Source organism: Lepisosteus oculatus, unplaced genomic scaffold (genome assembly GCF_040954835.1).
Source record: "Lepisosteus oculatus isolate fLepOcu1 unplaced genomic scaffold, fLepOcu1.hap2 HAP2_SCAFFOLD_239, whole genome shotgun sequence".
Classification (NCBI taxonomy): Eukaryota; Metazoa; Chordata; class Actinopteri; order Semionotiformes; family Lepisosteidae; genus Lepisosteus; species Lepisosteus oculatus.
The window spans coordinates 1-52,956 of NW_027167776.1; the positions used below are offsets into that span (position 1 = coordinate 1).

The window sequence follows — 52,956 nt, forward strand, 5'->3', positions numbered from 1 at the left end:
CTGAGATCATGTCCTTCTTTTGGCTCCCTCCAGTTCTGATAAAAAATCTCACTCTTGCTAATTGAGGCATTGTGAGAGAGGAGCAGGGTGACGTCATCCATGTATAGAGATGTCTTTACCTCTCCTCCCCCACTTCCAGGCACTGGTATCCCATTAATGGCCTGATCCTGGCGCAAGGCACAGGCTAAGGGCTCCATAGCCAAAACGAATAACAAGGGGGATAATGGGCAGGCCTGCCTCACCTCTGAACAGACTTCAAAGGGGTGTGATCTATTGCCATTAACCATTACTCTGCTGTTGCTACCTGTGTACAGCAGGTTAATCCACTTTCTCATGATGGGGCCAAAATTCATGTGCTCAAGTACCAATGTTAAGTACTGCCGGTTTAGGCGGTCAAAGGCCTTTTCTAGGTCTACACCTAAAATGCACAGAGGGAGGGAGCGATCCTCTGAGTACAGACAGACATCCCTCAACAAGGCCAGGTTGTCGCTCATCAGGCGTCCTGCTATCCCACAAGTCTGTTCTTTCCCTACCAGTGAGGCCACTACATTTTGTAGGCGCAGGAAAAGGGCTTTGGACAGGATCTTAGTGTCCACGCCTAACAGGCTGAGGGGTCTCCAGTTCTTTATGTCATTCTTTGCTCCTTTCTTAAACAAGAGAGAGATAGTGCCTTCTCTTAAGGAGTCAGGCAGCAATTCTGTCTTATAGCTTCCCTCGAATAGGAGCAGTAGCGGATCCTGAAGCAGATCCCAAAAGGTGCAATAAAATTCTTTAGGGAGCCCGTCAGCACCCGGAGTTTTCCTCTTCTGTAAGCTCTCCATAGCCTGTCTCAGCTCTTCTATTGTCAAATCCCTCTCAAGTACTTCCCTATCTTCTTCACTCAAAACGTTTTCTAGCTTTGAGGTAAAAAAATGAATTTCTTCATCCTTTACCTCTGTAGAGCTGTACAGTCTTGAGTAGAAGGCCTTGGTGCAGGAGAGGATAGCACTCGGCTCTGTTCTCTCTCGTCCCTCCTCATCAACTACACTTTCCATGACAGACTTGGAGCCTACCACTTTCCTGAAAAAGAAGCGAGTACACTTCTCATTTTCTTCCAAGAACTGCACTCTGCTTCTTAACAGCAATCCTCGACTACTTTCTTCGGCTATGCTCCGGATGTCCTTTTTTAAAAGGGTGATATCCTCGAGCACAGCGAAGCCACTGTGCAGCATCGTGTAGAGACGCTGCAGCTGCCTCTGTTTCCTGGCTAGCACTCCTCTCCGTCTGGCAGCAGCCTTCCTTCCCTCAGCCATGAAAAAGGCCTTTGTCCTCATCTTCACCTCCTCCCACCACTCTCCTACTGACCCGTACAGACACTGCAAGGACAGCCACTGTGATAGTTTCTCCTTGTAGCGGGATACTACCCCCTCGTTCTCTAGCAGCTTAGTGTTGAGTTTCCAGAGGCCTGGGCCAAAGACAGTCCCGCCCTGGAGTTCCACTCTACACCCTAAAGCCTGATGATCTGAGAAGAAGACAGGCTGAAGAGTGACCCCAACAACTTTCACTCTCTCTGAGACAAAGCAATAGTCAATTCTGGAGCTGCTATTCCTCCTTGACCATGTATATCCTGCTGTTGTGGGATATATACATCTATATGTGTCTGAGAGTTTAAAGTCTTGAACTAAGTTTTGCAGGGCCAGTGAGCTGGAATCCAATTTTATCGGAGAGCTAGACTGCCTGTCTGTGTGCTCTAAGATACAATTAAAATCCCCTCCCACTATCACGTCTGTGCTACTTAACAATAGGGGAGAGAGTGCCTTGAGTAGCTCCACCCTTCCTCCCACGTCAGTAGGACAATACACATTGATTAGCCGCAGGTTAACGGTCCCCCATTCCACATCCACACACAGCAACCTGCCATCTATGACCCTCTGAATACTTTTCAATTTGAAAGCCCATCCTTTGAAAAGAATGGCCACACCAGAGGCTCTGTTGTTATTGTCCCCTGACCAAACAGAAGGCCCTTTATCCCACCTATCTTCAAAGGTTTTATACCTCTCTTGATAGGCTAAAGCACACTCCTGCAACATCAACACATCTCCCTCTCTCTGCTGGAGGTAATCAAAGACAGACTGGCATTTAACTCTGTCATTGATACCTCTGGTGTTAAGAGAAATTATGTTTAGATCCATATTACATAAGAAAGTGGAACCAGTCTTTACAAAACACATTTCTCTTCGGTCTCACCTGTTACCTTCTTCTTTTTCTTTTTCTTCTTACCAATTTCCTGCCAGCCATCCTCTGAATGAGCCTTCATCAGGGTGGCAGCAGTAAAAGCATTCACGGAGTCCATTTCAAGGAAGGGGGTAGAGGGAGGGGTGGAGGGGTTCCAGCTGTCCCCATCGCCATGCTCTCCTTCCTCCTCGCTCGGGGAGAAAACAGAGTCATTTTTCCTTTTCCTCAAGTCCAGCTCCTGGGAGCACTGAGGGGAAAGGGGTGCAGCCGATGCACCAGTCTCCTCTTCCCCCTCACCCACCAGCTGTTGCAGATCCTCCGTGATGGACTGGATGGAGGAGAGGAGGGCATCTGTAGCACTTGCAGAGTCTAAGAAAAGCAGCTCCGCTGAATCCTGGGTATCGTCGCTGGACCCGCTCCACCGGGGGGCCCCACACTGGCCCTTGTTCTGAGGAGCAGGAGTGGGGGAGGGGTCCTCGCTGTTCTCGGGGGTTTTCAAACCCTCGTGCTTGTCTGGTGCAGTCTGCGGTTGTGGGAGCGTAGTGGATTTCTCTTCCACCGGCCCCGGAGCCACAGCAGGACTGATCCTGGCTGGAGGCTGAGAGTCTTTGTCCAACAAGGGTTCTTTGTTTGACTTGTTGTTTGCTTTGGCTTTTCGGGCCGGTTTGGCTGAAACAAGCACTGCCTCATCCTTTCTCATTTTGAGTTTATTGGCGTAGGCGTGAGGGCAGTTCTTAAAAACGTGTCCTTCCGAACCACATAAATTGCACTTTGGCAGCATTGAACAGTCAGAGGCTAAATGTCCCTGTTTTCCACAGGTCTTGCAGCATTTCACAGTGCAGGACGATGCCAGGTGTCCCACAGCACCACAGCGCCGACACACCTTTGGTTGTCCCACATAAAAAACATAGCCATTGCAGGCGCCCAGCCGGATCGTAGAGGGCAGGTGCCTTAAGCCTCCATTTACATTGTCCGGTAGCAAGCGAACCTCGAATTTCCTTGCTCCTGTTTTTATACCGTCAACATCTCTAACCTCAGTTCCATGGTGGACGGTGCAGTACTGCTTAAGCCAGGTGTGAATGTCCTCCGTCTTTGCCAGTTCCGAGAACATAACAACATGCACCGTTTTCCTCTCTCTCTGTGTCAGAGGCTGCAAGTTGATCTTCTCAAGGGCAGGAACTTTCCCTTTTTTTGCCTCAAACACATCCACACATTGTTCAAACAGAGAATAGGTAGCAAAAACAACCTCAAATGCTTTCTGACCTGGGAGAGCGAAGATGAAATCCAAGTGCCGAGGTTCAAAGCCAAGTTCCTTCTGTAACACTTTTCTGCTGAACTGCATACGATCCATGAAGAGGTCATCCAAAAGCTCAAAACGTACAGCATTGTTGCGGGATCCAAAGGTTGCCATCTCAAACTGCAAAACAAACACTGCTTCCACAAAACAAGAAAACAATCCAACTACTCCAACTACAGGCTGATCAAGGTATCTCCCCTGCCAGGTAAGCCGAGAGCCGCAGGCGATGAGCCCGGAGCTGAACGGGCCCCACTGGCTCATTTGTAAGGCCAGGTGCATTGCCAACCACGACCGGCAGGGCAGAGGCTTTGAAGGCGGCCTGGGCTCCTGCAGCTGTGCTGCCACGCACTCTGGTTTCTCTTCATCTCGTACAAATCTTTTGCCTTTTACTAAAGATTTCCATGGAGAGGAGCATGAATGAGTTCCATACAATTTTTGTGCTTCCCTGCCTTCGGGTGGGGCGCAGCTGGGCTGGTCAAAGAGAGAAAACAAAATCGCTCACAATCGCTCTTATTATGGCGACTGTGGCCGTCTGCTCTGTGAGTCCTCGGTCTCCGCCTGTCTGATTGGCGCTCTTTTCTTTGGGGGGCGGGAAGTGTCCGGCCGCAAATATGAAGCGTTACAGCAACGACATGCCATGAGACGATTGATAACGATTTCCATAGGATCCCCGCGGTTGCCTGGCAACCGTCAGCTTTGCGCAGTGGCAGTATCGTAGCCTGTGAGGTATAGCCGAGGCGCGATTATTGCTAGTTGAAAACTTTTCCCAATACCCCGCTTCCGCCGGTTTGCAATACAATCGTCGAAAGCAATTTTTGACAGTCTCGTCAGTGCGTGACATAGTCTTGCAGGCATCGTGCTGTCTAACTGCAATACTATACCGCTGGAGGAAAAAGCCCGGGTTCAATGAGCCTTGGAATGTGACTAGGAAAGTGAAGCCTTTTGAAAGAGGTAATGTCAACGCTTTTTTAACAGAGTACCAAAAAAGCGTCTTTTTTGAAGGCCTGGGCACTGAGCATTGTTGGTTCAGTGGTAGAATTCTCGCTTCTCACGCGGGAGGCTCTGGTTCGATTCCCAGCCAAAGCAGTGGCTTTTGCAGCGAGCGGCTCCATCACTTGCATCCCTTTGCAACTCGCAACTGAAAACCCACTGAAGCTAAGCAGGTGTGAGCCAGGTCAGTACCCGGATGGGGGTGAGCTACAGGGAAAAACAAAGTTTCCAGCTGGAAGCGGTGTTAATGGTGCCGGCGGGGGGGCGCTCACCCTGAGGTCTGTGCGGGTCCCAATGCCCCAGCATAGTGACGGAGACGCTGTGTTGTAAAAGGGTGCTGTCTCTTGGATGAGATGTAAAACCGAGGTCACAGCGCTCTGTGGTCATTAAAAATGACCACCAAAACCTTTGACAAAAGCTCTTGGTAATTGATGGTCTTCAATAATGCTTCTCCTTTAGGTACATTTTAAATCAGCTGAAAAATGCTGTGAAATGGGGGGTCACTTCACGCCAGTGTAGGATTTGGGTTACAAGAACTATAAAACTGCACGAGAAAGCCCGTACACTGAATTACACGGCTTTCAATTCAAAGGAGGGCAAAAGAAATTCCCTGAGTTTGATTTTTTGCAGCACAGAGAGGATTGCTGTCGTGAGGCTGGTTAGCTCAGTTGGTTAGAGCTAATAACACCAAGGTTGTGGGTTCGAGTCCCGTACGGGCCAGGTCCTTTTCTCCTCTCTTACAAAAGCTGTTAGGTTCCTTTCCGTGGTGAGATGGGTTGTCATGCAACGCTGCTACATAGTGCCGACAGACAATTAAATGACAAAAATGAAGAGAGTTAAAGCAGCTGGAAAGATTTTCTTACAACTTTTGAGCTGACACAGTTTTGGAAAATGTTTTCTTCACGCTGCACTGTACCACATAGGCAGCCAAGAGTCTCCAAAACAAAACAGAATTGACAGTCATATAATGTCCATTAACCCCGGTTTTAAACACAGCATCATGTCTGCCATCATAAGAATATGAGTCCAATATTTTAGAATATAGTCAGAATGTCTTCTAACCTTACCTGTGGTGTCTTTAATCCCTATTGCTAAATGCATGATGTACGTACTGCATACATGTGTCTTGAGAATGAGGAATGGGCCCCTGAGACATTTACCTGTTTCACAAATGATCGTATTTTACTAGAGATTCTGTTTGGGATTCAGATGTGCATTCGGACAGCAATCCCTTTCAAGAAATGATACGTTCTGGATGAGGTCAAAGGTGCTGGAACACTGTATTTAGGATGTATGTAAGCAGTGAAGTAGTGCAACACACTGGATCATTATATTATTAGAATCTATTCTACTTAAATTATTACATTCTACACAACTTGAGCTCTCAGCACCGTACTGAGCCCAGGTGTTTTTCTAAAGCTGTCAGGTGCAGTTCATTTACATGAAGGAAATCTCTTACTGGGTACGATTACAATGCAGTAAGTAGCACAGACTACTTAGGGAGTAGGCTGATGTGTTTAAAAACAACCAGCGCCAGACAGGAGTCGAACCTCCAAACTCCTAATCCATAGTCAGACACATTATCCATTGCACCACTGGCCCTCGTGTGACACTGCAGGGCTGTAACCCAGTGAGCTTAGCACTGCAACTAGTAAAATATTACCCCCGGTCCATTCTTTTCCAAAAGTGAGAAACACCTGTTTTCTACATTTTGTCTGTTTTAAAACCATATCTCTTTAAACCAAACCAAGAGTTTGTCTTTTGCACTGATATTCTGATTCATTTCGATTTCAAAGAAAAAAAAAACATTACCTTCCAAAGCATCATAAAATTGTCCCTTCCTCCAGACTCTACTTCTCTCTTGTAGTAGTACAGCAGACCTTTCCAGGTGAGAAGATCACAGAGTCCGAAATGAGCTTCCTCCATCAAGCAAAGTACCTGAACTTGACTCTGTCATCATAAAAGCGCCCCTGTAATAAAGAAATTAAATCCGAAATCAAGAGGGCAGTTGCCTACTGAAGTTCAAGAAGTCATAAATTTTAACCTAGCAACATATTAAAGGCTGCATCTATACAATTACGATTCTAGAAATGCTCACCAGATTACGTTTTAAGAAAGAACTGCGCCTCAGGTTCCGCCGAGATCTTAACTCGGATGGCAGGATTCAGAGGCTGGAGTGTGGAATGATGGCGCACGGAGGGTCCACATACTGTGGATCCCTCAGTGATCTTCCGCGTGTTCAAACCGCCAGCGTGTGACTCCCCTATCCCCCTGACCTCATTGCTCTGCTCTCGCCTCTGTGCAGCTGAGCCCGACTCATGGTAAAGTGAAAAAAATATGCCCTCAACGTGAGATTTACTCTGGAGTGAGGATAGTTGTTACCTTCTTATCGTTGAAACGGATGTATGTGATGTGGCGACTAGGTTCTTCTCCATTAGCAGGCTTAAGGTTAAAGAAGTCATTGCTGACTTATTTTTTTTTTGCCAGCCGCGAGCGCTGATTAGCGAGGTTTGTATTTCATGTTTTGCAAGTTGCATCCATTTTAAGACAAACAAGTCGTTCAAGACAGGAAATGAATACTTGCATTTAATTAAGTCTAGACGTATGCGGTTGTCCATAATGACCAGTTCTGTTCGAGAACACAGAACAAAAAAAGGCACCGCTGGGATTCGGACCCAGGATTTTCTGTTTACTAGACAGGCGCTTTAACCAACTAAGCCACGGCGCCCCGGGAGTGCTGTCCTTTTGCAGCCACTTGGACACACCACTCAGACACATCTGCATTCGGTGTGTGCTCCGCCTGCTCGCTGAGCAAGTTGCCACCTTTACATACAATAGCAACATCGACACCAAGAGAAAGGATGACAAATGGCTTTTATCTGGAACTTTTCATGTCCAAGGAGCTCAATGTGCTTTCTGTGTACAACAGGGCCACTGAACTCCACACTGGCCACTGAACCACAGCAGTGGCTTGCTGGCTTGACATCTCCCAAGGAAAATGTTGAAATCGCATGTGGAACAGGAAAATGACCCTCGAGTATGAGGGAAAAAAAAGAAAAAGATCAACTGGAGTGCGCCAACCCATGTCAGGACAGCCCAGTTTCCTAGACGAGGTGGCCGAGTGGTTACTGTATGCTGAGTCTAAAGACAGTTTCACCCGTTTTCTGATTGCTCGGTTCTGTACCAGTGCAGACATGTCAAACAGTGAATGGCTGTACCTCTATTGTATCCGTGCTCAATGAATGAAATCGGTAACAAATGAATATATGTCTAGTTATACGAAAAACGAGTGGTTTATCGACTCATCTTCATTTGCAGATTTAGAGGCAGCTTCGATATTCGTTTTACAGATGTTTTTTTTTTTTTGAATATGGGTCACACACATGCCACAGCAACAAAACATCTCTAGAGATGAGGCTATAGATCACCTTTCCATCCTGCAGGTTTTCCTCTCAAAGCCTACGGCACCAACGGCGACCCCTGCTGGCCGGGAGAGCAAAAGCTTACAGCACCTGGTATTCCCAGGCAGTCTCCCATCCAAGTACTAACCAGGCCCGACGCTGCTTAGCTTCCAAGATCAGACGAGATCGGGCATGTTCAGGGTGGTGTGGCCGTAAGCGAAAGCCCTGGCGCCTGACTCGCTACTTGAAGCTGTGTGTGGCGGGGGTTCCGTGCCCCCCGAGCGGCACTGAAGGATCGTTCGTGTGCAACTCTTTGGAAAGGAGCTGCTTTCCAAATCGCATTGCGTGCCTGGATGTTGGCGAATGCGCTCCCTTGTGTTGGCTCGTCCCGCACTGGAGGAGGACAAACAATCTGCACGGAGGAGCACCAGGCAAGTCTTCACCAGACAAAAACCTCCAGTGCACAGCACTCTGGAAACATTTCGGGGCTTTCGCGTGTTTATTTCAGCACGTAAAGCGCACCGGTCCAACACGTCGGCCGGGCGCGCGGCGCCTCCGCCCTCTTGTGGGCTTGCGGCGTCAGAGCAAGAGGCTCCTTCTCGCTGCCCTTCCGCTGTGTTGCAGGGCCCCGAGAGGGAACCCGGAGCGCTCACTTTGTGGGGGGCGGGGGACCGCGTTCGCGCTCTGCCCCCGGTCTCTTGCGCGAGTACTAAATCTCACGGACAGGGGGGCCTCGTCATTGATTGTTACAGGTGAGACGGGGATTAGGAGGAGACCCCGACTGATGGGTAAAGGGGAGCACTAACACCAGAGGGACACCCCCGGCGTCTCTTTTTGAGAGACGCCCTGGGGTTTCCTAATGGCCAAGGAGGGTCGGGACCTCGGTTTGACGCCTCCCCCGAAGGACGGCGCCTGTTTGTGCAGCAGAGTGTCGCCATCAGGAGGCTGGGGCGTAAGAGAGCCACACAGCCCGCAGGGTGAGCGCTCCCTACTGGTCCCAGTCACACCTCTTGCAGGAGCAGCAGCAACCGGAGCTTTTCCGGGGTGGAATCTCCCATCCGGGTGCCGGCCAGGCTCACACCTGCTGGGCTGCCCCGGGGGTGAGCCCAGTCGAGAGTCGCAGGGCCAGATCTAGTCACCGGGGAGAAACGATACAAGTGAAGGATTGCTCGGCTCTCGGCACTTGAAAAGACCGACAAATGTCTCGTTCCCGCCGGAGCTGAATGTAACCGCATGTGTGGTGTCGTCTTCTTCCCCCGCCCCGCTGTGTTTGCTGTATTGTCTCTGAAGCCGGCCCCCCCGAGACGAGACGGGCTGTTCCTGTGCCCCAATTAACACTTTACAGGTGCCATTCCCCGGCATTGTGGCCATTGTCGGTGCTCACACGCGATAAGATAAGGCGGAGGAGAGCGGGGCATGCCCAGCGGCAGACATTCAAGGAGGGGGCAGTGCGAGGTGAGGTGAGGTGCGACACGCCGGAGCCCCGACGCAGCTAATGCGGAGCACTTGTTGGACTGGCATCGAAAGGACGTGTGCGCACGGAGCGAGCCTTCCCTGCGGCGGAGCGCGGGAACTTTCTCCCCCCCTCCCGCTGCAGGAGTTGTGTGCACTGCAGCGGTGCCGAGAGAAAAGCACAGAAGGCAGCAGGCTCTGGAGAGCAGGTTAGAGACGGAGCCTTGTGGGCAGGCGAGCAGGCCCGTTTTTTGGAAATTGCTGAAAAGGTTTGTTCGGTGTGTGGCAGGCGCACGTCGCGAGCTTGCGTGGCGATCTGCCGGTCTGGAGTTATGCAAATGAGGCCAAATTGCATCCCGGGACATGCTGCGAATGCGCAACGGCGACTGCAGATGTGTAGGAAACGGCGCGCTCGTTTTCTCGTTTTGCCCACACTTTTGAGTGTTAGTGTGGCGTGTGAGTGTGTGAAAGAGTGGGCCCAGCAGAAGGCGGTGGCGTGCGGGGCGAGGAGGTGGCCTAGGCTGCGCGACTTGTGCTGTGGGTGCGGGCCGCTTGCAGGGGCCTGTTTAACTCCTACTTACCTGGCAGGGTAGGTACCTTGATCAAGAAGGAGGTTCACCCAGGGCGAGGCTCGGCCATTGCACTCCGGCTGTGCTGACCCCTGCGAATTCCCCAAATGTGGGAATCTCGACTGCATAATTTCTGATAGTGGGGGACTGCGTTCGCGCTCTCCCCTGATGTGCTTGATCCAAAATCAGATACGAGAGGGTTAGGACACCACGAGCTGCGTGGCTGCGGAAGGATCCCGGTTCGACAGGAGGGGACGCCGCTGCTGGTTCTCGCTGGCTTTTAGTTAGGGGTCCGGAGAAGCATCTCAAGCTAGTTCCACTACTCCTTCCGGACGTTCATTCCCTTTTCAAAGTCAGTCGTTTTGCTGTAGTCTGCGTTCTTTAGGCTGATTATCGAGGTTAGCCTTTATTTGGTCATGGGGGGCCTCGGTACTGTATGCTGAGTCTAAAGACAGTTTCACCCGTTTTCTGATTGCTCGGTTCTGTACCAGTGCAGACATGTCAAACAGTGAATGGCTGTACCTCTATTGTATCCGTGCTCAATGAATGAAATCGGTAACAAATGAATATATGTCTAGTTATACGAAAAACGAGTGGTTTATCGACTCATCTTCATTTGCAGATTTAGAGGCAGCTTCGATATTCGTTTTACAGACGGGTTTTTTTTTTTGAATATGGGTCACACACATGCCACAGCAACAAAACATCTCTAGAGATGAGGCTATAGATCACCTTTCCATCCTGAAGGTTTTCCTCCCAAAGCCTACGGCACCAACGGCGACCCCTGCTGGCCGGGAGAGCAAAAGCTTACAGCACCTGGTATTCCCAGGCAGTCTCCCATCCAAGTACTAACCAGGCCCGACGCTGCTTAGCTTCCGATATCAGACGAGATTGGGCGTGTTCAGGGTGGTGTGGCCGTAAGCGAAAGCCCCAGCGCCTGACTCGCTACTTGAAGCTGTGTGTGGCGGGGGTTCCGTGCTCCCCGAGCGGGACTGAAGGATCGTTCGTGTGCAACTCTTTGGAAAGGAGCTGCTTTCCAAATCGCATTGCGTGCCTGGATGTTGGCGAATGCGCTCCCTTGTGTTGGCTTGTCCCGCACTGGAGGAGGACAAACAATCTGCACGGAGGAGCACCAGGCAAGTCTTCAGTGCACAGCACTCTGGAAACATTTCGGGGCTGTCGCGTGTTTATTTCAGCACGTAAAGCGCACCGGTCCAACACGTCGGCCGGGCGCGCGGCGCCTCCGCCCTGTTGCTGCCCCTGCAGCTGCTTCACTTTTCCCTTTAGTTGCCATCGATTTTTTTGTAGTGCTATACATATACGATTGAGGTATCTTAGAGTTCTCCTTCGAAGACCCAGCACTCTCTTTTCTTTTCCCAGTGTTACTCATATCGGACTTTTTAAACCTAAAAAAAATCGTTTTTTTTTCTTTCAATTAAAACTGAAGTTTAAACAACTAGTGTTAAGTCCTTATTTTTCTGTAGTCAAAAAAAGCAAAAATTAACATTCAGGTCATGAAAAACTCAAAAAAAACTCCCCAACCACTAAACTTTACCTCCCACCTGAGCGCCATCTTGAACGCCCCTACCACCAGAGAATGCTCACGATTTCGGAAGCTGTCTCCGGGACGTGCTGATTCCACACATCCTGAATAAATCATGATATTGTTAGTTGCTGTAGCTAGACGTTCAAATGAGTTTCATGGCCAGATGGACTGTTTCCTCCAGCGGTATAATATTGCAGTGAGACAGCACGATGCCTGCAAGACTATGTCATGCTAAACGCCACAGATTGTGTTTGTCCGTTCGTGTCAGTCGTCCCGCAGCCACGGGAAGTGGGACACAAACATGCTGCAATGCTTTCAAGACGTTAGGATTTGTTTGTGCAACATCCAAGAAGAGTACTTGTGGCTTGAATGTGAACTGTACGTGCCCGCCCCCTTTCCTCTGTAGTGCATGAGTTCCTCCCGGCATGCCCTTCGTCATTGTTCTGTCATCTTGTATTTAAAGGGTTGTATTTCTGCTGCTGAAAATAAGCAACGGTTTTCTCACAACGCCCTTTGTTCCCAACGGAGCCCTTGTCTGTCATGAAATTCTTCAAAACCTCAAGCTAGAAGAAGAAGAAGACGACAAATATGAAGCGTTACCGCAACGACATGCCATGAGACGATCGATAACGATTTCCATAGGATCCCCGCGGTTGCCTGGCAACCGTCAGCTTTGCGCAGTGGCAGTATCGTAGCCTGTGAGGTTTAGCCGAGGCGCGATTATTGCTAGTTGAAAACTTTTCCCAATACCCCGCTTCCGCCGGTTTGCAATACAATCGGCGAAAGCAATTTTTGACAGTCTTGTCGGAGACTGAGCAAGGTGTTTAAAGACAGATTTGGTCACGGTGATATCATGGTAGAAAGAAACGAGCTTGTTACGTGTCAACAGGAACGCTCTTTAGCTCTTTCAGCTTTATGCAGAGAACAGCGTCTGTCGAGATTACTTTTGTGTCAGCGCGAAACGCCGTGTGCTGTCAGTATGATTTCATATTGCTCATAGCGGCGCCTGGCTTTTGTCTGTCAAACGTTAGGTTGCGCTTCTTCATGCTGCATCGTCGGCATGAGTGGAGCATTTTAAACGTCTGTACTTACTGCGCCCCATAAGAAATCGTTTGTCCCCATTCAAAAGAGATTGTGCGATGTCCTGCAGCGTTCGCAAAGCAAACCTTTGACAGTTTGAAAAGAGGAATTTATTCTGCTTCCTGTGCGTGCAGTAGTTACAAAGTTGAACGTCTTTACACGATCTGCTGCAGTTTTCAGTGGGTGGGCTTTGTCAAATGGCTTGGAAAAACGCACTGTGTTTCGGCTCGGGAAACATCATGAGCAGTGTCCTGCATGTTTTCTGTGTATAGCTGTCTTTTAACGCATACAGAATTCATTCGAAATCATTGATTTCTCCAATTAACAAGGGTCCCTTTTTGAACCTGCCAGAAGCATCCTTTCAATGTAACAGATTTACTCCGGGGAAGGGCAGCATGACATTGAGAGTAGCTCAAGCTTTCAGCACCTTTATCTGACTGCATGTATGCAGACACTGCTCAGAATCCCCTGTAAGATTCTCCTTCAATTCCGTTTTGCAGTGCTTTAGCTCTTTCAAAAGGCTTCGCTTTGCTAGTCACAATCCAAGGCTCATGACAGCATTTGAAAACATTCGCAACTGCGTTGGCCGGGAATCGAACCTGGGTTAACTGCTTTGAAGGCAGCTATGCGCAACACTGGCTCGCTCCAGAATAAATCTCGCGTCGAGGGCATATTTTTTTCCATTTTACCGTGAGTCGGGCTCAGCTGCACAGAGGAGAGAGCAGAGCAATGAGGTCACGGGGACAGGGGAGTCACACGCTGGCGGTTTGAATATGCGGAAGATCACTGAGGGATCCACAGTATATGGACCCTCCGTGCGCCATCAGTCCGCACTCCGGACTCTGAATCCTGCCATCCGAGTTAAGATCTCGGCGGAACCTGAGGCGCAGTTCCTTCTTAAAACGTAATCTGGTGAGCATTTCTAGAATCGTACTTGTATAGATGCAGCCTTTAATGTGTTGCTAGGTTAAAATTGATGACTTCTTGTATTTCGGTAGGCAACTGCCCTCTTGATTTCGGATTTAATTTCTTTATTACAGGGGCGCTTTTATGAAGACAGAGTCATGTTCAGGTACTTTGCTTGATGGAGGAAGCTCATTTCGGACTCTGTGATCTGCTCACCTGGAAAGGTCTGCTATACTACTACAAGAGAGAAGTAGAGTCTGGAAGAAGGGACAATTTTATGATGCTTTGGAAGATAATGTTTTTTTTTCTTATACTGAAAATGAAAGGTAGTTGTTTCTATATGGACTCAGTCTTTGGAATTTGTATATTTATATATTTCAGTGAACCCTCAGCCATTCCTTCTGTATTGTAATTCAATTTCTCTTTTAAAATTCCTTCCCCACTTCTAGGACCTGCAGTTGCTGAACTCCACAATGGCTTCTATTGGAAAGTCTGTGACTGAGACCATTATTTATTTAGGAGCAATGAGCAATTCTTATATAAATGCAATAAAATCATTATGCTCAAACTATGAGAGAGAATTTTAAGGATAATTTAAGAAATCAGTCTTAGCTTGTTTCTATACACAGATGGTATTATTTATTTTCAAAGGAAACCCGCGCGGATTCCCCTGGTGTGCAAGATGTACCTGAATACTCTTGATCAGCTTCCTGCTCACTTGAAGAGGGCGTGTATGAAGCACGCCACGGCAGAAAAGATCATGATGGCCTCTCAACAGGCGAGGGAGGACATGATGAATCACCTGAAGAACGGGGTCATCGTGGATTACCACAGAATAGAGATCGTGTCTGGTGAGGCAAACAGGATAGTGGTTGTAAGACTGCTAGAGTCCTTGGGCCTTTTTGTACATGGGAAGCCTGAAGACACATTGGCAAGGTGAGATATTTTTAATCTGTAAGGCTTCTGTAGTTTCTTTTTGAAATCATTGTTACAACATATTATGTAAAAGCATGTTGAAAAGAATCTACCTGCATTCCAGCGGCCCTGAGCAAGAGGCCGCTGTCCAGGAGGAAGAGATGCCAGAGGCTGCTCTAGAAACTGAAACAGAAGCGGATAAGGAAGGGGAAGATGTGAGCTCTGAAGAACTCTATCAGCAGTAAGACTTTTTTATTTTTCAGATGTATCTATTTTTTACTAAAATTCTAATTTGTCTTATAGGTATAAAATGTTTAAACCGGTGTTTTATATCCTTACAGGCCCTGAGTAGTTAAAAAGTATCAGCAGGCCGGAAGAGAGTGGCCCAAGCTGGACTCTATAGAAAGCACTCCCTGGATGCTCCTCTCCTGATTGGATTCAAACAGTACCTTACCAAGGATCTGGGAGTGGCAAATTATTCTCAGGAGGTATTTATTTTTTAAAGGCATTTAAAATTAAGCAATGGTATCTTCATTGTAAATGTTTTTATTTCTTAGCTTAAAATTCACCCATGTGAAATGATGTCAGCCATAAACATCATGACTTTTGTCTGTCAAAATATATTATATAATATATTTCCTACCTGAATCTATTCTACTTAAATTATTACATTATACACAATTTGAGTTCATTTTAAAAAGTAAAAGGTAATGAAAGGAATGCATTTTCATAAGAAAGATAATACCGATATGCATGTGATAATCTTCCTTATATCATGTAGTGCGTCATTTGGACACTTTGTGGGCTTGAAATACAAAGAAAATCATGTTCTATGGTACAAGATAAATACAAAACTTAAGCTTCTTTATAAAGCATAAGCAATCATTTATTACATCGCTTCTTGAATTAAATCTTTTGACAAGAGGTAAGACTTCTGTTACATTTAAACCCATGTTTAGCTGTGTTTTTTAGATTTAACTGAACCAATTTCTGTGTGTGATAATGTCCTTGAATTCTGACAACATCACACTAAATTACATGATATAAAACAGCTAATGTTTCTAGAGATAAAGTTTCTGAGATGCTTCTAATTACTTTTTATTACCAGGGACAGTTTAATTCACCTTGTACAGTACTGTAAGACCAAGATACTTTTTTTAAAAGTTATTTAACATTTTATAGAACTTTGTCTACTATGGCAACATGATGTGCTTGGTGAAACTTGGAAAAATACTGCTTGGCCACTTATCTTAAGATAAAGATAGGATAAAGGTTTATCTTTTGCACCTACCTGACCCCCAGGGAAGGCCAATGCTTTCTAAGTTGATGGTTCCCTACAGTAGACTGTACTTTAATTTCAAAGGTAATGTATATTGACCCAAATCAGTTTTGGAATCCAATCTACTGACGAGATGGAGCACATCCTTTTTTCAGGATTTTAGCATCATACGTTTGGTATATTTAGTCCCTAATGCTGAAAGAAATGATCATAGAACATTTGGACACTTTGTGGGCTTGAAATACAAAGCAAATCATGTTCTATGGTACAAGATAAATACAAAACTTAAGCTTTTATTTTAATTAGATTTGTTTATAAAGCATAAGCAATCATTTATTACATTAATATATGTGAAAATAACATTTTAGCATCATACGTTTAGTATATTTAGTCCCTAATGCTGAAAGAAATGATCATAGAACATGACATCTAACCTTACCTGCGGTGTTTTTAATCCCTATTGCTCAATGCACGGTGAAAGCATTCCATACATGTGTCTGACAATGAGGAATGGGCCCCTGAGACAGTCATTTGCCTGTTTCACAAATGATCGTATTTTACTAGAGATTCTGTTTGGGATTCAGATGTGCATTCGGACAGCAATCCCTTTCAAGAAATGATACGTTCTGGATGAGGTCAAAGGTGCTGGAACACTGTATCTAGGATGTGTTTGCAGAGACTGTGTGTCTCCTGCTTCAACGCAGTGATAAACAGATGTGCTCCTTTAATTTATTGGTACATGCCCAGGGCAGTAAGCAGTCTGAGGATTTATTTCCAGATGGCATAGAGCAGTGAAGCAGTGAAGTAGTGCAAAACACTGGATCATTATATTATTAGAATCTATTCTACTTAAATTATTACATTATACTCAATTTGAGTTCATTTTAAAAAGTAAAAGGTAATGAAAGGAATGCATTTTCATAAGAAAGATAATACCGATATGCATGTGATAATCTTCCTTATATCATGTAGTGCGTCATTTGGACACTTTGTGGGCTTGAAATACAAAGAAAATCATGTTCTATGGTACAAGATAAATACAAAACTTAAGCTTTTATTTTAATTAGATTTGTTTATAAAGCATAAGCAATCACTTATTACATTAATATATGTGAAAATAACATTTTAGCATCATATGTTTAGTATATTTAGTCCCTAATGCCGAAAGAAATGATCATTTGTTTAACATGCACGGGTCTGTCTCAAAGGATGCAGTACTCCTGAAGGGTCTCAAACCCTACATTTCGGATGCCTAGCTGTATCCCTCACATGTGGCACCTCAGAATGACTTCTAACCTTACCTGTGGTGTATTCAGTCCCTATTGCTCAATGCACGGTGTACATACTGCATACATGTGTCTTGAGAATGAGGAATGGGCCCCTGAGACAGTCATTTGCCTGTTTCACAAACAGGGACCTGGACCTAGACCTGGCCCGTACAGGGCTCAAACCCGCGACCTTGGCGTTATTAGCACCATGCTCTAACCAACTGAGCTAACCGGCCTCACGACAGTGCTCCTCTCTGTGCTGCAAAAAATCAAACTCAGGGAATTTCTTTTGTCCTCCTTTGAATAGAAAGCCGTGTAATTCAGTGTACGGGCTTTCTCGTGCAGTTTCATGGTTCTTGTAACCCAAATCCTACACTGGCCTGAAGTGCCCCCCCATTTCACAGCATTTTTCAGCTGATTTAAAATGTACCTAAAGGAGAAGCATTATTGAAGACCATCAATTACCAAGAGCTTTTGTCAAAGGTCTTGGTGGTCATTTTGAATGACCACAGAGCGCTGTGACCTCGGTTTTACATCTCATCCAAAAGACAGCGCCCTTTTACAACACAGCATCTCCGTCACTATACTGGGGAATTGGGACCCGCACAGACCTCAGGGTGAGCGCCCCCCCGCCGGCACCATTAACACCGCTTCCAGCTGGAAGCTTTGTTTTTCCCTGTAGCTCATCCTCATCCAGGTACTGACCTGGCTCACACCTGCTTAGCTTCAGTGGGTTTTTAGTTGCGAGTTGCAAGGGGATGCAAGTGATGGAGCCGCTCGCTGCAAAAGCCACTGGATTGGCCGGGAATCGAACCCGAGCCTCCCGCGTGGCAGGCGAGAATTCTACCACTGAACCACCAATGCTCAGTGCCTGGGCCTTCAAAAAAGACGCTTTTTTGGTGCTCTGTGCAAAACGCGTCGACATCTGCTTCCAGCTGCAAAATGCCATTTGCGGACGCTGAAGAACTTATTTCCAAGGCAGCAGGTACAAGCGATTGGGCGTTTTAAAACCACCAGGAACAGCAAAGAGGCGCGCTTCTTTGCTTGTGCCGAAACACACCGACTGAAGGCGGACAACGTAGTCGGCAGGATTGGAACCTGTGCGGGAAGACCCCAATGGATTTCTATTCCATCGCCTTAACCACTGAGCCACGACTACAGCAAACCCCACCGCCGCTGCGTTCTTGCTACAATCTTACCTGGATCGCGAGGCGCCGGCGGAAGCCTATTTCAAAGTCGTTCTCCGTTTCAAAAAAACATTTCCAAAATACAAGCCTTGCAGACAGACACACCTCAGAGGACTAAAGGGTGGCTTCATGTCGGAATGATAAAGTCTCCCCGTCCGGACATGAAAATGCCACTTTGTTACACACAAAAAAAGAATCAACAACAGAGAAATGCCCACAAGCATTTGAAAAGCCGCACCACGTCGCACTTGAAATAGCTCTTACATTAGTGGTAGACGCAGAAATCGCCTTTTTATTTATGCTCTTATCAAACTGTCAAAGGTTTGCTTTGCGAACGCTGCAGGACATCGCACAATCTCTTTTGAACGGGGACAAACGATTTCTTATGGGGCGCAGTAAGTCCAGACGTTTAAAAAGCTCCACTCATGCCGACGATGCAGCATGAAGAAGCGCAACCTAACGTTTGACAGACAAAAACCGGGCGCCGCGACGAGCAAAATGAAATCGAACTGACAGCACACGGCGTTTCGCGCTGATTCAAAAGTATCTCCCGTATCTGATTATGGACCAAGCACATCAGGGGAGAGCACGAACGCAGTCCCCCACTACCAGAAATTATGCAGTCGAGATTCCCACATTTGGGGAATTCGCAGGGGTCAGCACAGCCGGAGTGCAATGGCCGAGCCTCGCCCTGGGTGAACCTCCTTCTTGATCAAGGTATCTCCCCTGCCAGGTAAGTATGAGTTAAACAGGCCCCTGCAAGCGGCCCGCACCCACAGCACAAATCGCGCAGCCTAGGCCACCTCCTCGCCCCGCACGCCACCGCCTCCTGCTGGGCCCACTCTTTCACACACTCACACGCCACACTAACACTCAAAAGTGTGGGCAAAACGAGAAAACGAGCGCGCCGTTTCCTACACATCTGCAGTCGCCGTTGCGCATTCGCAGCATGTCCCGGGATGCAATTCGGCCTCATTTGCATAACTCCAGACCGGCAGATCGCCACGCAAGCTCGCGACGTGCGCCTGCCACACACCGAACAAACCTTTTCAGCAATTTCCAAAAAACGGGCCTGCTCGCCTGCCCACAAGGCTCCGTCTCTAACCTGCTCTCCAGAGCCTGCTGCCTTCTGTGCTTTTCTCTCGGCACCGCTGCAGTGCACACAACTCCTGCAGCGGGAGGGGGGGAGAAAGTTCCCGCGCTCCGCCGCAGGGAAGGCTCGCTCCGTGCGCACACGTCCTTTCGATGCCAGTCCAACAAGTGCTCCGCATTAGCTGCGACGGGGCTCCGGCGTGTCGCACCTCACCTCACCTCGCACTGCCCCCTCCTTGAATGTCTGCCGCTGGGCATGCCCCGCTCTCCTCCGCCTTATCTTATCGCGTGTGAGCACCGACAATGGCCACAATGCCGGGGAATGGCACCTGTAAAGTGTTAATTGGGGCACAGGAACAGCCCGTCTCGTCTCGGGGGGGCCGGCTTCAGAGACAATACAGCAAACACAGCGGGGCGGGGGAAGAAGACGACACCACACATGCGGTTACATTCAGCTCCGGCGGGAACGAGACATTTGTCGGTCTTTTCAAGTGCCGAGAGCCGAGCAATCCTTCACTTGTATCGTTTCTCCCCGGTGACTAGATCTGGCCCTGCGACTCTCGACTGGGCTCACCCCCGGGGCAGCCCAGCAGGTGTGAGCCTGGCCGGCACCCGGATGGGAGATTCCACCCCGGAAAAGCTCCGGTTGCTGCTTCTCCTGCAAGAGGTGTGACTGGGACCAGTAGGGAGCGCTCACCCTGCGGGCTGTGTGGCTCTCTTACACCCCAGCCTCCTGATGGCGACACTCTGCTGCACAAACAGGCGCCGTCCTTCGGGGGAGGCGTCAAACCGAGGTCCCGACCCTCCTTGGCCATTAGGAAACCCCAGGGCGTCTCTCAAAAAGAGACGCCGGGGGTGTCCCTCTGGTGTTAGTGCTCCCCTTTACCCATCAGTCGGGGTCTCCTCCTAATCCCCGTCTCACCTGTAACAATCAATGACGAGGCCCCCCTGTCCGTGAGATTTAGTACTCGCGCAAGAGACCGGGGGCAGAGCGCGAACGCGGTCCCCCGCCCCCCACAAAGTGCGCGCTCCGGGTTCCCTCTCGGGGCCCTGCAACACAGCGGAAGGGCAGCGAGAAGGAGCCTCTTGCTCTGACGCCACAAGGCCACAAGAGGGCGGAGGCGCCGCGCGCCCGGCCGACGTGTTGGACCGGTGCGCTTTACGTGCTGAAATAAACACGCGAAAGCCCCGAAATGTTTCCAGAGTGCTGTGCACTGGAGGTTTTTGTCTGGTGAAGACTTGCCTGGTGCTCCTCCGTGCAGATTGTTTGTCCTCCTCCAGTGCGGGACGAGCTAACACAAGGGAGCGCATTCGCCAACATCCAGGCACGCAATGCGATTTGGAAAGCAGCTTCTTTCCAAAGAGTTGCACACGAACGATCCTTCAGTCCCGCTCGGGGGGCACGGAACCCCCGCCACACACAGCTTCAAGTAGCGAGTCAGGGGCTGGGGCTTTCGCTTACGGCCACACCACCCTGAACACGCCCGATCTCATCTGGTCTCGGAAGCTAAGCAGCGTCGGGCCTGGTTAGTACTTGGATGGGAGACTGCCTGGGGATACCAGGTGCTGTAAGCTTTTGCTCTCCCGGCCAGCAGGGGTCGCCGTTGGTGCCGTAGGCTTTGGGAGGAAAACCTGCAGGATGGAAAGGTGATCTATAGCCTCATCTCTAGGGATGTTTTGTTGCTGTGGCATGTGTGTGACCCATATTCAAAAAAAAAAACCTGTCTGTAAAACGAATATCGAAGCTGCCTCTAAATCTGCAAATGAAGATGAGTCGATAAACCACTCGTTTTTCGTCTAACTAGACATATATTCATTTGTTACCGATTTCATTCATTGAGCACGGATACAATAGAGGTAAAGCCATTCACTGTTTGACATGTCTGCACTGGTACAGAACCGAGCAATCAGAAAACGGGTGAAACTGTCTTTAGACTCAGCATACAGTACCGAGGCCCCCCATGACCAAATAAAGGCTAACTTCGATAATCAACCTAAAGAACGCAGACTACAGCAAAACGACTGACTTTGAAAAGGGAATGAACGTCCGGAAGGAGTAGTGGAACTAGCTTGAGATGCTTCTCCGGACCCCTAACTAAAAGCCAGCGAGAACCAGCAGCGGCGTCCACTCCTGTCGAACCGGGATCCTTCCGCAGCCACGCAGCTCGTGGTGTCCTAACCCTCTCGTATCTGATTTTGGACCAAGCACATCAGGGGAGAGCGCGAACGCAGTCCCCCACTACCAGAAATTATGCAGTCGAGATTTCCACATTTGGGGAATTCGCAGGGGTCAGCACAGCCGGAGTGCAAAAATGACTCTGTTTTCTCCCCGAGCGAGGAGGAAGGAGAGCATGGCGATGGGGACAGCTGGAACCCCTCCACCCCTCCCTCTACCCCCTTCCTTGAAATGGACTCCGTGAATGCTTTTACTGCTGCCACCCTGATGAAGGCTCATTCAGAGGATGGCTGGCAGGAAATTGGTAAGATGAAAAAGAAAAAGAAGAAGGTAACAGGTGAGACCGAAGAGAAATGTGTTTTGTAAAGACTGGTTCCACTTTCTTATCTAATATGGCTCTAAACATAATTTCTCTTAACACCAGAGGTATCAATGACAGAGTGAAATGCCAGTCTGTCTTTGATTACCTCCAGCAGAGAGAGGGAGATGTGTTGATGTTGCAGGAGTGTGCTTTAGCCTATCAAGAGAGGTATAAAAGCTTTGAAGATAGGTGGGATAAAGGGCCTTCTGTTTGGTCAGGGGACAATAACAACAGAGCCTCTGGCGTGGCTATTCTTTTCAAAGGATGGGCTTTCAAATTGAAAAGTATTCAGAGGGTCATAGATGGCAGGTTGCTGTGTGTGGATGTGGAATGGGGGACCGTTAACCTGCGGCTAATCAATGTGTATTGTCCTACTGACGTGGGAGGAAGGGTGGAGCTACTCAAGGCACTCTCTCCCCTATTGTTATGTAGCACAGACGTGATAGTGGGAGGGGATTTTAATTGTATCTTAGAGCACACAGACAGGCAGTCTAGCTCTCCGATAAAATTGGATTCCAGCTCACTGGCCCTGCAAAACTTAGTTCAAGACTTTAAACTCTCAGACACATATAGATGTATATATCCCACAACTGCAGGATATACATGGTCAGGGAGGAATAGCAGCTCCAGAATTGACTATTGCTTTGTCTCAGAGAGAGTGAAAGTTGTTGGGGTCAATCTTCAGCCTGTCTTCTTCTCAGATCATCAGGCTTTAGGGTGTAGAGTGGAACTCCAGGGCGGGACTGTCTTTGGCCCAGGCCTCTGGAAACTCAACACAAAGCTGCTAGAGAACGAGGGGGTAGTATCCCGCTACAAGGAGAAACTATCACAGTGGCTGTCCTTGCAGTGTCTGTACGGGTCAGTAGGAGAGTGGTGGGAGGAGGTGAAGGTGAGGACAAAGGCCTTTTTCATGGCTGAGGGAAGGAAGGCTGCTGCCAGACGGAGAGGAGTGCTAGCCAGGAAACAGAGGCAGCTGCAGCGTCTCTACATGATGCTGCACAGTGGCTTCGATGTGCTCGAGGATATCACCCTTTTAAAAAAGGAGATCCGGAGCATAGCCGAAGAAAGTAGTCGAGGAGTGCTGTTAAGAAGCAGAGTGCAGTTCTTGGAAGAAAATGAGAAGTGTACTCGCTTCTTTTTCAGGAAAGTGGTAGGCTCCAAGTCTGTCATGGAAAGTGTAGTTGATGAGGAGGGACGAGAGAGAACAGAGCCGAGTGCTATCCTCTCCTGCACCGAGGCCCTCAAGACTGTACAGCTCTACAGAGGTAAAGGATGAAGAAATTCATTTTTTTACCTCAAAGCTAGAAAACGTTTTGAGTGAAGAAGATAGGGAAGTACTTGAGAGGGATTTGACAGTAGAAGAGCTGAGACAGGCTATGGAGAGCTTACAGAAGGGGAAAACTCCGGGTGCTGACGGGCTCCCTAAAGAATTTTATTGCACCTTTTGGGATCTGCTTCAGGATCCGCTACTGCTCCTATTCGAGGGAAGCTATAAGACAGAATTGCTGCCTGACTCCGGCCAAGCCCGCGGAAGCTGGTGTAGTGTGCTCTCACGAGGCACCAGTTCTGTAGGGTTTGGGCATTTACGGGGACAATTATTAATTGTAGCCAAAAATTATTTTTGTGTAAGTCACAAAAATAATTCTTTTAATGGCTTTAGAATCCAACTATGCGATATAACTCAAACAACGCACACACACAGGTACTAATACACGAGGATACATTTATTAATACATAGAATATGCATGTAAACCTAACAGATCTTATCGAGAGGGTTATCAGAATACAAAAGGTATATATTCATTCAGTTACAAAGAGTTACATATATCAAGAGGACATACGTTCAGTATATCATTCATCTAGACCGTTTCATAATTGAACTTGATTACAACTTCTACATTAGATACTCAAAACAAGTACATAACTCTTAAGAATTAAACTGATATCAACTGGTTGGGATAACAATGGAATTCTCGAGCTGTAATGCAGTGAAGTTGAATACTCATCCAATCTCTCGGGATTCAGATCTCCTGTGGGCACAAAGGAACAGTTGCAGGCTGTTGATGTCCAATCCGCACTCTCTGGCTAGGTGCCAGGCTGTAATGTGCTGCTTGCGACGGTGCGCTGCTGATGCTCACTGACCGGCTAGTTAGTGTTGGCTTTAACTAGCAAAGTTTGTGCACAGGAGAAAAGATGACTGTGGGTCCCAGCAGGTCAGGAAGAGGACCGATTCGTTCCTGATGAAGCGCTTGTTCTGAATAGTGATTCAGCTGTCCACAGTTCCGACCTGTTCACGAGGTTTGCTGCTGATGCTAACCTCGGGTGGATCCTCTGGTTATTCGTGGCAACCTCCGCTCTCGACTCTTAGAACAGAGGAAAGTACTGGCACTCGGACACACTGGCCGTTCCGTGGTTGTCCGGGCTGAGTCTCAGGATGGTCAGGAGGCGCGCTGTGAGAATGTCCTGCCCTTGGGAGCCTTCTGCTCCTGGGCCGTCCTGCCATGGAATTGTCTTGCACCCCTGGAATTCTCCTTAGAATTCTCCTACTGGAATAGTCCTACTAGTTCTCCTTCTCCAGGCTCTCTGTTGCCTGTTTTTACCTGGAGGAACTTCAGCTTGTCATTGGCTGAAAGTTTAATGGGCATCAGAGTCCCACATGGGTTACATGGCCCTACCAGTCCCTGACTGGTTGATCAAGGTGAGATATGAGTCACTTACTCCTGACACCTAGGAATGCAATCCAGATGTCCATCTGGCACTCCCTAGACAGATAGGCGCCAATGGATGACCATTGATCATGATAGCCAGGCTTAGCTAAGTGCATCCCCATTTGGGAGCTGTCCCTTATCAAAAGAAAACATCTTTAAATCAGCCTGCATGAATAGTTTCTCTGTGGCTGCACCACAGAGATGAAGAGAGAGATGGGGCCTCATTTGGGAAAGCACAGCAGCCCTTAATTCTGTCTTATTAACAAGCATTGCCTCTACATATCCCCCCTTTTTGAAGGTCACGAGGTCCTGAGGCGTTGTTGCCTTCAAAACAAAACAGAGTTAAGTGATGTCCCTTGTAATTAGAACATTAACCTTAAATGTCCACATTACTCCTCGAGAATTCATACCGGAACCAGCATTGGGAACAAACAGGATGAATAACATCTGGAGTATGTATAAACACGGTAGGAGACATCATCTCAGTCTAGGCATTACAAATCAGGAAGTTCACTGTCAGTATCTGATACCTCTGTAGGCAGATATTTGGGGAAGAGGTAACTTCCTTTCTTTTGAAATGGTACCTTTGACTCATTCGTGCTACCCGGAGTACATCTTGATGTAAGAGTACAGCATTCAGAGTACATTGTCAGTCATGATCCAGCTTCCCAGCAGCAGTGTTACAATAACACCGGTTCCTGTTCCCAGCCCCCCTGATGAACCATGACACCTGTGTTGGGCACCTGCCAGGGTGGTTTGGAGGTTTGTTCCATTAAAGCAAACTAACTACCTGTACGTCTTCAGTGCTTACTGTTTCTTGGATTTCTATCCAATTCAATAGTGTGGCACCTGAAGGCATCCACGACCTCAAGTTTGGTCTTATGTTGTCTGGTTCCAGACCGTACAGTGTTAAGTAACCATGCTGTACTATGGCCTCCTTGGGAACTTGCAGGAAACTGTTGGTTAGGTAGCTGCATTGTGGTAGCTGTATCATGCCTGTCACAAGTTATAGTGACAGTTAAATGTCAGTGTGGTGCAGCTTGTAAAATCCTTTTCCACATTTGTGGTTTGTTGATGTTTTTTCTGTCTGCCAAAGTTGTATTTTGACATCCGGACTGGGGGACTTTATCATTTGAACGTGAAGCCAGCCTTAAACCCTCTGAGGCGTGTCTGTCTGCCGGCACGAATCTTGTGAAAGGTATTTTTTTTTTTTTAACGGAGAGCGACTTTAAAAAGGTTTCCGCAGCCACCTCGCACTCCGTGTTAGATTATAGGAGAAATGCGGCGGCAGCGAGCTCGCTTTTGTCATGGCCGAGTGGTTAAGGCGATGTACTCGAAATGCGTTGGGGACTCCCCGCGCAGATTCGGAACTTGCCGACTCCGGCGTCTGCCGCACGTCGCCTTGTGCCTGCGCGGCAAAGGCAAAGTGCCGCTTCTCCTTTCCCGGTACTATAAAAACGCTAAATCGCTTGGCCCCGCTGCCATGGAAAGCAGTTCCTCAGATTACCACACATTCTGCGTTCGCACCTCTGGTGCTCTACTTATGCCTTTGAAAACCCAATGAATAAAGCTGAAAGAACCGACACGATATGTAGGTGCTCGTAAAGCACGCAGTAAAGAACTGTTAACAGCAAGGGTTTCAGTGGGTTAACTGAGGAGAAGGCGTGATCGCTAATTGTTGACTTTTTATTTGGTGTTAGAAACACTCTTACTGTGCATGACGTGCAACAAATGTAGCCACAGAAATTGCATCACGCTTTCATGTATGCTATTGCAGACACCAACATTGCCTAGATAGAAAACCGAAATAGCCGTGGGTTTGCTTGCTGGTCTGAAGGATCTCTCTTCGAATCTCTATCATTTGTCAATGGAAGTAAAAGGCGCCGCAATCTCATACGTTCAGAATCAAACCCGCAGCTGTTGTTCGACTTTATTTCTTGACTAATTACAACTGAGTGTCGCATGAGCAGTTACGTAAACTTGTCTGGTATATTTGAACACAAATGCCGTTCTTCAATTAAAACTAACAGTACATTGTCAGGAACATTCAGTTCTATACAAACAAGAGACAGACAAGAGAATATTTCTACCTTCCATGTGGACTACGTGTTGACTTACTGATCGGAATAATTGAAAAGTTCGGGTTCATAGCCGATGCAGTGCGTACAAATTAGAACAACAGCAACGCTGAGCTCTCAGCACCGTACTGAGCCCAGGTGTTTTTCTAAAGCTGTCAGGTGCAGTTCATTTACATGAAGGAAATCTCTTACTGGGTACGATTACAATACAGTAAGTAGCACAGGCTACTTAGGGAGTAGCCTGATGCGTTTAAAAACGACCCGAGCCAGGCAGAAGTCGAACCTACAATCTCCTGATCCGTAGTCAGACGTGTTATCCATTGCACCACTGACCCTGGTGCAACACTGCAGGACTGCAACCCGGTGAGCTCAGCACTGCAACTAGTAAAATACCCCCGGTCCATTCTTTTCCAAAAGTGAGAAACACCTGTTTTCTACATTTTGTCTGTTTTAAAACCATATCTCTTTAAACCAAACCAAGAGTTTGTCTTTTGCACTGATATTCTGATTCATTTCGATTTCAAAGAAAAAAAAAACATTACCTTCCAAAGCATCATAAAATTGTCCCTTCCTCCAGACTCTACTTCTCTCTTGTAGTAGTACAGCAGACCTTTCCAGGTGAGAAGATCACAGAGTCCGAAATGAGCTTCCTCCATCAAGCAAAGTACCTGAACATGACTCTGTCATCATAAAAGCGCCCCTGTAATAAAGAAATTCAATCTGAAATCAAGAGGGCAGTTGCCTACTGAAATACAAGAAGTCATCAATTTTAACCTAGCAACACATTAAAGGCTGCATCTATACAAGTACGATTCTAGAAATGCTCACCAGATTACGTTTTAAGAAGGAACTGCGCTTCAGGTTCTGCCGAGATCTTAACTCGGATGGCAGGATTCAGAGTCCGGAGTGCGGACTGATTGCGCACGGAGGGTCCATATACTGTGGATCCCTCAGTGATCTTCCGCGTGTTCAAACAGCCAGCGTGTGACTCCCCTGTCCCCGTGACCTCATTGCTCTGCTCTCTCCTCTGTGCAGCCGAGCCCGATTCACGGTAAAGTGAAAAAAAATATGCCCTCAACGTGAGATTTACTCTGGAGCGAGGATAGATGTTACCTTTTTATCATTGAACAGGATGTATGTGATGTGGCGACTAGGTTCAATTTTGTATCCTCTTTAAAAGATTAAGGACTGGGGTGAGCGTGATTTACCACCCTTTCAGCTAAGAACCCGACGTGCGCACCGTTTAAGCTGCATAGACTCGGTCGTTTAACTCTTCTCCATTAGCAGGGTTAAGGTTAAAGAAAAAAAACATTGCTGACTTCTTTTTTTTTTGCCAGCTGCTAGCGCTGATTAGCAAGGTTTGTATTTCATGTTTTGCAACTTGCATCCATTTTAAGAAAAACAAGTCATGTTAAAGACAGGAAATGAATACTTGCATTTAATTAAGTCTAGCCGTAGGTGGTTATCCACTGGGATTCAGACCCAGGGCCGCCTGTTTACTAGACAGGCGCTTTAACCAACTAAGCCACAGCGCCCCGGGAGTGCTGTCCTTTTGCAGCCACTTGGACACACCACTCAGCCACATCTGCATTCGGTGTGTGCTCCGCCTGCTCGCTGAGCAAGTTGCCACCTTTACATACAATAGCAACATCGACACCAAGAGAAAGGATGACAAATGGCTTTTATCTGGAACTTTTCATGTCCAAGGAGCTCAATGTGCTTTCTGTGTACAACAGGGCCACTGAACTCCACGCTGGCCACTGAACCACAGCAGTGGCTTGCTGGCTTGACATCTCCCAAGGAAAATGTTGAAATCGCATGTGGAACAGGAAAATGACCCTCGAGTATGAGGGAAAAAAAAGAAAAAGATCATCTGGAGCACGCCAACCCAGTTGGGACAGCCCAGTTTTGTTGATGAGGTGGCCGAGTGGTTAAGGCGATGGATTGCTAATCTATTGTGCTTTGTACGCATGGGTTCAAATCCCATCCTCGTCTGTTTCCATTCTGTTTTTGATCCCTATTGCTCAATGCACAGTGAAAGCATTGCATACATGTGTCTGACAATGAGAAATGGGCCCCTGAGACAGTCATTTGCCTGTTTTACAAATGATCGTATTTTACTAGAGATTCTGTTTGGGATTCAGATGTGCATTCGGACAGCAATCCCTTTCAAGAAATGATACGTTCTGGATGAGGTCAAAGGTGCATCATTTGGACACTTTGTGGGCTTGAAATACAAAGAAAATCATGTTCTATGGTACAAGATAAATACAAAACTTAAGCTTTTATTATAATTAGATTTGTTTATAAAGCATAAGCAATCATTTATTACATTAATATATGTAAAAATAACATTTTAGCATCATACGTTTAGTATATTTAGTCCCTAATGCTGAAAGAAATGATCATAGAACATTCCTTCTAACCTTACCTGCGGTGTTTTTGATCCCTATTGCTCAATGCACAGTGAAAGCATTGCATACATGTGTCTGACAATGAGAAATGGGCCCCTGAGACAGTCATTTGCCTGTTTCACAAATGATCGTATTTTACTAGAGATTCTGTTTGGGATTCAGATGTGCATTCGGACAGCAATCCCTTTCAAGAAATGATACGTTCTGGATGAGGTCAAAGGTGCTGGAACACTGTATTTAGGATGTGTTTGCAGTTATTCTGTGTTTCTAGCTTCAACCCAGTGATATATATATATATATGCTCACTGATTTTTTGGTACATGCCCTGGGCAATAATCATTATGAGGATTTATTTCCATATGTGCTAGAGGTAGTGTTGTGAAATTCTTCAACACACTGGAACGCAGGTTTAAACCTGCACTCTTACTCCTTAAATACCAACAAATGCAGATATGTAGCAATCATATTGTAGCTGACACTCATTTGCCTGTTTCACAAATGATCATATTTTACTAGAGATTCTGTTTGGGATACGGATGTGCATTCTGACAACAATCTCTTTCAAAAAATGATTTTACCTTATCGCAGCTTTGCCCCTCTTGCCTCTTTGGAAAATATCTCCATCTTCTGGTCGTTGTTGGTAATGTCTAGACAATATCTCCATCTTGTGGTCGTTGTTGGTAATGTCTAGACAATATCTCCATCATGTGGTCGTTGTTGGTAATGTCTTCTTATGCCCTTTTTTATTTCAATTCTTTATTGATTCTAGAATCTCTACAATAGAGCTGAAAATATCAGTTTTGTAGCAGACAATATGACATTAGTTATAGTCCAATTAAGACTTTATTACCCTGTTTGTAACATAACAAATTAAAATTGATTAAAACTAAGTTTGGAACACCAGGGAACATAAAAAATGATTTTTAGGAAAACCATGAGGTTCTCTGTGTCCGATGCCTGCAAGGGGAGAAAGCTAGAATCCTTTGCTTTTTCAAAATTTGAAAATAAACATCATATAACAACAGCTTTCATTTCTAGGAGTGAAAAATAACCATTTTTGAAGACATATTAGTTTCTAAAACACTACAATAAAGTTAAAAACATCCGTTTTATATTACTTTTAGTATTTTTAGTGAAATTAGTCATTTATTGCACTATTTTTAATATAATCTCTAATTAAAAGTGAATAGAATTAAGTTTGGAGCAACAAGGAACACAAAAAAAAAAGATTTTATGGAAAAAAATGGTCTTCTGTGCCAGGTGCCTGCAAGGGGAGAAAGCTAGAATCCTACCCAGGCTCCTGGAGCTCTGTCCTGGCTAAAGGAGGGTGAATCCATCCCCTTCAAAGCTCCATGAAAAAATGATCATTTAAAATTTGAAAAAAAAACATCATATAACAACAGTTTTCATTCATAGGAGTGAAAAACAACAATTTTTGAAGACATATTAGTTTCTAAAACACTACACTAGCCAGCAGCCATATCACCCTGCAACTCACAACTGGCAACCCACTGAAGCTAAGCAGGTGTGAGCCTGGTCAGTACCTGGATGGGAGACCTCCTGGGAAAAACTAAGGTTGCTGCTGTTTTTCACTAAGTGGGGCCAGCAGGGGGCGCTCACCCTGTGGTCCACGTGGGTCCTAATGGCCCAGTATAGTGATGGGGACACTATACTGTAAACAGGTGCCGTCCTTCGGATGAGACGTAAAACTGAGGTCCTGACTCTCTGTGGTCATTAAAAATCCCAGGGCGTTTCTCGAAAAGAGTAGGGGTGTAACCCCGGCGTCCTGGCCAAATTTCCCGTTGGCCTTAACCAATCATGGCCTCCTAATAATCCCCATCTATGAATTGGCTTCATTACTCTCTGCTCTCCTCCCCACTAATAGCTGATGTGTGGTGAGCGTTCTGGCGCACTATGGCTGCCGTCGCATCATCCAGGTGGATGCTGCACATTGGTGGTGGAGGGGAGACCCCATTACCTGTAAAGCGCTTTGAGTGGAGTGTCCAGAAAAGCGCTATATAAGTGTAAGCAATTATTATTATTAATTACAATAAAGTTGAAAACATCCGTTTTATATTACATTAATTTTTATGAAATTAGTCATTTATTGCACTATTTTTAATAAAATCTCTAATTAAAAGTGATTAAAATTAAGTTTGGAACAACAAGGAACACAAAAAAAAAAGATTTTAAGGAAAAAAATATTGTCTTCTGTGCCAGGTGCCTGCAAGGGGAGAAAGCTAGAATCCTACCCAGGCTCCTGGAGCTCTGTCCTGGCTAAAGGAGGGTGAATCCATCCCATTCAAAGCTCCATGAAAAAATGATATTTTTAAATTTGAAAAAAAAAAACATTATAGAACAACATCTCTTGGTCCACAGAGTGCAAAAATCCAACTTTGAAGAAAATCCATTGACTGATCCCCGAATCCTGAAGTTTCTTCGCATGATATCGGGCTTGCAACCACTTTCTGGAAAATGATGAAAAATGCCAAAAATGAAAAAAAAGTTATCAATTCTAGAGCCTAAGAGGAAAATAAGACAAATGTATATCTCCAAATAATTTTATGTGCTTCAGAAGAGCCCAGGAAAGTTTTTTGCATACATGAAACCACGCCCGTTTGCACGTAAGCAGACATGGTTGCACACACGACTGCATGAAAGCACGCGTGCATGCAAAATCATCCTGTTAAGCATTTGAAAAGCCGCACCACGGCGCACTTGAAATAGCTCTTACATTAGTGGTCGACACAGGAATCGCCTTTTTATTTACGCTCTTACCAACGCGATGGAAAGCAAAACAAAGCAAAGCAGAGCAAAACAAAACGAACAAACGCAAAACCCTCACGTCCCGCACTTGCATATAACGCCGTTACGTGTCCAAGCAGTATTGTACGTCATCCTAGCACTGCACCCCGGGGCGTACGGTATATGGGAATGAGCACACGCCACGAATCGTCTGAAATCACTCCCTACAGCTGTAAGGCGCCTTGAAGCGTGCACCCCCAACATTCTTCTTTGCGCATCTGTGAAAGGTAAACTCTTGAGCAAACTCTGAACCAGCTCTAAGGAAACTAATCCGATTAGACGTTACTTTGACTCATCCTTTAACAGTTTTCAGTCTCTGTCTTTAAACACCTTGCTCAGTCACATTCAAGCCACAAGTACTCTTCTCGGATGTTGCACAAACAAATCCTAATGTCTTGAAAGCATTGCAGCATGTTTGTGTCCCACTTCCCGTGGCTGCAGGACGACTGACACGAACGGACAAACTCAATCTGTGGCGTTTAGCGTGACATAGTCTTGCAGGCATCGTGCTGTCTTACTGCAATACTATACCACTTGAGGAAACAGTCCATCTGGCCATGAAACTCATTTGAACGTCTAGCTACAGCAACTAACAATAACATGATTTATTCAGGATGTGTGGAATCAGCACGTCCCGGAGACAGCTTCTGAAATCGTGAGCATTCTCTGGTGGTGTCCTGGAGGGCTCCCCCAGGCATGTGTTGGTGGTATAGTGGTGAGCATAGCTACCTTCCAAGCAGTTGACCCGGATTCGATTCCCGGCCAACACAGTGGCAAGTGTTTTCAAATGCTGTCACAAGCCTTGGATTGTGACAAGCGAAGCCTTTTGAAAAAGCTAAAGCACTGCAAAACGGAATTGAAGGAGAATCTTACAGGGGATTCTGAGCGGTGTCTAAATAAATAAATTCACAGCGTCCGCGGATGGCATTTTGCAGCTGGAAGTAGATGTCGACGCTTTTTGCACACAGCACCAAAAAAGCGTCTTTTTTGAAGGTACAGGCATTGAGCATTGGTGGTTCATTGTTAGAACTCTCGCCTGCCATGCAGGAGGCTTGGTTTCGATTCCTGGCCAATGCAGTGGCTTTTGCAGCAAACGGCTCCATCACTTGCATCCCATCTTTTGCAACTCTCAACTGAAAACCCACTGAAGCTAAGCAGGTGTGAGCCAGGTCAGTACCTGGATAGGGTGAGCTACAGGGAAAAACAAAGCTTCCGGCTGGAAGTGGTGTTAATGGGGCCAGCGGGGAGGCGCTCACCCTGAGGTCTGTGCGGGTCCCAATCTCCCAATATAGTGACGGAGAAGCTGTGTTGTAAAAGGGCGCTGTCTTTTGGATGAGATGTAAAACCGAGGTCATAGTGCTCTGTGGTCATTAAAAATGACCACCAAAACCTTTGACAAAAGCTCTTGGTAATTGATGGTCTTCAATAATGTTTCTCCTTTAGGTACATTTAAAATCAGCTGAATAATGCTGTGAAACCATGAAACTGCATGAGAAAGCCCGTACACTGAATTACATGGCTTTCTATTCAAAGGAGGACAAAAGAAATTCCCTGAGTTCGATTTTTTGCAGCACAGAGAGGGGCACTGTCCTGAGGCCGGCTAGCTCAGTTGGTTAGCGCGTGGTGCTAATAATGCCAAGGTCACGGGTTCGAACCCCGTATGGGCCATGTCCTTTTCTCCTCTCTTACCAAAGCTGTTAGGTTCCTTTCCGTGGTGAGATGGGTTGTCCTGCAACGCTGCCACACAGTCCCGACAGACAAGAGTGTTGTGGGAGAAGAGAAAAGTGTTTGAAGATTTAAGAGTGTCTTAGGTGGAGCCAAAATCAAGTGTCACAAATGCAAGTGGGAAGATTTCCAATGTTTAATATGGTCAAAATAAGCGGAAGTTACCAGCTGGTCCGGCACAGTCTGCCATGCTTTTGTCATATACTGTAAAGTGGTGTCGAACTGGAGCCTCACCATTTGCATATGTGAGGCTCCAGTTATACATCGATTGTCACATTAAATGACAAAAATGAAGAGAGGTAAAGCAGCTGGAGAGGTTCTCTTACAACTTTTGAGCTGACACAGTTTTGGAAAATGTTTCCTTCACGCTGCACTGTACAATATAGGCAGCCAAGAGTCTCCAAAACAAAACAGAATTGACAGATAGGAGAAAATTCCCACTCGTCCTGAAGTTCCCAAAATCCAGCACTGAGCGTAAACAAAGTGTCTAAGTAGTGTGGGAATGTTAAACCTAACCCTAGCTGGAGTTTGAGCAATCCAGCACTGAGAGTAAAAAGATGAGTCAAAGTAACGTCTAATCAGATTAGTTTCCTTAGAGCTGGTTCAGAGTTTGCTCAAGAGTTTACCTTTCACAGATGCGCAAAGAAGAATGTTGGGGGTGCAGGCTTCAAGGCGCCTTACAGCTGTAGGGAGTGATTCGAGACGATTCGTGGCGTGTGCTCGTTCCCATATACCTTACGCCCCGGGGTGCAGTGCTAGGATGACGTACAATACCGCTTGGGCACGTAACGGCGTTATATGCAAGTGCGGGACGTGAGGGTTTTCGTTTGTTCGTTTTGTTTTGCTCTGCTTTGCTTTGTTTTGCTTTCCATCGCATTGGTAAGAGCGTAAATAAAAAGGCGATTCCTGCGTCTACCACTAATGTAAGAGCTATTTCAAGTGCGGCGTGGTGCGGCTTTTCAAATGCTCAACAGGATGACTTCGCATGCACGTGTGCTTTCATGCAGTCGTGTGTGCAACCATGTCTGCTTATGTGCAAATGGGCGTGGTTTCATGTATGCAAAAAACTTTCCTGGGCTCTTCTGAAGCACATAAAATTATTTGGAGATATACATTTGTCTTGTTTTCCTCTTAGGCTCTAGAATTGATAACTTTTTTTAGGATTCTAGCTTTCTCCCCTTGCAGGCATCGGGCACAGAGGACCTCATGGTTTTCCTAAAAATCTTTTTTTTTGTGTTCCTTGTTGTTCCAAACTTAATTTTAATCACTTTTAATTAGATATTTTATTAAAAATAGTGCAAAAAATGACTAATTTCACTAAAAATAATGTCATATAAAACTGATGTTTTTAACTTTATTGTAGTGTTTTAGAAACTACTATGTCTTCAAAAATGGTTATTTTTCACTCCTAGGAATGAAAGCTGTTGTTATATGATGTTTATTTTCAAATTTTGAAAAAATCAAAGGATTCTAGCTTTCTCCCCTTGCAGGCATTGGACACAGAGAACCTCATGGTTTTCCTAAAAATCATTTGTTATGTTCCCTGGTGTTCCAAACTTAGTTTTAATCAATTTTAATTTGTTATTATGTTAAAAACAGGGTAATAAGTTTCTAATTGGACTATAAATAATGTCATATTGTCTGCTATAAAACTGATGTTTTCATCTCCATTGTAGAGATTCTAGAATCAACTAATAGAGAATTAAAATAAAAAAGGGCATAAGAAGACATTACCAACAACGACCATAAGATGGAGATGTTGTCTAGACATTACCAACAATGACCACAAGATGGAGATATTGTCCAAAGAGGCAAGAAGGGCAAAGCCGCGATAAGGAGATTGCTGTCAGAATGCACATCCGGATCCCAAACAGAATCTCTAGTAAAATATGATCATTTGTGAAACAGGCAAATGAGTGTCTGCTACAATATGATTGCTACATATCTGCATTTGTTGGTTTTTAAGGAGTAAGAGTGCAGGCGGTTTAAACCTGCGATCCAGTGTGTTGAAGTATTTCACAACACTACCCCTAGCACATCTGGAAATAAATCCTCATAATGATTATTGCCCTGGGCATGTACCAAAAAATCAGTGAGCATATACATATATCGCTGTGTTGAAGCTAGAGACACAGAATAAGTGCAAACACATCCTAAATACAGTGTTCCTGCACCTTTAACCTCATCCAGAATGTATCGTTTTTTGAAAGGGATTGCTGTCAGAATGCACAACTGAATCCCAAACAGAATCTCTAGTCAAATATGATCATTTGTGAAACAGGCAAATGAGTCTCTCAGGTGCCCATTGCTCATTTTCAGACACATTTATGCAATACTTTCACCATGCGTTGAGCAATAGGGATTAAAGATACCAGAGGTAAGGTTTAAAAGTGATTCTGAGGTGCAACACATCAGCGAAACAGCTAGGCATCTGAAATGCGGGGTTTGAGAGCCCTTCAGGGAACACCATACCCTAAAGGTACCAGAAGTCCACTAGTATAAGCATTAAGTCACTGTCACCCCTGTTGCAATGTGATTGCTACATATCTTCATTTCTTTGGTTTTTAAGGAGTAAAAGTGCAGGGGGTCTAAATCTGCGATCCAGTGTGTTGAAGTATTTCACAACACTACCTGTAGCCCGTCTGGAAATAAATCCTCATTCTGATTATTGACCCGGGCATGTACCAATAAATCACTGAGCATATATATATATATCACTGTGTTGAAGCTAGAGACTTGTATGTAATAATATGATGCTAAAATGTTATTTTCACATATATTAATGTAATAAATGATTGCTTATGCTTTATAAACAAATTTAATTTAAATTAAAGCTTAAGTTTTGTATTTATCTTGTACCATAGAACATGATTTTCTTTGTATTTCAATCCCACAAAATGTCCAAATGACGCACTACATGATATAAGGATGATTATCACATGCATATCGGTATTATCTTTCTTATGATAATGCATTCCTTTCATTACCTTTTACTTTTTAAAATGAACTCAAATTGTGTATAATGTAATAATGTAAGTAGAATAGATTCTAATAATATAATGATCCAGTGTGTTGCACTACTTCACTGCTTCACTGCTCTATGCCATCTGGATATAAATCCTCAGACTGCTTACTGCCCTGGGCATGTACCAATGAATTACAGGAGCACATCTATTTATCACTGCGTTGAAGCAGGAGACACACAGTCTCTGCAAACACATCCTAAATACAATGTTCCAGCACCTTTGACCTCATCCAGAACGTATCATTTCTTGAAAGGGATTGCTGTCCGAATGCACATCTGAATCACAAACAGAATCTCTAGTAAAATACGATCATTTGTGAAACAGGTAAATGACTGTCTCAGGGGCCCATTGTCCTCATTGTCAGACATATGTATGCAATGCTTTCACCGTGCATTGAGCAATAGGGATTAAAAACACCGCAGGTAAGGTTAGATGTCATGTTCTATGATCATTTCTTTCAGCATTAGGAACTAAATATACTAAACGTATGATGCTAAAATGTTATTTTCACATATATTAATGTAATAAATGATTGCTTATGCTTTATAAATAAATCTCATTAAAATAAAAGCTTAAGTTTTGTATTTATCTTGTACCATAGAACATGATTTTCTTTGTATTTCAAGCCCACAAAGTGTCCTTTGATCTCTATTCTGTGGTAATCCACGATGACCCCGTTCTTCAGGTGATTCATCATGTCCTCCCTCTCCTGTTGAGAGGCCATCCTGATCTCTTCTGCCGTGGCGTGCTTCAAACACGCCCTCTTCAACTTAGCAGGAAGCTGATCAAAAGTATTCAGGCACATCTTGCACACCAGGGGAATCCTCGCGGGTTTCCTTTGAAAATAAATAATACCATCTGTGTATAGAAACAAGCTAAGACTGATTTATAAAATTATCCTTAAAATTCTCTCTCATAGTTTGAGCATAATGATTTTATTGCATTTATATAAGAATTGCTCATTGCTCCAAAATAAATAATGGTTTCATAAAAAATTGAACACTTACTTGGTCTCAGTCACAGACTTTCAAATAGAAGCCATTGTGGAGTTCATCAACTGCAGGTCCTAGAATTGGGGAAGGAATTTTAAAAGAGAAATTGAATTACAATACAGAAGGAATGGCTGAGGGTTCACTGAAATATATAAATATACAAATTCCAAAGACTGAGTCCATAAAGAAACAACTACTTTTCATTTTCAGTATAAGAAAAAAAAACATTATCTTCCAAAGCATCATAAAATTGTCCCTTCTTCCAGACTCTACTTCTCTCTTGTAGTAGTATAGCAGACCTTTCCAGGTGAGCAGATCACAGAGTCCGAAATGAGCTTCCTCCATCAAGCAAAGTACCTGAACATGACTCTGTCTTCATAAAAGCGCCCCTGTAATAAAGAAATTAAATCCAAAATCAAGAGGGCAGTTGCCTACTGAAATACAAGAAGTCATCAATTTTAACCTAGCAAAACATTAAAGGCTGCATCTATTCAAGTGCGATTCTAGAAATGCTCACCAGATTACGTTTTAAGAAGTAACTGCGCCTCAGGTTCCGCCGAGATCTTAACTCGGATGGCAGGATTCAGAGTCCGGAGTGCGGACTGATGGCGCACGGAGGGTCCACATACTGTGGATCCCTCAGTGATCTTCCGCGTATTCAAACCGCCAGCGTGTGACTCCCCTGTCCCGTGACCTCATTGCTCTGCTCTCTCCTCTGTGCAGTCGAGCCCGATTCACGGTAAAGTGAAAAAAAAGATGCCCTCAACGTGAGATTTACTCTGGAGCGAGGATAGATGTTACCTTTTTATCGTTGAACAGGATGCATGTGATGTGGCGACTAGGTTCAATTTTGTATCCTCTTTAAAAGATTAAGGACTGGGGTGAGCGTGATTTACCACCCTTTCAGCTAAGAACCCGACTTGCGCACCGTTTAAGCTGCATAGACTCGGTCGTTTAACTCTTCTCCGTTAGCAGGGTTAAGGTTAAAGAAAAAAAAACATTGCTGACTTCTTTTTTTTTGACAGCCGCTAGCGCTGATTAGCAAGGTTTGTATTTCATGTTTTGCAAGTTGCATCCATTTTAAGAAAAACAAGTCGCGTTAAAGACAGGAAATGAATACTTGCAAGTCTAGCCGTAGGCGGTTGTCCGTAAGGACCAGTTCTGTTTGAGAAGACAGAACAAAGAAGGCACCACCGGGATTCAAAGCCAGGATCTCCTGTTTACTAGACAGGCATTTTAACCAACTAAGCCACGGCACCCCAGGAGCACTGTCCTTTTGCAGCCACTTGGACACAACACTCAGACACATCTGCATTCGGTGTGTGCTCCGCCTGCTCGCTGAGCAAGTTGCCACCTTTACATACAATAGCAACATCGACACCAAGAGAAAGGATGACAAATGGCTTTTATCTGGAACTTTTCATGTCCAAGGAGCTCAATGTACTTTCTGTGTACAACAGGGCCACTGAACTCCACACTGGCCACTGAACCACAGCAGTGGCTTGCTGGCTTGACATCTCCCAAGGAAAATGTTGAAATCGCATGTGGAACAGGAAAATGACCCTCGAGTACGAGGGAAAAAAAAGAAAAAGATAATCTGGAGCGCGCCAACCCATGTCCGGACAGCCCAGTTTCGTCGACAAGGTGGCTGAGTGGTTAAGGCGACGGACTGCTAATCCATTGTGCTCAGCAGGCATTGGTTCGAATCCCTTTCTCATCGCTCTCCATGTCTGACACGTGTGCCTGTTCGACGTTGGCCCTCCTGTTGTTTGCTCTAGTGCTAGAACCGTACATTTTCTAGCGGTGGCTGAACATGGTATAGTAGGCCAACGTCGGTATCGAGCAGTGACAGTAACAGTACTTACTGCGCCCCATAAGAAATCGTTTGTCCCTCTTCAAAAGAGATTGTGCGATGTCCTGCGGCGTTCCCAAAACAAACCTTTGACAGTTTGAAAAGAGGAATTTATTCTGCTTCCTGTGCGTGCAGTAGTTACAAAGTTGGACGTCTTTACACGATCTGCTGCAGTTTTCAGTGGGTGGGCTTTGTCAAATGGCTTGGAAAAACGCACTGTGTTTCGGCTCGGGAAAAATCATGAGCAGTGTCCTGCATGTTTTCTGTGTATAGCTGTCCTTTAACGCATACAGAATTCATTCGAAATCATTGATTTCTCTAATTAACAAGGGTCCCTTTTTGAACCTGCGAGAAGCATTCTTTCAATGTAACAGATTTACTCCGGGGAAAGGCAGCATGACATTGAGAGCAGCTCAAGCTTTCAGCACCCGTATCGGACTGCGTGTATGCAGACACCGCTCAGAATCCCCTGTAAGATTCTCCTTCAATTCCGTTTTGCAGTGCTTTAGCTCTTTCAAAAGGCTTCGCTTTGCTAGTCACAATCCAAGGCTCATGACAGCATTTGAAACCAATGGCCGGGAATCGAACCCGGGTCAACTGCTTGGAAGACAGCTATGCTCACCACTATACCACCAACACACGCCCACAGGCACCCTGCAGGACACCACCAGAGAATGCTCACGATTTCGGAAGCTGTCTCCGGGACGTGCTGATTCCACACATCCTGAATAAATCATGATATTGTTAGTTGCTGTAGCTAGACGTTCAAATGAGTTTCATGGCCAGATGGACTGTTTCCTCCAGCGGTATAGTATTGCAGTGAGACAGCACGATGCCTGCAAGACTATGTCACGCTAAACGCCACAGATTGTGTTTGTGTTGGACAGTTGGACCCTACAGTTGGACCCTCGTCGACAACCTGAATAGCTTATTCAGAAGCAGTGCTGGACCGGGAACGAACCAGCTTCTTCCCAGGCACAAGAGTGACTTGTGAGGACTCGCGGTCACACTCTGTGCATAGAGACTTTCTACCAGCCAGCCGGACTGCTGCTAGATCCCCTCGGAGCAACGACTGCCCTGCGCGCCGCAGTCAGATTCCTCCGCCCGTCCTACTTCGAGCTGCACCTTGACTTGTTGGCCGGTAGCCAGAGGACGCCGGGACAACGCCCATTGGACAACCGCTGGAACAGAGGCTGCAACAGAGCCTGTCAGCTGGTTTGGTGTTCGTGCCGGGAAATTCCAAATCCATACACAGTGGATAAGTATACCCCATGTTCTACATTCCGTCTCGAGAATTCAATTGTACCTCAACACAAGTTATTATCAATTTAATTCATGAGTAATGTCATAAGACTGGACGAAGGGAGTCGACTGCAGCCCGCCTGGCCAGGCTTGAACAAGCCCTGCCTGAGAGATCAGGACAGGGTAAACCTTCCGCACCGAATGCCGGAAGTGTGAATGAGCTTAGGGGGACCACTGGAGGAGGCGGGGATCCGTCCCAAGCCCCTCCCTCAGTCTATCTGATTGGGTGGGAGGGTTCCTGCCTGGAAGAAGGCTGTGACTCTGAGTTGGGCGCTGACCCCGCCCCTGAAGTCAAAGAAAAGGCAGGCTTCCAACAATTCTTAGGGAATCTCAGCCAGAAAGGCAAAGCAAGGCGTATTGATATCAAGGTTTCTCTTGAAAACGTCTTAGATAGAGAAGCACTGATTGACACTGGGGCTGAAATTAGTTTGATGTCAGCCGATCTACTCAGCGAGCTCAAACGAGTAGCGAAAGGAAAAGGCATCAGACTTAAGGTAGAACCGTGTAAGATAGATATTTCCAGCTATACCCAGGATCATGCCAGGATCACACACCGAGTGTGGGTGGCACTTAGGTTCGGGCCAATGAATGTGGTGCATCCTGTTTACATCTCTAGGTTTAAAACAGAGCCACTACTCATTGGCCAAGACCTGCTTGACAGGCTGGAGCCTCTGGTGGACTGCCAGCGTGGAAAATTGTGGGTTCAGGTCAAAAACCCTAAGCCTGTTGCACAGCAAAAAGGGGGATTCAGTGGTTATGCTGTGATCACACAGTGCCCACTGAACACTATAGCTGAGTTGGAGGTTCCTCCTGGTTCCTCTGGACGAGAATAAATGTCTCTTCTTGCTTTCCAAAACTACAGGGAAGTCCTGCCCAGGCCAGCACTCCCACGGTCTCCCAACTACAGGAGCAGTGCTCCGAGCAGCTGCTTGACCCGCCAGGTAAAGCACACCCCCTTTTCATCCCTGAAGAAGAGTGGATCTCCCTGTCCGGTAATGAATAGGAGTCCTTTCTGTGCACCCTGGTACCTCAGGGGGACCAGGACTACCACCCCATGGTGGTGGGAGGGGGTCCAGGTGGCAGAAGTGCAGGTTGATGATGTAATTCTTAGCCTCAGCTCTGAGAAGTCCATAATCAGTGAAGGTCTGTTCGAGGACCTGTCGCGAAGCTGTCAGGTGACCCTGGTGACACAGTCACAGGTTCTGTGGTGGGCACCCCCACCTCATAGGTCCATTTGAAGCAAAGGAAGCTGTGTAGCTTCCATCTCCATCGGAAAAAGGAAGTTTGCTCACTACTTCCAGGTAGCACCTCAGCTGACCCATTCGGTCTGTATTGGTGCAGACCTATTGGTTCGACTGGGCGCCCAGCTGGACACAGTAAACAGTGTGCTGTGGACACGGGTGGACCCAGATGCCCACTCTCTAAGCGGCGACCCCGAGAACATTCGGTCAGGTCAGACGATTCCTCAGGCCTACCAGGTAGTAAACGAATCGGACCTGATCGTTCCTGCGTCAACAGCAGGGTTTCCGGTACGCCTAAAGAAGGGACAGAGAATGGACGCTGAGATGGTTTTCTTCCAACCATCAGCTCAGTTTATCAGACTGAACCTAGCAGTCTGTTGTACCCCCCAGACTGGAACGGAATGGCCGAGCCACCTGCCTGTTGGTGCAGAACATAGCAAAACAAGATGTCAAAATCCCTGCTCGCACTGACATGGGACTGGTAATTGACAATGGTTTCTATGATTTCGAACTGGCCATCCCAGTACTGGGGCAGCTCCCTGGTCCCTTGGCCAGGGAGGGGGGAACCGAGCAGGTGTACTACACCTACCCTCGGCGGATGATTGCAATTATGCCAATAGAGGGATTCTGCAACCAGGAGGTGTGCAGGGTGGACCTTAGCGATAAGGATGAGATGGTTGTGTACACAGTACACGCAGGTGTTCCGATGGACCACTCAGCCGAGAGTGCGACCCAGGATACCGCCATGCCGTCAAAAGCGGGGTTCCTAGAGCAGGTACAGGAACAGGTTGGTAAGGCAGATGCCCTGGAAATGGAAAGCCAGCGTCAGCAGCTGCGTCAGAATTTCCAGGATTTCCGGGAAGTGTTTGCACGGGACGCCTATGACTGCGGGGTGACGGATTTGAACACAGTGCGCATTCCCACGGCCCCTGGTGCCCGCCCAACCTATGTCAGGCAGTATCGCATTCCCCTCACGGCATACGAGTCCATAAAGCAGACGTTGGATGCTCTACTAGAGCGTCAGATCATAAGGGAGTGTAACTCCACTTATAACTCCCCACTGTGGCCGGTGCTGACACCCAGTGGTAAATGGCGTCTGACCATTGACTACCGGCAGCTGAATAAACAGGTTCCTTTGTCACGATGGCCAATGATCTACCTAGATCAAGAGTTAGCCAAGGTGACAACAGCGAAATATTTCACCACAGTGGATGTGGCCAATGCGTTCTGGACCCTTAAGGTAGAACCAACAGACCAGTACAAACTGGCCTTTTCCTTTGGAAACAGGCAGTTCACCTGGAATCGATGCCCCTTTGGGTATTCCAACTCCCCATCGGAGTTCAACATATTTCTGCACAAAGCCATGAGTGATGCAGCCGCCAGGGGCAACCTGGTCTATGTGGACAATATTCTGATGCGGAGTCAGACCTGGGAAGAACACATGGCCGAGATCAGGCATGTGTTGACCCAGCTCTCCTGTGCAGGGGCCAAACTGTCCCTGGCTAAGGGACAGTGGTGTAGGACCCAAGTGGAGTACGTGGGACTGTTGGTTGGAGCCCAAGGCATACAGCCACAGTCCAGCAGAGTCCAAGCTATCCAGAATATGAAGTCGCCCACTAACCTGTCTGAACTGCGCAGCTTTCTGGGAGTATGTAATTATTCCCAGCAGTTCATTGAGGATTACGCTGAAATAGCAAGGCCCCTCCACAAGCTGTTGCAGAAAGACGTGCCCTTTGAGTGGGGGCCTTCCCCAGAACAGGCTGTGATGGAGCTGAAGCGCAGACTCGGTAGTGCGCCGAGCTTGGCCTACCCTGACAAAAATAAGGTCTTCTACCTTGAAGCAGGGTTCTCAGAGCACTGCCTTGGGGCTGCTCTGAGTCAGGAATATAACCAAGAGCGAAGGGTGGTGGCATATGCCAGTCGAGCCCTGAGCCCAGTGGAGCAAAAGTTCTTGGACTGCGAGAAGGCCCTGTTGTCTACGGTCTGGTCGGTAGAACACTTCCGTAGTTATGTTGGGGGACAAAAGATCATCATCGAAACTTGCCACCAACCTGTGACATTCCTGTATAGCCAGAGACTGAAAGCGGGCAGGGTGTCAAATAGCAGGATTGTGGCATGAATGATGCCCCTACAAGGCTATGAGATAGAGGTACGTTATGCACAGAGCAAGAAAATGTACCTGGGACAGGGCCTGGCTTTGGGCCAAGTGTGTCATGGCTGTGACACTGACATGGAAGCTCCAGAAACAATTCCCGCTGCTGAGCTACCGAACAATCATTGGTACTACGATGAAAACGTGGGCCAGGGCTTACCCATGGCCTATGTTGACGGTTGCTCTTTTCGCCACGAACAGCAGGTGCTAGCAGGGGTAGGAGTAGTCTGGCAAGACAATACTCCCTGTGGGCCGACCCGCTATAAGCTAGGACCAAAGACTAGTCAGTATGCGGAAGTAGCTGGGGTGCTGATCACCCTCCAGCAGGCCCTGACACATGGCCTTAAACAGTTTGTCATCTGTAGTGACTCGAACTACGCCCGACATAGCTTCGTGTCTCACGTTCCGTATTGGAAGGGTAACGGCATGAAAAATGCCCGGGGCAAGGAAGTAAAGAACAAAGAGTTGTTCCTGGCCAGTGACAAGCTCACGACCGAGGCTGGAATGATGGTTTACTGGAGGAAGGTGAAGGGACACTTCCAGGTGAAGGGACCCGACAAAGACGGGAATGATGAGGCCGACCGGTTGGCCAAATCTGGCGCCTTAGAGGGTGAACCCTGGCAGTTCCAGCAGGAATGGCTACCCCCAGAATTCGTGGCTGAGGTCAAGACGGTCACCCGAAGCAGGGCTAGACAGGATGTCGGAGCTGACCCTCAATCTGTAGTGCTTGGGTCACAGGGTTTTAACACCGATCTTGCGGAAATGCAGAAACAGGACCCAGCAATTGGGCAAATGTATCAGCATATCGCTGACCCAGTGCGTCAACCTCTTTCGGAGCAGGTGCTGAGCCAGTCTCTGGAGCTGAAGGAGCTGGCAGAGGTGAAAGACAACCTAAAAATTATAAAGGGGTTGTTGGTTTGTGTACCAGTTGCACAAGGTGTCCCAAAGTGGGTAGTTCCCCACTGTCATCGGGGGGTCATGATCCAACACGCTCATGACGAACCCTGTGGGGGTCACCGGGGAATCAAGGCTACATACGACACTATCCAGCAGGTGGCATTCTGGCCTCACATGGGCCAAGACATCGCCGCGTATGTAAAGGGGTGTCTGACGTGTAGCCAGTTCCAACCATCACGGCCCTTGCACCGTGCACCACTCCAGAAAAAGGGCATGACATTCACCTGGTCCAATCTTCAAATGGATTGGGTGGGGCCACTGGTGAGGTCATCCAGAGGGAACAAATATTTCCTCACTGTTACGTGTGCATTCACAAAATGGATTGAGTGCCTCCCAGCACCCAACGACACGGCAGAGACAACTGCAGTGCTGTTGGTGAACCATGTGTTCAGTCGATGGGGATTCCCCCTGACCGTGGACTCGGATCGGGGAACCCATTTCACAGCTACAGTAATGGCAACCCTGTGGAATATGCTTGGGGTCAAGATCCAGTTGCATATCTCCTACCACCCTCAATCCTCGGGCCAGGCAGAAAGGGCAAACCGAACGGTGGTTAGTATGCTAGGAAAATATATTCAAAATTATAGTGGAACTGTACCATGTGCCTCATCTATGTTCCAGAATGGGAATCCTAAAACTGCCACGGCTGGTCCTGACAGTACTGTGGATCACCTCGACACAGCCCCTTGAAGTTGTGGAACCTGGTCCTCCTACCGGCATAGTCCTGCAGGAAACCATAGTCCTCTCCATGGAAATCTTTATGGTACAATCTTTTTTTTTTTCTTATAAAATATACTTTATTCCGAAAAAAAACACATCTCAAAAGGAAACATCTCACACGATAACACTCCACAAAATTAAAACATCGGCGGAACGGCGGTGATTGTCCGTTATCAATCCTTGCAAGGGTGGGCGGATTTGCGCTATTATGAGAGTCCCTCCAAACCCTACCGCTTGCTGTAAACCATTAATCCCTGTACAGGGTCCATAGGCCTTTCCAGCGCTCCTTTGCCGTGGAGAAACCCCATTTAGCAACGTCGTGCTTCATCCTCCTCCTGAGGTCCGCCAGGATCCTCTCTTCCAGCTCCCTCGCTCCCCACTTGTTGTTGTGCCGGATGAGATTGTTCCTCGCGTCCCACAGGCCTTTCTTTGTGAGGGACAGCAGCAGCCACATCAGGAACTGCGTCCCCCTGTCCAGTCCGGTAGGTGCCAGCCCCAGCAGAATGTACTGGTAGCTGAGCACCGCATTCGTTTCCAGGAGTTGCATTATGTTGTCCATTCTGCCCCACACCGCCTTGGAGAAGGGGCAGCTCCAGAAAACGTGCTCCTGAGTCTCCTCGACGAAACACGTGTCCCGGGGGCAATGCGGATTCCTGGAGATCGAGTGTCTGTAGAGGACCTCTCTGGTAGCCAGTCTCTTGTGTACGGCCATCCAGTTGAGGTCCTTCAGTTCGTTGTCCAGTTCTTTCGACCAGATGCCCCCTCACCTCTTTGTACAGAGCTCTGTGGTTGGTGCAGAGCTCTGGCTGTCTCGTGGCCTCGTACCTCCTGCTCCACTTGACAGCGTGGGTGTAGAGCTCCGGTCGCCTCTCTGCCTTGGGCCAAGTGTTTGACCACTGGACCAAGTGCCTCATCGGGATGGAGAGCCACAGCCTGACAAAGTACTGGTACTTGTGGCCGATGGGCTCCCGCAGCGCCCGACAGAGGTTGCAGAAGAAGATGCAGTCGAGTTTCAGGGGGAAATGTGGGACATCTCGACCCCCTTCCTCGACCGGCTGACACATCCGGTTCCTCGTGATGCACTCGTACCTGCCGCCCCAGACGAAGCCGAAGATCATCCCTTGCAGCGCTCGTCTGAGTCTGGCCGGCAGCGGGTACACCACCTCCAGGTAAACCAAAGCCGGCAGGACGTCTGCTTTCAACACCATCACTTTCCCCGTGTAGGACAGCGACCGCGTTTTCCATAGACCCAGCTTCGTGTTCATCTTGGCGATCCTCTCAGTCCAGTTGTTGGTCTCGTTGTCCCGGCTCTGGAAGGAAACCCCAAGTATTCTGAGGGGCTCCGTGCAGAGCTCGAGACCCTCCGGCGCCGTCGTCCTGTGCTTCCAGGGCCCAAAGAACTTCAGTTTGCTCTTTCGGTGGTTGAGCTTCGACCCCGAGGCTCTGGAGTACTGCTCCATGACCTGCAGGGCCCTCCTCAACCCCCTGTCCGACCTCAGGAACAGCGTTGTGTCGTCGGCGTACTGGGAGATCTTCAGGGTTTCCCCCGCGCCTCCCGGTATCTCCAGGCCGTCGATGACGGGGTCCCGTCTCACCACCTCTGCTTAGGGCTCTGTGAAGAGAACATAGAGAAGGGGTGAAAGGGGGCAGCCCTGTCGTACTCCGGATTCCTGGGGAATGAAATCCCCCAGGTTTCCGTTCACGTTCACTCTGCTGCCCACGTCAGAGTACAGAATCTGAATCCAGCGGCTGAAACTCTCTCCGAAACCGAAGCGTTCCAGCACCCTGAACAGATAGCTGTGGTTCACTCTGTCGAAGGCTTTCTCCTGGTCCAGGCTGACCACCATCATGGGCACGTTCCGGTCCTCGGCCCAGGCGATGGCGTCTCTGGTCAGCTGGAAGTTCCAGCTGACGGATCGCCCCTCCACCCCACACGTCTGGTCGCTGTGGATGATGTGGGGGAGGGCGGTTCTCAGTCTGCCGGTCAGGAGCTTGGACAGGATCTTTACGTCCACGCAGAGCATCGTGATCGGCCTCCAGTTTTTGAGGAGGAGGATTCCCACTCCGGAAGAGTGGACCCCTCCTACGCTCCAGCATGATTCTCCCTTCGTCCATTCCCTGGTGAATGTCAGCTTGTCGCTTTCATCCTTCAGGTGGACCTCCTGTAAGAAACAAACTGAGAAAGACTTTGAGGCCAGATCATGAAAGACTCCCCGTCTTTTCACCGGGTCTCTCAGCCCTCTCACGTTGGTTGTTAGGAAGGTTAGTTTCACAGTCATGATTAAAACTAGTGAAAGTTAAACCTCCTCTCTGTACTTACAGTAGAAACTTGGGAGTCTACATCTTGGCACTGTTTAGCCTAGATGTAACTCCTCTCATTCGGGTCCTGGGGGGAATATGCTGGGCTCCCTCCAGGTTTCGCTGGGGACTGAAAAGTAAACATGCTGGACAGGTCCAGCCCTACCATTAGTCCGGGCTCCAGGGCGGCTTCGAAATAATCCTCGTCGTCCTCGAGGATACTCTCCGCCACCGCTTCGGGAAGGCTCCTTTCTTCCCTTTTTCCGGGAGTTTCGGGGGCCTCCAATTTCTCCTGGGCCTCGGGGGAGGGGGGCTCCAATTCCTGGGCTGCCTCTACCTGTTGTTCCTGGGCCTCGGGGGAGGGGGTTCCGACTTCCTGTGCTGCCCCTTCCTGTTGTCCCTGGGCCTCGGGGGAGGGGGTTACCTCTTCCTGGGCTGCCTCCTCCTTTTGTCCGTGGGACTCGGGGGAGGGGGGTTCCGTTTCCTGGGCCTCGGGGGGGAGGGTTTCCATTTCCTGAAGCGCCTCCTCCGGTTGTTCCTGGGCCTCGAGGGAAGAAAGTTCCGTTTCCTCTAGGACGAGGAAACGGTTTTCCCTTACCACTCTCTTTTTATGTCCTTCCGAAGGTGGATCCGCCCTGGGTCTCTTCTCCCGCTTTCGCTTTCCCTTTTTGCTGGGAGTTATGCAGGGCCCTTCCTCCGGTCGGCCATCTTGTCCCTCTTCCTGGCGGCCATCTTGTGGCACCGATGCGGCTGGGGGTGTGGCCTCGGCAGTTTCGGTTCTCAGCGGGGGAGGTGCGGGTTCTTTGTTCTCAGCCCTCTCCCTTTGTCTGGAGACCGGTTTCTGCCTGCCGGCTTCCACCACCTGCGCAAACGAAGGTTTGCTTACCTTGCATTGGCGAAGGAGGTGTCCCTCGGCGCCGCATCCGTCGCACTTTTTGGCTGCCCGGCAGGTTTTTGCCAGGTGCCCGTCCTCATTGCAGTTGTGACATCTGACGATGTCGCATGTGTTTGTCTTGTGGCCGGACTGTCTGCACTTGCTGCAAAAATCCGGCATCCTGGGGTAGTAGAGGTACCCCCTGTCGGCTCCGATGTTGAAGCGAGCCGGGGGGTGCTGGAAGCCGTCGACGCCTTCTGGGTCCTCTTTCAGGAGGACTCGGTACTGGCGTTTGCCGTACCAGACGCCTTCGTCCCTGACCTCTGTCGGTTTTCCCACCACGGTTACATACCTCCTTAGGTACGCTGTTACCCGTTCCGCTGGTACGTAGGGATTGTATGTGCAAACCGTAATGGTCCTCTGATTCGTCTTCCTCATAGGCTCCGGCCTGAAATCAGAGAAACCAGGGTGCTTACCTTTCTCCCTGATCAGTCTCGTTGCCTTTTCGTACGATGCGTCCGTAGCCATGTAGGCCTCCATGTATCTCTCTGCGTTGTTGTCCTGGAGGCAGTAGAGATCTCCGGCCACCAACTGCAAGATCCCTCGCAGGAAGGTCATAAAGAAGGCCTTTGCAGTCGGCATCGGCTCTGTCTTCTTTGTCCAGTGGAACCGGATCAGTGTCCTCTTGTCTGCCATCTCTGAGGGAGAAAGAGGGAAAAAAAAAGGAGGGAAAGAGAGAGAGCAAAAAAGAGCTAAAGGAGCAGCGAGGGAGCCCTGGCCTTTGTCCTTGTGGGCAAAGCCCAGCTAGGTGGAGGCGCAGGAGGAGAGAGAGAGAGGAGAGCGGAAAGTGCTTCCGGGTCTCAAGGAAGAAAGCAAGCACCGCGGGCAGGCCACGTGTACCTGCTCCCAGCCAAGAGGCCAAGGAGGCAGAGAGAGCGAGAGAGAGAGGGAGCGGATAGTGCTTCTGAGTCTCGAGGTGGGAAGCAAGCACCGCGGGCAGGCCACGTGTACCTACTCCCAGCCAAGAGGCCAAGGAGGCGGAGAAAGAGGGAGAGAGAGAGAGCGAGAGAGAGAGGGAGTGGATAGCGCTTCCGAGTCTCGAGGAAGAAAGCAAGCACCGCGGGCAGGCCACGTGTACCCACTTCCAGCCAAGAGGCCAAGGAGGCAGAGCAAGAGAAAGGGGGAGGGGAGAGGAGAGGAGAGAGCAGAGAGAGAGAACGTTGCTGCCGGATCCCACCCAGCTCAGCTGCTGCTTGGCCTTAACCCCCTAGGCTCAACCTAGAGCGATACCAGCCTCACAGGCTCACAAAGGCTCACACTACGATACTGCCACTGCGCAAAGCTGACGGTTGCCAGGCAACCGCGGGGATCCTATGGAAATCGTTATCGATTGTCTCATGGCATGTCGTTGCGGAAACGCTTCATATTTGTCGTCTTCTTCTTCTTCTTCTAGCTTGAGGTTTTGAAGAATTTCATGACAGACAAGGGCTCCGTCGGGAACAAAGGGCGTTGTGAGAAAACCGTTGCTTATTTTCAGCAGCAGAAATACAACCCTTTAAATACAAGATGACAGAACAATGACGAAGGGCATGCCGGGAGGAACTCATGCACTACAGAGGAAAGGGGGCGGGCACGTACAGTTCACATTCAAGCCACAAGTACTCTTCTTGGATGTTGCACAAACAAATCCTAACGTCTTGAAAGCATTGCAGCATGTTTGTGTCCCACTTCCCGTGGCTGCGGGACGACTGACACGAACGGACAAACACAATCTGTGGCGTTTAGCGTGACATAGTCTTGCAGGCATAGTGCTGTCTCACTGCAATACTATACCGCTAGAGGAAACAGTCCATCTGGCCATGAAACTCATTTGAACGTCTAGCTACAGCAACTAACAATATCATGATTTATTCAGGATGTGTGGAATCAGCACGTCCCGGAGACAGCTTCCAAAATCGTGAGCATTCTCTGGTGGTGTCCTGCAGGGTGCCTGTGGGCGTGCGTTGGTGGTATAGTGGTGAGCATAGCTGTCTTCCAAGCAGTTGACCCGGGTTCGATTCCCGGCCATTGGTTTCAAATGCTGTCATGAGCCTTGGATTGTGACTAGCAAAGCGAAGCCTTTTGAAAGAGCTAAAGCACTGCAAAACGGAATTGAAGGAGAATCTTACAGGGGATTCTGAGCGGTGTCTGCATACACGCAGTCCGATACGGGTGCTGAAAGCTTGAGCTACTCTCAATGTCATGCTGCCTTTCCCCGGAGTAAATCTGTTACATTGAAAGAATGCTTCTGGCAGGTTCAAAAAGGGACCCTTGTTAATTGGAGAAATCAATGATTTTGAATGAATTCTGTATGCGTTAAAGGACAGATATACACAGAAAACATGCAGGACACTGCTCATGATTTTTCCCGAGCCGAAACACAGTGCGTTTTTCCAAGCCATTTGACAAAGCCCACCCACTGAAAACTGCAGCAGATCGTGTAAAGACGTTCAACTTTGTAACTACTGCACGCACAGGAAGCAGAATAAATTCCTCTTTTCAAACTGTCAAAGGTTTGCTTTGCGAACGCTGCAGGACATCGCACAATCTCTTTTGAACGGGGACAAACGATTTCTTATGGGGCGCAGTAAGTACAGACGTTTAAAAAGCTCCACTCACTCCGACGATGCAGCATGAAGAAACGCAACCTAACGTTTGACAGAAAAAAGCCGGGCGCCGCTACGAGCAATATGAAATCAAACTGACAGCACACGGCGTTTCGCGCTGACTCAAAAGTGATCTCGACAGACGCTGTTCTCTGCATAACGCTGAAAGAGCTAAAGAGCGTTTCTGTTGAGACGTAACAAGCTCGTTTCTTTCTACCATGATGTCATCATGACCAAATCTGTCTTTAAACACCTTGCTCAGTCTCTGACGAGACTGTCAAAAATTGCTTTCGCCGATTGTATTGCAAACCGGCGGAAACGGGATATTGGGAAAAGTTTTCAACTAGCAATAATCGCGCCTCGGCTAATCCTCACAGGCTACGATACTGCCACTGCGCAAAGCTGACGGTTGCCAGGCAACCGCGGGGATCCTATGGAAATCGTTATCGATCGTCTCATGGCATGTCGTTGCGGTAACGCTTCATATTTGTCGTCTTCTCCTTCTTCTAGCTTGAGGTCTTGAAGAATTTCATGACAGACAAGGGCTCCGTTGGGAACAAAGGGCGTTGTGAGAAAACCGTTGCTTATTTTCAGCAGCAGAAATACAACCCTTTAAATACAAGATGACAGAACAATGACGAAGGGTATGCCGGGAGGAACTCATGCACTACAGAGGAAAGGGGGCGGGCACGTACAGTTCACATTCAAGCCACAAGTACTCTTCTTGGATGTTGCACAAACAAATCCTAACGTCTTGAAAGCATTGCAGCATGTTTGTGTCCCACTTCCCGTGGCTGCGGGACGACTGACACGAACGGACAAACACAATCTGTGGCGTTTAGCGTGACATAGTCTTGCAGGCATAGTGCTGTCTCACTGCAATATTATACCGCTGGAGGAAACAGTCCATCTGGCCATGAAACTCATTTGAACGTCTAGCTACAGCAACTAACAATATCATGATTTATTCAGGATGTGTGGAATCAGCACGTCCCGGAGACAGCTTCCGAAATCGTGAGCATTCTCTGGTGGTAGGGGCGTTCAAGATGGCGCTCAGGTGGGAGGTAAAGTTTAGTGGTTGGGGAGTTTTTTTGAGTTTTTCATGACCTGAATGTTAATTTTTGCTTTTTTTGACTACAGAAAAATAAGGACTTAACACTAGTTGTTTAAACTTCAGTTATAATTGAAAGAAAAAAAAACGATTTTTTTTTAGGTTTAAAAAGTCCGATATGAGTAACACTGGGAAAAGAAAAGAGAGTGCTGGGTCTTCGAAGGAGAACTCTAAGATACCTCAATCGTATATGTATAGCACTACAAAAAAATCGATGGCAACTAAAGGGAAAAGTGAAGCAGCTGCAGGGGCAGCAAGAGGGCGGAGGCGCCGCGCGCCCGGCCGACGTGTTGGACCGGTGCGCTTTACGTGCTGAAATAAAC

At 47.5% G+C, this 52,956-nt stretch overlaps 10 non-coding genes and 2 pseudogenes across 10 annotated transcripts; 6 read left to right on the top strand and 6 right to left on the bottom strand.

Annotated features, from left to right (window-relative positions):
• Nucleotides 1-3,856: 3,856 nt before the first annotated feature.
• LOC138227121 (U5 spliceosomal RNA) lies at nt 3,857-3,973 on the top strand. Its single transcript, XR_011184842.1, has one exon. It is a non-coding gene; the product is annotated as a U5 spliceosomal RNA (small nuclear RNA).
• A 230-nt stretch (nt 3,974-4,203) lies between these two features.
• Nucleotides 4,204-4,345, top strand: LOC138227119 (U4 spliceosomal RNA). The gene has a single exon (XR_011184841.1). It is a non-coding gene; the product is annotated as a U4 spliceosomal RNA (small nuclear RNA).
• Nucleotides 4,346-7,155: 2,810 nt separating this feature from the next.
• Nucleotides 7,156-7,229, bottom strand: trnat-agu (transfer RNA threonine (anticodon AGU)). The gene has a single exon. It is a non-coding gene; the product is annotated as a tRNA-Thr (tRNA).
• Nucleotides 7,230-8,001: 772 nt separating this feature from the next.
• On the bottom strand, nt 8,002-8,120 carry LOC138227124 (5S ribosomal RNA). Its single transcript, XR_011184845.1, has one exon. It is a non-coding gene; the product is annotated as a 5S ribosomal RNA (ribosomal RNA).
• A 1,807-nt stretch (nt 8,121-9,927) lies between these two features.
• LOC138227108 (U1 spliceosomal RNA) lies at nt 9,928-10,091 on the top strand. The gene has a single exon (XR_011184833.1). It is a non-coding gene; the product is annotated as a U1 spliceosomal RNA (small nuclear RNA).
• Nucleotides 10,092-10,727: 636 nt separating this feature from the next.
• Nucleotides 10,728-10,846, bottom strand: LOC138227103 (5S ribosomal RNA; annotated as a pseudogene).
• A 1,292-nt stretch (nt 10,847-12,138) lies between these two features.
• LOC138227114 (U4 spliceosomal RNA) lies at nt 12,139-12,280 on the top strand. The gene has a single exon (XR_011184836.1). It is a non-coding gene; the product is annotated as a U4 spliceosomal RNA (small nuclear RNA).
• Nucleotides 12,281-18,681: 6,401 nt separating this feature from the next.
• LOC138227106 (U1 spliceosomal RNA) lies at nt 18,682-18,845 on the bottom strand. Its single transcript, XR_011184831.1, has one exon. It is a non-coding gene; the product is annotated as a U1 spliceosomal RNA (small nuclear RNA).
• Nucleotides 18,846-20,652: 1,807 nt separating this feature from the next.
• On the top strand, nt 20,653-20,771 carry LOC138227125 (5S ribosomal RNA). The gene has a single exon (XR_011184846.1). It is a non-coding gene; the product is annotated as a 5S ribosomal RNA (ribosomal RNA).
• A 636-nt stretch (nt 20,772-21,407) lies between these two features.
• LOC138227111 (U1 spliceosomal RNA) lies at nt 21,408-21,588 on the bottom strand (annotated as a pseudogene).
• Nucleotides 21,589-32,436: 10,848 nt separating this feature from the next.
• trnag-ucc (transfer RNA glycine (anticodon UCC)) lies at nt 32,437-32,508 on the top strand. The gene has a single exon. It is a non-coding gene; the product is annotated as a tRNA-Gly (tRNA).
• Nucleotides 32,509-51,784: 19,276 nt separating this feature from the next.
• On the bottom strand, nt 51,785-51,926 carry LOC138227116 (U4 spliceosomal RNA). Its single transcript, XR_011184838.1, has one exon. It is a non-coding gene; the product is annotated as a U4 spliceosomal RNA (small nuclear RNA).
• Nucleotides 51,927-52,956: the final 1,030 nt, after the last annotated feature.